At 36.1% G+C, this 62,922-nt stretch overlaps 3 protein-coding genes and 3 pseudogenes across 6 annotated transcripts; 4 read left to right on the forward strand and 2 right to left on the reverse strand.

The window, feature by feature from the left end:
• The first annotated feature begins 12,888 nt into the window (after nt 1-12,888).
• Nucleotides 12,889-18,075, forward strand: LOC148914862 (uncharacterized; annotated as a pseudogene).
• A 10,475-nt stretch (nt 18,076-28,550) lies between these two features.
• LOC103339312 (condensin-1 complex subunit CAP-D2) lies at nt 28,551-37,548 on the forward strand. Of its 2 annotated transcripts, none has more exons than XM_008242580.2 (17): nt 28,551-28,759; nt 29,477-29,799; nt 29,980-30,140; nt 30,247-31,429; nt 31,590-31,781; nt 32,496-33,134; nt 33,275-33,451; nt 33,923-33,990; nt 34,092-34,314; nt 34,396-34,495; nt 34,612-34,727; nt 34,808-34,865; nt 35,571-35,722; nt 35,798-35,999; nt 36,357-36,527; nt 36,605-36,698; nt 37,267-37,548. In XM_008242580.2, exons 1-17 carry the CDS (start codon nt 28,627-28,629, stop codon nt 37,268-37,270), a joined length of 3,996 nt encoding a protein of 1,331 aa, XP_008240802.2. In that variant the 5' UTR covers nt 28,551-28,626; the 3' UTR covers nt 37,271-37,548. The 2 variants fall into 2 exon arrangements, with proteins under 2 accessions (XP_008240802.2, XP_016651475.2); XM_016795989.2 differs by having other exon boundaries at nt 36,363-36,527.
• A 2,862-nt stretch (nt 37,549-40,410) lies between these two features.
• CBL (cystathionine beta-lyase) lies at nt 40,411-47,024 on the forward strand. 2 transcript variants are annotated; one of them, XM_008242581.2, is made up of 13 exons: nt 40,411-40,671; nt 40,987-41,179; nt 41,255-41,367; nt 41,864-41,934; nt 42,039-42,130; nt 43,085-43,172; nt 43,249-43,360; nt 45,304-45,400; nt 45,481-45,562; nt 45,645-45,762; nt 45,863-45,970; nt 46,051-46,153; nt 46,558-47,024. In XM_008242581.2, exons 1-13 carry the CDS (start codon nt 40,603-40,605, stop codon nt 46,731-46,733), a joined length of 1,422 nt encoding a protein of 473 aa, XP_008240803.2. In that variant the 5' UTR covers nt 40,411-40,602; the 3' UTR covers nt 46,734-47,024. The 2 variants fall into 2 exon arrangements, with proteins under 2 accessions (XP_008240803.2, XP_088898750.1); XM_089042624.1 differs by lacking the exons at nt 40,987-41,179; nt 41,255-41,367 and having other exon boundaries at nt 40,504-40,671.
• Nucleotides 47,025-48,106: 1,082 nt separating this feature from the next.
• LOC103339314 (uncharacterized) lies at nt 48,107-54,037 on the reverse strand. 2 transcript variants are annotated; one of them, XM_008242582.3, is made up of 8 exons: nt 53,855-54,037; nt 52,486-52,705; nt 51,953-52,058; nt 51,040-51,222; nt 49,774-50,259; nt 49,595-49,678; nt 49,447-49,527; nt 48,107-48,469 (listed from the first exon to the last, which is right to left on the reverse strand). In XM_008242582.3, exons 2-7 carry the CDS (start codon nt 52,531-52,533, stop codon nt 49,463-49,465), a joined length of 972 nt encoding a protein of 323 aa, XP_008240804.2. In that variant the 5' UTR covers nt 52,534-52,705; nt 53,855-54,037; the 3' UTR covers nt 48,107-48,469; nt 49,447-49,462. The 2 variants fall into 2 exon arrangements, with proteins under 2 accessions (XP_008240804.2, XP_008240805.2); XM_008242583.3 differs by having other exon boundaries at nt 52,486-52,664; nt 53,855-54,012.
• Nucleotides 54,038-55,784: 1,747 nt separating this feature from the next.
• On the forward strand, nt 55,785-57,033 carry LOC148914863 (uncharacterized; annotated as a pseudogene).
• A 14-nt stretch (nt 57,034-57,047) lies between these two features.
• LOC148914864 (uncharacterized) lies at nt 57,048-58,169 on the reverse strand (annotated as a pseudogene).
• Nucleotides 58,170-62,922: the final 4,753 nt, after the last annotated feature.

Genomic DNA, 62,922 nt, shown 5'->3' on the forward strand with positions numbered 1-62,922 from the left:
TAAAACCCAATTTTAGTTCTCCCTATTATAATTACATAGTTATGGCTTATACTCAAGGTTTCACAAACTGCGAGTGATGTTCCAATGTAGTTTTAGGTGGAGAACCTATTCAATTGCAACTACAATCTAATATGGGCATTCTCTAACTCGATGTTTTTGTTCAGATTTTAGAGTAAGAAAAACATGTCAAGCCCCTAATGTAAAATCCAAGTTTATATGACTTATACAAGTATGATTTCCAATCATACCTAGTGCTTCGGCCGTAGACTTCCGAATCATATTGTCATAGCATTCTCCACCTTTCCTAAGGCTAGAGATCCCTTGTTGTACACTCACTTGCCTCCATGGATTGATCATAAGTCATGATCATGCCATATGGTCATGCCCTTGAGGAGCACAACGCTTTAGCATGATCAAAGGTCCACGATGCTTGCACAAGTCAACTGTGGTGACTCAAGTTGAGAATTAATTTACATTATTGCAACTATGGAGATCTTGTTTGACATGTAGGTAAAACTTCCATACAAGATCTTTAGTTGATTGCGTTCAGTGGATTCACTCTTTAGTGAACACTCATACACTTATCTTAATGTCTTTACACAAATGACTTGAGACCAGTCATCCTCCCAATTGAGAAGATACAATGTATATTGGTTGTTGTGGAATGTCAATGCCTAGGTGACAATCCTATGACCAAGAACTCTTTAGGGTGTGAGTTTATAGGAAAGGTCTCCTGGATGTAACTCCTTTAGATCGCTTTCCACATCTCACTAACCATGGACTTGTTGTTTAAGTGGATAACCTAAATCAACTAATGGCCCTTATGATTTACTGTAAAAGGTATTGAAATATTCTTAAAGTTACGTCACATGTTTGGTTTTAGGGCATATTTTTATCATAAGGCCCACCCCGCCTATGACAGCCACCTCTCCTCTCATCTCCTCTTTGCCACTAGCAAAGCCCATCCATCCAAAAAAAAAAAAAAAAAGGTGTCATTGCTGATAAGTTGAGTATAGGAGAAAATAAGTTTAGTATTTTAAGTTTGTGTGGTGTTTGTTCTCGATACTTGTTCATACCGCCCAAGGAAAAGAAGCAAACCTTTGTTGATTTACCCTTCTCTATGGTGTTTTGCACTTGGGGTGTTTTTGATGGGTAGGCTTTTCCAGAGGCCAGGATATGGGAAAAGAGAGGGTTGTCGCCAATGGGGTTGGGTGACTGACAGGGTTGGATGGCTGGGGGGTTGTGGTGGTGATTGGCTTTTTATTTTTTCTTTAATAATTAGTTTTTGTTTTTCTAATTTTATTAAAAGTTAAAAGTGTTAAAAAGTAGAAGTTAGTGGAGTGATAGGTATCAAAAGATAGGAAATATGAGGGCAAATGGAAATTGGAAACAAAAAAATTGGACTCTTAGTTTAGGAAGTCATAAATTATTTTAATTATTTTAGAAGTGTTGGACTTAATAAATAACATTTTGCCTTCCTATTTGTCCTTTTTTGGTAAAACCTCATATATTTATCAATTTTAAATGAATTAATTAATATTTTGTTAATTTCTAAATAGGAAAGTGACGGGAAGGACTAAGATTGTTAACTTTTGACAACTCAGTGACCAAATTGTAGAAATTGAAAACTTAGTTGTAAAAAATTAATAAGATTAGGCTACAAAACAAATATCCCTCAAGGGTAAGACTGAAATTAATGGAGAAAACACCACGCAACAATAAGAAAACTCGCATCATCCACTTAACCTAAAACCAAGTCTTCGGCACAAAAGCATTCGTAGGATGCCAAGCCCATGAATGCTCCAATTACACATTAAGGAAGGCTCCCACGAGACCCCACTAGACCGATCCCCATAGGCTTGTAAGAATAGGCATAAGTGCACATGCTAGGAACCATGAAGTCTACCCTAGAAACCAAGAAATCATCATTAGAAACGGCCGCATACATGGTAGAGACCATAGGAGATGAGGCTCAAACACGAGGACACAAATCATTAAACAACAAGGGGGAAAATCCGAAAGTGATCGAACCAGACCCCGAAAAGAGGGAAGAGTCCCAGCGATGATGGACTAGAGAGAGGTTGACGTTGTACTGAACGAGATTACATAGACGAGGGGAGGACTGATGAAAGGAGGGCGATGAGATGCGCACGACAAGAGCTAGAAGAGGGTTCAGGGTTTAGGTTAACAATTGTTTATATCACCAAACAAGGCCTTTGTTCTCTATTTAACACATAATCAAGAAGAAAAATACTAACCATTTAGTTTATACTCTTGACGCTTATACATTGACTTCATTTATTGTTTAATCAAACAACATCAAATAAATTGTAAGGTTTGTAAAGTCGAGATTAAACATCTAGTTACTAGAAATGTATTTCTTTTTATTTAAACTTTTTATTATTTGCTGGTAAATAAGAAAAAATTTGAAAAAAGTTTCACAAATAAAGACAAACAAAAGACTCGTCAACTAAAATTCAAATGAAAAAGGCTCAACGCACCTTGTTTAAAATGCGTTCGAACTTGGGGAAAAAACCTAAGTCGCTTTTGTTTTTCCTCTCCTCCATCGTCTGAGCTATCCAAAGCCGTAACACCCGAACACCAATCCCAACCGATGGAGCGCTTTTCCAATCTCTCAAAAATTTCCCCCACTAGTTTTGGATTTGCAAGGGAAAGAACCACACTCGATTGGGGCAGGGTAAAGGGTTCGGGGGCAATAACAGGGCAAAATGTTTACAGTTGTGTTGGTATGGGAGCTGAAGTTTATGAATGGTTCGGCAAGTGGAGACCTTGGAAGCAGCAAAAATTGATGGATAAGACTATAAATGATTTACACGATGCTACAAAAGAGCTGAAAACTTAAATGAATGATTTACACGAGGCTACAAAAGTGTTGAAAACTGTAAGTTTTTTTATATGTTTTGAAATTTGATGGGGACATCTTTGTCAAACCCATTTGGGTTTATAAACGAAAGAGATGGAAGAGGGAATTATTAATTAGCTTCCTAATTTATTAATTAGTTCCTAGGTTCAGGGTTTAGGTTAACAATTGTTTATAGGAAGAGGGTTTAGGGTTTAGGTTAACAATTGTTTATATCACCAACCAAGGCTTTTGTTCTCTATTTAACACATAATCAAGAAGAAAAATACTAATAATTTAGTTTATACTCTTGACGCTTATACATTGACTTCATTTATTGTTTAATCAAACAACATCAAATAAATTGTAAGGTTATAAAGTCGAGGTTAAAAATCTAGTTACTAGAAATGTATTTCTTTTTATTTAAACTTTTTATTATTTGCTTGCAAATAAGAAATTTTTTGAAGAAAGATTCACAAATAAAGAAAAATAAAAGACTCGTCAACTAAAGTTCAAAGGAAAAACCTAAGTTGCTTTCATTTTTCCACTCCTCGATCGTCTTAGCTGCCCAAAGCCGTAACATCCGAACACCAACCCCAACCGATGGAGCGCTTTTCCAATCTCTCAAAAATTTTCCCCACTAGTTTTGGATTTGTAAGAAAAAGAACCAAACTCTTTTGGGGCAGGGTAAAGGGTTCGGGGGCAAAAACAGGGCATAATGTTTTCACTTGTGTTGGTATGAAAGCTCAAGTTTATGAATGGTTCGGCAAGTGGAGACCTTCGAAGCAGCAAAAATTGATGGATAAGACTATGAATGATTTACACAAGGCTACAAAAGAGCTGAAAACTTAAATGAATGATTTACACAAGGCTACAAAAGTGCTGAAAACTGTAAGTTTTTTTATATGTTTTGAAATTTGATGGGGACATCTTTCTCAAACCCATTAGGGGTTATGAACGAAAGAGATGGAAAAAGGAATTATTAATTACTTTCCTAATTTATTTGTTAGTTCCTAGGTTCAGGGTTTAGGTTAATAATTGTTTATAGGAAGAGGATTTAGGATTTAGGTTAACAATTGTTTATATCACCAAACAAGGTTTTGTTCTCTATTTAACACATAATCAAGGAGAAAAATACTAATAATTTAGTTTATACTCTTGACGCTTATATATTCACTTCATTTATTGATTAATCAAACAACATCAAATAAATTGTAAGGTTATAAAGTCGAGGTTAAACATCTAGTTACTAGAAATGAATTTCTTTTTATTTCAACTTTTTATTATTTGCTTGTAAATATGAAAAAATTTGAAGAAAGTTTCACAAATAAAGAAAAACAAAAGACTCGTCAACTAAAGATCAAAGGAAAAACCTAAGTTGCTTTCATTTTTCCTCTCCTCGATCGTCTTAGCTGCCCCAAAGCCATAACATCCGAACACCAGCCCTAACCCCAACCGATGGAGCGCTTTTCCAATCTCTCAAAAATTTTCCCCACTAGTTTTGGTTTTGTAAGGGAAAGAACAAAACTCTATTGGGGCAGGGAAAAGGGTTCGGGGGCAAAAATAGGGCAAAATGTTTTCACTTGTGTTGGTATGGAAGCTCAAGTTTATGAATGGTTCGGCAAGTGGAGACCTTCGAAGCAGCAGAAATTGATGGATAAGACTATGAACGATTTACCCAAGGCTACAAAAGAGCTGAAAACTTAGATGAATGATTTACACGAGGCTACAAAAGTCATGAAAACTGTAAGTTTTTTTGTATGTTTTGAAATTTGATGAGGACATCTTTGTCAAACCGATTAGGGTTTATAAACGAAATAGATGGAAGAGAGAGTTATTAATTAGTTTCCTAATTTATTTGTTACTTCCCAGGTTCAGGGTTTAGGTTAACAATTGTTTATAGGAAGAGGATTTAGGGTTTATGTTAACAATTTTTTATATCACCAAACAAGGGTTTTGTTCTCTATTTAACACATAATCAAGAAAAAAAATACTAATAATTTAGTGTATACTCTTGACGCTTATACATTGACTTCATTTATTGTTTAATCAAACAACATCAAATAAATTGTAAGGTTATAAAGTCGAGGTTAATCATCCAGTTACTAGAAATGTATTTCTTTTTATTTCAAATTTTTATTATTTCCTTGTAAATAAGAAAAAATTTGAAGAAAGTTTCACAAATAAAGAAAAACAAAAGACTCGTCAACTAAAGTTCAAAGGAAAAACCTAAGTCGCTTTCATTTTTCCTCTCCTCGATCGTCTGAGATGCCCAAAGCCGTAATATCCGAAAACCAGCCCCAGCCCCAACCCCAACCGATGGAGCGCTTTTCCAATCTCTCAAAAATTTTCCTCACTAGTTTTGGATTTGTAATGGAAAGAACCAAACTCTATTGGGGCAGGGTAAAAGGTTCGGGGGCAATAACAGGGCAGAATGTTTTCAGTTGTGTTGGTATGGGAGCTGAAGTTTATGAATGGTTCGGCAAGTGGAGACCTTGGAAGCAGCAGAAATTGATGGATAAGACTATAAATGATTTACACGATGCTACAAAAGAGCTGAAAACTTAAATGAATGATTTACACGAGGCTACAAAAGTGTTGAAAACTGTAAGTTTTTTTATATGTTTTGAAATTTGATGGGGACATCTTTGTCAAACCCATTTGGGTTTATAAACGAAAGAGATGGAAGAGGGAATTATTAATTAGCTTCCTAATTTATTAATTAGTTCCTAGGTTCAGGGTTTAGGTTAACAATTGTTTATAGGAAGAGGGTTTAGGGTTTAGGTTAACAATTGTTTATATCACCAAACAAGGCTTTTGTCCTCTATTTAACACATAATCAAGAAGAAAAATACTAATGATTTATTTTATACTCTTGACGCTTATATATTCACTTCATTTATTGTTTAATCAAACAACATCAAATAAATTGTAAGGTTATAAAGTCGAGGTTAAAAATCTAGTTACTAGAAATGTATTTCTTTTTATTTCAACTTTTTATTATTTGCTTGCAAATAAGAAAAAATTTGAAGAAAGATTCAAAAATAAAGAAAAACAAAAGACTCGTCAACTATAGTTCAAAGGAAGTTGCTTTCATTTTTACTCTCCTCGATCGTCTTAGCTGCCCAAAGCCGTAACATCCGAACACTAGCCCTAACCCCAACCCAACCGATGGAGCGCTTTTCTAATCTCTCAAAATTTTTCCCCACTAGTTTTGGATTTGTAATGGAAAGAACCAAACTCTGTTGGGGCAGGGTAAATGGTTCAGGGGCAATAACAGGGAAGAATGTTTTCACTGTGTTGGTATGGAAGCTCAAGTTTATGAATGGTTCGGCAAATGGAGACCTTCGAAGCAGCAGAAATTGATGGATAAGACTATAAATGATTTACACTGGGCTTCAAAAGAGCTGAAAACTTACATGAATGATTTACATGAGGCTACAAAAGAGATGAAAACTATAAGTTTTTTGTATGTTTTGAAATTTGATGGGGACATCTTTGTCAAACCCATTAAGGTTTATAAACGAAATAGATGGAAGAGGGAATTATTAATTAGCTTCCTAATTTATTAATTAGTTCCTTGGTTTAGGGTTTAGGTTAACAATTGTTTATAGGAAGAGGGTTTAGGGTTTAGGTTAACAATTGTTTATATCACCAAACAAGGCTTTTGTTCTCTATTTAACACATAATCAAGAAAAAAAATACTAATAATTTAGTTTATACTCTTGACGCTTATACATTGACTTCATTTATTGTTTAATCAAACAACATCAAATAAATTGTAAGGTTATAAAGTCGAGATTAAACATCTAGTAACTAGAAATGTATTTCTTTTTATTTCAACTTTTTGTTATTTGTTTGTAAATAAGAAAAAATTTGAAGAAAGTTTCACAAATAAAGAAAAACAAAAGACTCGTCAACTAAAGTTCAAAGGAAAAACCTAAGTCGCTTTCATTTTTCCTCTCATCAATCGTCTGAGCTGCCCAAAGCCGTAACATCCGAACACCAGCCCCAACCCCAACCCCAACCGATGGAGTGCTTTTCCAATCTCTCAAAAAATTTCCCCACTAGTTTTGGATTTGTAAGGGAAAGAATCAAACTCTTTTGGGGCAGGGTAAAGGGTTCGGTGGCAATAACAGGGCAGAATGTTTTCACTTGTGTTGGTATGGAAACTCAAGTTTGTGAATGGTTCTGGAAGTGTAAACCTTCGAAGCAGCAGAAATTGATGGATAAGACTATGAATGATTTACACAAGGCTACGAAAGTGCTGAAAACTTAGATGAATGATTTACACGAGGCTACAAAAGTGTTGAAAACTCTAAGTTTTTTTATATTTTTTGAAATTTGATGAGGACATCTTTGTCAAACCCATTAGGGTTTATAAACGAAAGAGATGGAAGAAGGAATTATTAATTAGTTTCGTAATTTATTTGTTAGTTCCTAGGTTCAGGGTTTAGGTTAACAATTGTTTATCGGAAGAGGATTTAGGGTTTAGGTTAACAATTGTTTATATCACCAAACAAGGCTTTGTTCTCTATTTAGCACATAATCAAGAAGAAACATACTAATGATTTAGTTTGTACTCTTGACGCTTATATATTCACTTCATTTATTGATTAATCAAACAACATCAAATGAATTGTAAGGTTATAAAGTCGAGGTTAAACATCTAGTTACTAGAAATGTATTTCTTTTTATTTCAACTTTTTATTATTTGCTTGTAAATATGAAAAAATTTGAAAAAAGTTTCACAAATAAAGAAAAATAAAAGACTCGTCAACTAAAGTTCATATGAAAGACGGTCAACCTACCTTGTTTAAAATGCGTTCGAATTTAGGGAAAAAACTTAAGTCGCTTTCGTTTTTCCTCTCCTCCATCATTTGAGCTGCCCAAAGCTGTAACACCCGAACCCCAACCCCAACTGATGGAGCGCTTTTCCAATCTCTCAAAAATCTTCCCCACTGGTTTTGGTTTTGTAAGGGAAAGAACCAAACACTATTGGGGCAGGGTAAAGGGTTCGGGGGCAATAACAGGGCAGAATGCTTTCAGTTGTGTTGGTATGGGAGCTGAAGTTTATGAATGGTTCTGCAAGTGGAGACCTTCGAAGTAGCAGAAATTGATGGATAAGACTATGAATGATTTACACAAGGCTACAAAAGAGCTGAAAACTTAGATGAATGATTTACACGAGGCTACAAAAGTGCTGAAAACTATAAGTTTTTTTATATGTTTTGAAATTTGATGAGGACATCTTTGTCAAACCCATTAGGGTTTATAAACGAAAGAGATGGAAGAAGGAATTATTAATTAGTTTCGTAATTTATTTGTTAGTTCCTAGGTTCAGGGTTTAGGTTAACAATTGTTTATATCACCAAACAAGGCTTTGTTCTCTATTTAACACATAATCAAGAAGAAAAATACTAATGATTTAGTTTGTACTCTTGACGCTTATATATTCACTTCATTTATTGATTAATCAAACAACATCAAATGAATTGTAAGGTTATAAAGTCGAGGTTAAACATCTAGTTACTAGAAATGTATTTCTTTTTATTTCAACTTTTTATTATTTGCTTGTAAATATGAAAAAATTTGAAAAAAGTTTCACAAATAAAGAAAAACAAAAGACTCGTCAACTAAAATTCAAATGAAAGAGGGTCAACCTACCTTGTTTAAAATGCGTTCGAATTTAGGGAAAAAACTTAAGTCGCTTTCGTTTTTCCTCTCCTCCATCGTTTGAGCTGCCCAAAGCTGTAACACCCGAACCCCAACCCCAACCGATGGAGCGCTTTTCCAATCTCTCAAAAATCTTCCCCGCTGGTTTTGGTTTTGTAAGGGAAAGAACTAAACACTATTGGGGCAGGGTAAAGGGTTCGGGGGCAATAACAGGGCAAAATGTTTTCAGTTGTGTTGGTATGGGAGCTGAAGTTTATGAATGGTTCTGCAAGTGGAGACCTTCGAAGCAGCAGAAATTGATGGATAAGACTTTGAATGATTTACATGCGGCTACAAAAGAGTTGAAAACTGAGATGAACGATTTGCACGAGGCAACAAAAGAGATGAAAACGTCAAGTTTTTTTATATGTTTTGAAATTTGATGAGGACATCTTTATCAAACCCATTAGGGTTTATAAACGAAGGAGATGTAAGAGGGAATTATTAATTAGTTTCGTAATTTATTTGTTAGTTCCTAGGTCCAGGGTTTGGGGTTTAGGGTTTAGATTAACAATTGTTTATAGGAAGAGGGTTTAGGGTTTAGGTTAACAATTGTTTATATCACCAAACAAGGCCTTTGTTTTCTATTTAACACATAATCAAGGGGAAAAATACTAACCATTTAGTTTGTACTCTTGACGCTTATACATTGACTTCATTTATTGTTTAATAAAACGACATCAAATAAATTGTAAGGTTATAAAGTCGAGGTTAAACATCTAGTTACTAGAAATGTATTTCTTATTATTTAAACTTTTTATTATTTGCTTGTAAATAAGAAAAAATTTGAAGAAAGTTTCACAAATAAAGAAAAACAAAAGACTCGTCAACTAAAGTTCAAAGGAAAGAGGCTCAACGCACCTTGTTTAAAATGCGTTCGAATTTAGGGAAAAAACCTAAGTCGCTTTTATTTTTCCTCTCCTCAATCGTCTGAGCTGCCCAAAGCCGTAACACCCAAACTCCAACCCCAACCGATGCAGCGCTTTTCCAATCTCTCAAAAATCTTCCCCATTGGTTTTTTTTTTTTTTGTAAGGGAAAGAACCAAATACTATTGGGGTAGGGTAAGGGGTTCGGGGTCAATAACAGGGCAGAATGTTTTCACTTGTGTTGGTATGGAAGCTCAAGTTTATGAATGGTTCGGCAAGTGGAGATCTTCGAAGCAGCATAAATTGATGGATAAGACTATGAATAATTTACACGAGGCTACAAAAGAGCTGAAAACTGTAAGTTTTTTTTATATGTTTTGAAATTTGATGAGGACATCTTTGTCAAACCCATTAGGGTTTATAAACGAAAGAGATGGAAGAGGGAATTATTAATTAGTTTCCTAATTTATTTGTTAGTTCCTAGGTTCAGGGTTAAGGGTTTAGGTTAACAATTGTTTATAGGAAGAGAATTTTGGCTCGTCAAATATGTCCTAGTTGGTTTAGGATTGTTTTAGGAAAATTAGAAGTATACCAATTCTTGTCCTCGAGGGATTAGGAAAGAATTTCAGTTTCCTTATTCATTTTAGGTTTGGATTTCTAGAAGTCGATTAGGATTTGGATAAGTGTAATTTCCTAATCCACTTAGAAATAGGAATTCAATCAGCCTTGGAACATGTAAGCCAACTCTATATCTATAAATAGGGTGCGGCAAAGCTTATTTTAGAGGGGGAAAACAGCCATAGACAGCCAAGAGTTTTGAGATTAGTTCTAGTGCAAAAGTTCTATAATCTCTATTATTAGTCAAATGAGCGATGATTTCTCTACCTAGAGAAATCACAACTGGACGTAGGCAAAAGTTAAGCCAAACCAGTATAATTCTTGTGTGTTTCTAAGTGTTTTAATATTTGCTAGTTTAGTATATTGTCGTTGGTTACATCAAAGAACAAGATCTAGTGTGCGGGTTATTTAACAGTGGATGCCATGCATGCTCCCTCCCAGCCTCCATAGCCGCTTTCTGTATTTTGGTAATTTTATTTTGAGCTTACCTTATTTCCTGTTCTAAATTTCCCATATCTTGTGGTAAAATCCAATATGCTCTAGCTGGGTTATGGTGGTAAAATCCAATATGCTCTAGCAAGGGTGCAGGATTATTTAGAAATTGGAACTCTAGGGCCTTGAGATTGAAATTTCTAAAAGGGTTGTATGCTCCACATTCAGACTTTCTGAAGCTAACTACTTTTGCAGGAACTATGGACAAGACATTACATTTCATTGACATATATGACACACAATAACAATCTAGTATAAATAAATCGTTCTATTGATTTTTCAATCATACATATAATTCTCATCCTTGTATACAATCGATGAGAACTGTGGGTAGTGTTTAAGCATTCAAGGAAACAAAATATCTGGTACATCTTGTTTTATTGCAAAGACACACACACACACACATATATAGAACCTTTCGTTTTAGCAAGTAAAAATATCTACTGTTAATGATTCTTGCAGCTGTTGTAGCAGGCTCCAAAGTAGCTTTCCACTTGAGCCATACATGTCACATAAACAATAACAATGATTAAATTCGAATCAATTTTACGTCTAGCTCAGATCGTATACTTTTGATTATGGGTTCCTGCATCTTTCCATATTGTACATAATTAAGTTTATATCAATCCCATGATATACATTTTCATATTTGTGTAAGGAATCTCAGTGAGGTTCACATGTTTAAAGTCATTATTGTTATATGTTATTTCACAGACGAATACAATCCTTATGTAACTTGCAAGGGTGGGCACAGTGTGGTTTGGTTTCATTTAGGACTCAAACCGTAAACTGAATCATTGTAACATAACAGTTCGGATTAGTTTGGAGCAGGGCTCAAAATAGTAGCATAACCAAACAGTCCATTTAGTGACTAGTTGAGTCAGTCATTACCCTTGCAACTAAGCAAATATTCTATCTTCTTTTACTTATATCAAAGGGAACTCAATTGAACTAGAGTGGAGAAAACTTTTTATCATAGAAGACACAGAAATTTTGAAAGATGTCTAGAGAAAGAAGAGGCCTAGTGAAGCTTACCAGTTGCAAACTGGGTGCTCAAGGACTTTGTACAACCAAATGTACAACTGTAGACACCATCCACTAGAGTTATAATGCAAGGCTCCATACATGTAGTTGTGCATTTTGAGTAGACTCCCGGTACTCTGATGATTCCTTCATGCATCTGTTCACACACCATTCCCGCAGCATAAACTTTCTTATTTATCGGACTCATAGGAGTCTGATCAGGAGATGGTGCAGGAGCTGAAACTGGGAAGTCACTTATTCTGTCATCATTATCATCAGCATCAGCTAGAACACTTGTTGCCAAACATGCTATTAACACTACCAGTATCACCAAACCTCTTGGTACAACCATTCCACCCATTTGCTCCCAACTCAAGTTCTATACATTTTGAAACTTAATGTTGTGTTGTCATTTTGAATAGCCTTATATTTCAGAGCAGTTTAACACATGAAAATGTTCATTTATATGCGCCAAAAGTAATTTGTTTTTAAAAAAGGGGTGCCAAGATATTGCTACCAATAATATTTTAAACAAATATATATTTCTTATCTTGTTCACGTGACTATCCTTTTTCATTTTTATTGCTTGGGATATAAAATTTTATTGATTTCATATCCCTATTGCAGGTGATGGCGAACAAAGACTTCAATGCAAAGACTGCGAACAAAGACTTCAATGCAAAGACTCATTCCTTGAATTGATATAAAAGTTGTCATTTAAGCATATTCAATTGGCAAATTATGCGTGCATGCCGTCATGATTCTTGACGAAATTGTTTCTTGCTAATTAGTTTTGCTTTTTTTCTTTTGGACTGAACCAATTTTAAGTCTGTCACATATGAAGAGACAAATTGGTATGTCAAGGATAGTTGAAAGGAGAACGATCCGAAAGTGCAAATTGCGTTTAAAAAACTGCAATTGTTTTCGTGTCCTCTGAATCTAAACACTTAGGACAGTATGATAAATGGAGGAGGGAAGCTCTTACATCATTCTATGTCTCAAATGTAGAAAAATAAATTTACAGTACTTCAGGAAAGTTCCTACATCCCAATTATATTTCAAAAATTAGGAAGAAGACAAACAGCAAGAGCTAAACATCATCTACAACAATTTATGGCACCTGTTCGGGTAGTCATCTCGATATCCTCTATGATGGTCCGTCTTCATGAGGCAATTCTAGAAGACAAGTGATGAAAATCTGGTCATGAAAGTAGGAATTGAAAGTTTGAATAAAGAAGAATATCTACTCAATTTTCAATGAGGATCTCCCGATTTTGAAAACATAGCTAACCATAAGAGAATTTGCTAGTAATATGCAGCAGACAAACACGATACTCACCTCTGTAAGCAATCTTCCCATGCCTTTCTCACATGATCATACACTGATAAGTACTTTAAAACCGTTTCAAATCCAGACTCCTTGTCGTAGACCCTAAACTCGAAGTTATCAATTGTATAATTTAGAGGACAATGCAATAAGATTGGGCATTAAGGACCATCTAAATACTTTTTCCTTCCATGTCCTTTTCCCTTGAGGATAGACCATATTTGAACCTCAAAATCCCTCGATTGATTTGAAAATCATATACTAACACAATTTTGGTAAGTTCCCCACATGGCATAATAAATGGTATCATCATTTTGAAGTATCATTGTCTGCCTGCCATGGTCAAGTTTTCAGTCTAAAAACAAATTTGACCAATTAACTCTCCTAGGCATGATTCTTGTCTAAAAACCAGTCTTTCCTAGGATCGATCCCCATAACACAAGGTTTGCAATCACCAACAGTCTCTGCAAGAACACAAGCCATCCTTAAAATTTATGTTTCTTCTAAACTTTATGTTTCAAGTGCTGCTCTGTTTGTTGTAGTTTGTACTTTATGATTGAATCCTTGTCCACCATTTAGAACATTGATTTGTGTTAACATATTCCTTTCTTGTCTAAAGAAGAAAAAAAACTGACTGGGAACTGAAACTTTGTAATGTGTTATCGTTAACCTGAATGTTATGATTTCTTTCTTCATTTTTATGGTGAAATTATATTATGGTTATAATAACTTGAACGGTTATTATAACCGTTCCAATTCCAGACATGTCTCGTTGGAGCTGGTCCTGATGGGAAACACACTGCATTAGAAGCGGTTACCATAGTTCTTGATTTACCGCCACCACAGCCTGGGTCAATGTTGGGCCTTACATCTGTGGACAGGGTATCTGCATCTGATCCAAAGTCAGCTTTGGCATTGCAAAGATTAGTACAAGCAGAGTAAGCATCTTTTTAATCAGTAGATGCTTTATTTGTTCCTCTTCCAAGTTATCCATCAAGTAACCTAAATTATTTTATTTATTGCTGAATAAATGTACTCTTAGGTATGGTTTCTTGGAGAGAATGCAAACTATGCTGCTTCTGATTATGCTTGGGAATCTGCAACCCCTCCTGGTACTGCATTGATGATGCTAGATACAGATAAAATGGTTGCTGCTGCCAGCTCTCGTAACCCTACTCTAGCTGGTGCACTGACTAGGCTGCAAAGATGTGTGTTTAGTGGCAGCTGGGAGGTATTAGCTTCCACCTCAGTGTCGGCTATTTATCGTTTCAACACAAGTTTCCAACCTGCCTTTACTAGCATAGGTCTCCCAGTGTTAAGGGTTATAATGATCTATTCAGGGATGATTTCTAAAGCATTGGGACAATGGTAATGGTAGTTAGAACATTGTTATACCTTTCCTGTTGGTGGTTCTAGGACTATGAAGCTCCAATTAACCAATTTTGCATAGAATATTTTTTCTTCCTTATACCATATTTTTGGTTCTTTCACACTTGTTTTTTTGTGCAAACAAATTTGTTGACATGTGAACTCACCCTCAACTGATTTGGGAAAGGGCAATGGCTTTTCGCCCAGCGACTCTAGGAATCTATACACATGAACACACAAATTTGTTAACTGTGAACTCACCCTCTACTTGTTTGTTCCTCTTATATGTTGTTCTTTCCATTGGGTTCTCCAGGTTCGTATTATTGCTGCTCAAGCACTTACAACTATGGCAATAAGGTCTGGTGAACCTTTTAGGCTACAGATCTATGAATTTTTACACATGTTAGCACAGGGGGGAGTGCAGTCTCAGTTTTCTGAGATGCATCTCAGTAATGGGGAAGATCAAGGAGCTAGTGGCACAGGCCTTGGAGTTCTAATAAATCCCATGATAGAGGTTCTTGATGAAATGTATAGAGCACAAGATGATTTGATCAAGTAAGTGATACAAAATTGTCTTGAAATGTGTCATATTTGTTTAAGTTATTCACGTTAGTTTGTTTTGTGGACAGGGAAATACGCAACCATGACAATGCTAAGAAGGAATGAACAGATGAAGAACTTAAGAAACTATATGGAACTCATGAAAGGTTGCTTGATCTTGTTTTGCTGTTCCGTTACGTCCCAAGAGCAAAGTATCTGCATTTGGGGCCAATAAGGTACAGATTCGTTTACACTGCCATAGCCAGGTGTTGTATTTGAGAGAATAAGAGATGTGATTTTTTTGGTGTGTGTAAAAATTGTTATGAAATGTGGAGATGCAATTTCCCAGTTCCTTTTGCAAATGTCTGCCTTTGTTCTTCCCATTTCTCCCATGCCCTTTCTTCTCGTGTCTAACTGACATGCCAAATAACCAAGGCCGAAAATTGCGATGTCGGTGGAAATAATTGGTGGAAATATCAGAAAAAATTAAACTAATTATCAATATTCTTATGAGGTGAATACAGAAGAAAGTTTATTATGATCCTTCTAACCATTTGAAGGATGTCCCGTTTATTATGAGCATGATTCAAGAGTAAGGGGGTAATTTACAACTAATTTCTGCCTACAAATCATATTAATGAAGGATTGACTATGTCAATATCGTTGGTCTAAAATATTATGAGATGATTCATACATACTAGAACTCTATTTCCAGTTGAATGGCAAGTGAGATTTCTTGTTAACATGGGTTTTACCTTTGTTTTTTTCTCTGCATTTCTTATTTAATTCCCCTTCATAATCTTATGACAGTGCAAAACTGATCGACATCTACCACACACGGCACAATATTAGTGCATCAACCGGTCTGAGTGATCCAGCTGTTGCTATTGGAATTTCTGATCTTATTTATGAATCTAAACCAGCAGCTGAAGAGTCTGACATGCTTGATGATGACCTTGTAAATGCTTGGGCAGCAAACCTTGGTGATGATGGACTGCTAGGAAATAATGCACTGGCAATTGATTTAACATTAGAGTTTAACTTTTGGTTTGTTTGTAGAAGTATGAACCTAAAAACAGAACACTATCACCTTGAAATTATTTTTAAATACATTTAGTCCTGACTGATATTCAGACATTTATCAACATCTTACCCTCTTATCTTATGTTTCTATACAAAAGCTGAATTTGAAAATTAACAGTAATTATATAATTCCGATTGACAGATCTATAAACATATTACTTTAAGTTCTTTCCCATGTTGTATCTTATAATCTAACTTTTAGGAGTTTGAGTGAGAGAATTTGTAGAATTTTCTGAATTTATGTTTTTTATTGTACTCGGAGTCTTATGACTTTGGGCTATTCAGGGATCTGGGCCATTTCTTGCAAGTCCTTTTTTGTTTGATTGCTAGACAATCAGGCTTTATCACCTTTTCTAGATAGTCCTTTTTTGTCTATACACACATGCTGAATTTGACAATTAACAGTATTTGTAATTCAGATTTGAGAGATTATAAGTTTCTACCCTTGTTTATCATATAATCCGAAGTTTATGTTTTCTGGTCGTTGCACTCATCTTTAAACCAATAATTCAGCTAGACTTGTGATGCAGGATGCGTAGGACCTAAATGTATTAGTTTCCTAATGCATTTGTAGTTTCCTAGAAACTCTAGTTTTCCAAATTCTAGTAGGATTTCTACTTTTCCAGATTTCTAGTTTTAAGTTTCCTATTTTATTCAGGTTAGGATTTCTGTTTAAGCAATGGATTTTTATCCTATTATTTCTAGGTTTAGTTTGCAATAAATACCTCCATGTAGCTCTTTAAAATTCAGATTTGGATTTTGAGTAAACCTTCTCTTAAACTATGTACATTTCTGTCCTTCTCGGTTCTCTGATTTCGTTCCTTTCTTTCGTCCCCTCGATTTATATTTTCGTCTCCTCGACTTCTGATATTCTTACCTATTCTATCGTTTAAGTGTTTAATCGAATACCTACTGGCTGTACTGCATCAACTTGTTTCTGAACATGTCTTGTAACTACCCGACAACTAAGTGAATGATCCTTTATTTTCTTTAAATCTGTAAATGAGAAGGCATCTATCATTAAATAACCACAACTTATAGTATATTACTGAACTGTTTCAACCTAAATATATGAAGTTCTTAAATAAATTTTGTAATGTAGGAGCTTTTGGTACGTCAATAATGGAAAGAATAATATGCGTACGAATTCTTGAAATATCTTGTTTGTGCATAAAGAAATCTAACAGTTGGAGGGGATTTTGGTGTCCATTTTTGACACAAAATACCTTTCTGAATAACGAATGACCTAACTTACACAACTCACTACTTTGCTGTGACTTATATGCATTTTTAGGGTTTTGAGGTGATCTGCTAGGTCAAAAACGTGTTTAAAGTTTTGAAAATATGAAAACCAAATCAAAACATGCTTTTCCAGATTCTTGATATTTTCATAAACATGTTTAAACCATCTTCAAAAAATTAAACATAACCAAAATAACTGAGCATGACATAAACAAATATGAAACCATGGTAGACATGGTTGAACAACGATTACAGATATGTGTGAACAACCAGGCTCTGATACCAACTGTTAGATTTCTTTATGCACAAACAAGATCTTTCACACAAATTGTAACACGTATAAAGACATGAAGACATACGTGGAGCCATCTTCCTTGAGTACACAGCTTCAATTCATCAATTCGTAACAGCAATAATCCTAGCAAAGACAGGAATGACTCAAGACTTCTGCTTTCTCTCAAAATCTGTTTCAGCTCTCTCTTTATGATGAGAATAGGTTTAGAGCTGTTTTGTTGGTGGTACCGACAGAATTTGCCGGTATCTCGATTATCCCGCCGATTGGGCTTTCGGTGGTTTGGCTTCGGGATTTGGTCATGCTCGCTCATTAAGACGGCCTCATATGTCGTGTTCGGCAGGTGAAGACTTTCTGAGCACGGTCGTGATTCGCAGCGGCGCCGTGGTCGTTGCATCCGTATTTCCCACGCCTTCTTTGAGTTACCCTGCCGATGATCACGATCATCCTTCGCTTTGGCCCGCCGATGAGTCGTCGATCCGCCGGATAGCTCTTTGTTGCCGATTCCTCCCGCCGAGCCGAAGGCCCGGGCTTGAGTTGAAGTATTCGCCTTGGCGTGGACCGCCGCCGCTTCATCGACTTGTCATAAGTGCGCGCGGTTGCTACCGTGTACTAGGTCCCGAAAGTGAGAGGACCAAGGCCACTTGAAAGCGTCGTAGGCTGCCCTATCGTCCGCCTCCGGCACCTCGAGTACTCATGATCAAGCGTGCGGCATATTCCCATAGAGGTTCATCTTCTCTCGCCAACCTTGCAGTGTCGTCGGCAGAGTATAGACGGTCCGTCTCGATCATGAAATGATTTAGAAAATCTACTTTAGCTCGCCGAACGAGTCTACCGTTCTCGGTTCAAGACGGTATAACCAATTTAGAGCGGCTCGTAAGGGAAGATGGGAATAGCAGGCATTGTCCTCATCGCCGAGGCCTTTGCATCCTACCGCCGATTGGAAGGAGTGAAGGTGTGTTAAGGGTCTTCCACGCTGTAAACGGTATTCGCAACGACTGTATTTCTATCCATTCGGACTTCTTGATGCGCTTAAAGGGTCCGGTCGAAGTTTCTAGTCGCCCCGACCGAGTTCGATCGTCCTCCAACTTCGGATTCTCCGGAAGAGCAGACGGATTGCCGGGCCTCGGCTTGGGATCTCCTCGAAATATAGTCTTCGGAGGTTCTCCTGCTCGATTCTCTTGCCTTCAAAACTCCGTGGAGTTTCTGAATGGTAGTATGACTCGGTGCCCTTGGAGGGGCGACTCGCCGCCGATTCGCCTCGACCCCAAACCTCGGACTTTTCTAAGGGGCGATTTGTCTCAAGGACCCTCATTCGTGAGTCCCGCAAGTGTGCGTTGATCCTGGCCGGGACCTCGCCGCTCGGCATCCATGTCGTTGAGTGATGGCGACAGGCGAGACTTTCTTTGGTATATGGGGCTGGTTCCTAGGGCTGGGACTACCAATGTTTGGAAGGCGCAGGCTTTGCCTTTGCCCCCTTTTTCCCTTTCTTCTACCGACCGAGGGTCCGCAGACTTTGGGAAGGTTCTGTAGATTGATATTCTGCGTTTCTGTTGATTAAGCACCGTTGAGTTTCGTCTAGTTTGGATGTGAGGAGGTTGTTATGTTCTTGGAGCTTGGCCATTTCCTTCCGAAGGGAAATCATTTGAGCCAAGAGCTCCGCTTCCACCATAGTCCGAATTACCGGAGGGTTACCGAAGGGAGTACTAGGTGAAGCGCGGGCTTGCCCCGCTTGGCATTCCAGTGTAGTCCGTCCTCGGGTAAGAACGATGGTCCCAAGTGGTTCCTATGTGTTTTTAGGAATTGTAGGTTGATTATTATCACTTCCCACAGATGGCGCCAAACTGTTGACGCAGAAAAATGGTTTTGCACTTTCCCGCGCAACTTAGAGATATTTGGGCCTTCGGTATTTTCTGGGCCTTGGTAGGGTGTTCGATCTGCAAAATAGCGAACGCTCGGTAAGACCTAAGGCACCGGTGTGGTACCAGCCGAAGGCTCTCCGATGCTTAAGTAAGTACGGATTTAGTAAGTTTGAACTACAAATCGATAGGCGGTATGCCGTGAGTTCTGATTGATTACCTCCAAGCTAGGATAGTTGCCCTCTTTTATAGGCCTTGGGAGGTGTGCAATTTGTTTAGAGTTTCGATGTGGGACTCTGGACATCAATCGTGGGACTGCCACGTGTCCCTGGGGGTGAGGTTGCCCAAATGGTGCGATCAGTAGGCATGATACCGAAGCTATGTGCCGAAGGCTCCCATAGCTCTAGTTTGGTCAACGTGTCCGATGTTCATTGGCTGTTCATTTTGGTATAAACAGGGTCTAAATGTGAGGCATATATGGAACCCTAGATACGAAGGAAGAAATGTATCCATGGACTTTTGATTATGGAATTTGGTTGAAGTTGTATAATGTTATAATATGTGCAAAAATGTGCTTTCAGTTTTTCAAGAACAAAATATATATATATATATATATATGAAAGAAAGAAACGCCCTGTGTTAGATCTTAAAAGAGCTAAGATCAAAGCATTTTCTTTACCTGTACTAACTCATTGCCTGAGTGATGCCCGAATATTACTGGGGATTATAGATTTTTACTTGGCATACACTGTCATCTGCTATATAGGATTAAATTGTTTGATGAATTAATTACTTGCAACAGGAGAGGTCAGACACATTTAACCAGAAAAGTTGGTGGCAATGAATAGAAAATAAAAACTGAAAATTAAACAATTTGTAACTCCTATAATAAATAAAAGAAACAGCCAAAATTAAAACAGAAAATAAAACGTTTTAAAATTTAAAATCCTTTTAAATAATAACAATCCCCCACAAAGGGTTTTAAAATTTTAAAATAGTAAAATATAAAGAAAATATACATGTGGGCAACATAATACTATGCAATAGGTGTAGGTGCCTTCCGGGCTTGAATCTTCACTTAGTGATGATAGTTTCCATTTGAGGAACCTGAGTGTACACAGTATTGAACTCGGCACCTTTGACCAAACTTCAACATATCCCACACATAGTATTGGTTGAAGCTTGGAAGCAGGGTAGCGCTATTTATGACCATGCGCTAATCTTGATTCTCATGAGAGTTGCCAGAGAATAGCCCAATTCTCACAATCGCGGCCTCACGACGTCTCTCACTTAGGTAAGTTCTCCAAGAGTACATGTGACCTGCAACCTGCAGGAGATTGCCCGCCTCGAAACTCATTCAGGGATAACTCCCTTCCTAACGTCACATTATATAGCACTGATGTCATAGGGATGAGTATGAGGACATCTCTAGGATGCCTCCACATGATATAAACAGTGCTCAATCACTACAAAAAAAAGTAGTCATTTGCGACCAATTTTTTCCGAGGGACTCCAAATATCGTCGGAACAAACACTATTTCCGACAACAAAGTACCATTCGTCGGAAATACATCAATGAGGTGTTCACCATTTCCGACACCCAAATTGCCCTCGGAAAAGAGTTCTTTTGCCGTCAGAAATAACTATTTTTTAGCGGGAAAATTGGCGCTACATTTATTTACGACCAAAGGCATCCTCGTCGGTAATAGTTGTGCTTTCTTCCGACGGAATGTTCACGTTGTCAGAAACCATAACCATTTCCAAGGGAGCTTCGACGGGAATTAGAGGTCGTCAGAACTGATTATTTATTTTCGAGAGCAATCAGTAGCTCTCGCAAAAGGATATCTATTTGAGAGGGCATCTAGTGGTTGTCTGAAAAGACTATCTAATACCCAATTTATACTTTTCCACCATTCCAATGTTTTTTTTTTCTCTTAATATTATTACTATTATGATCATCTAATGTTATATGTGTTTACTTTCTTTGTGTTGACAGTAAAAAGGGGTTTCAAACTTGACAAATTTTCACCATTTGGAAAAAAAATCAATACCACACTAGCCAATGATTAATTGGTGTAATGTGTGGTTACTTTAAATTTATGTTCTTTTTTATATACTAATCACTATGTTAAACTTAAACGAAGTTTAAATGTCCTATTTCAATAAATTATAAATTCATCATTTGCTTATAGTTCAATGCAATGTTTTAGTTATACATGTACACTATATATATCAATAGTGTTTTTTTTTTATTATCATACAAATAAATTTAGACACATATTTTATGTTGTGAAATTGTGAATATGAATCATGACATTTCTAAAATAAAGTAATGCATGGTCATAACATTTTTTTTTTCAATCACTTGTTTCTTTATTTCAATTAAGGCATGTATTATGTCTTTGATTCCTCATAATATTTTTTTTTCATCCAAAAGAATATTTATATGTTTTCAATTCAGGATCATAACTGTTTGTATGTAGGTGTGCTTGAATAAGGCATGTATTTTGTCTTTGATTCCTCATTTTTATATGTTTTGTATGGATTGTTTCTACCCATTGAACTTCCTTCATGGGATCGCCAATCACAGAAGTTGGGTTACCTCCCTAGGTGACTCCCTTATGGGCTTAAGCTCATCCCCTTCAAAAGACCTTTAGTCAATTGGTCAGCAATGTTGTTCTCCGACTTCACATACTCCAAAGACACAATGTTCTTACTTAATAGGCTCTTCACATATTTATATCTCACATGTATGTACCTGTTCATTTTCTTATTTGTATGAGATTGTTTCACCAAGTCTATTGTAGCCTTGCAGTCACAATGAATAGATAAAGCAAGCAATGGTTTCTCCACCAGAGGCATATCCATTAATAAACTCTCAATCCATTCAGCCTCAATGCAAGTAGTATCCAAAGCTATGAGTTCAGACTCCATAGTACTTCTAGAAATAATTGTTTGCTTCTTTGAACCCCATGAAATTGCAGCTCCACCCAATAAGAAAATGTAACCACTAGTAGACTTCACTTCCTCATTATTTGTTATCCAATTTGCATCACTATATCCTTCAACTACATTTGAAAATCCTTTATAGCATAGTGAATAATGCATTGTTCCTCTTAGGTACTCGAAAACTCTTTCCAAAGCATTCCAATGTTTCTTGCTTGGGTTATGTGTATACCTACTTAATCTTTCAATGGTATAAGCAATATCTTATTTGCAATGTACAACAAAGAACCTATCATCTAGGAGTACTTCAGTTAAGAAAACTTTTCACTTTGATTTTTCTTTAAATGAACATTGGGATCATAAGATGTTGGTGTGGGCTTACACTCAAAGTAATTGAACTTCTTCAACATCTTCTCAATAGTACTAGATTGATTTAGAGAGATTCGTTGTGTTGTCTTCTCAATTTTCATTCCTAAGATTACATGTGCTTCTCCCATATCTTTCATGTCAAAATTCCTAGATAAGTATGACTTCACATCATTCACAATCTCTAAATTCATCCAAAGATCAAAATGTCATCAACATATAGGCACAAGATTACGTGTTCTCCATTATTCTCTTTATAGTAAACGCATTTATCATGACCATTAAACTTAAAATCATAATCTAGAATCACCTTGTCAAATTTCTCATGCCATTGCTTAGGAGATTGCTTCAGGCCATATAAAGATTTAACCAACTTGCACACCTTGTGTTCTTGGCCCTTAACTATGAATCCTTCTGGTTGCTCCATATAGATCTCTTCATCTAAGTCTCCATTTAAAAATACCGTCTTCACATCCATTTGATGAATCACTAAATTATGCACATATGCTAAAGCTATCAAAGTCCTTATGGTGGTAATCCTAGAAACAGGTGAGTAAGTATCAAAATAACATATCCCTTTCTTTTGTGTAAAATCCTTAGCTACCAATCTTGCTTTATATTTATCAATACTTCCATCATATTGCAACTTTTTCCTAAGCACCCACTTGCACCCTATCGATTTATTTCCTGCGGGCAAATCCATTAACATCCAAGTATTATTTTGAATTATAGATTGAAATTCATCATTTATAGCCTCTTTCCAGAATGGTGCATCCACAGACATAACGGCTTCCTTATAAGTTGTGGGATTTCCTTCTACTAGAAAGGTATAGAAATCATCTCCAAAGTTCTTCTCAACTCTTGCTCTTTTGCTTCTTCTAAGTTCTTGAGATTCTAAATTTTCGATTGTAGTTGAGCTAGAAGGCTTCTCACTTATTTGTACTTCCTTAGAAATTCTTATCTTATACGGGAAAATATTGTCAAAGAATGTAGCATCTCTGGCTTCCATAACTGTATTGTTTGCAACCTCCTTTACTTCAGAGTTAATCACCAAGAATCTATTGGCACTACTATTTTTTGCATAACCGAGGAAAACTGCGTCTATAGTCTTAGGACCTATTTTCTTTCTCTTTGGATCGAGTATGAGTACCTTAGCTAAACACCCCCGCACTTTTAGGATTCTATGGTTAGGTGATCTTCCTTTCCATAACTCATAAGGAGTTTTCTCATTATCCTTTAATGTTATCCTATTAAGTATGAAACAAGCAATTAACATTGATTCCCCCCACACTACTAAGAAGCATAGAATTTACCATATCCATCAGGGTTCTATTTTTCCTTTCAACCACTCCATTAGATTGGGGTGAATATGGTGGAGTAACTTCATGTATAATTCCATGTTCTTCACAAATCACTCCAAGCTCTTTTGAGGTATACTCTCCACCTCTGTCAGATCTAAATCTTTTAATCTTTTTCTCCAATTGGTTTTCTACCTCACTTTTATAAATCTTGAGTTACACCTCATCTTTTGTCTTAATAAGATAAATATGGCAATACCTAGAGAAGTCATCAATAAATGTCACAAAGTACTTGTTTCCACCTCTAGTAGGAGACCTATTTGAATCACACACGTCACTATGTATGAGCTCTAAGATTTGGGTGATTCTCTCTACAGGTTTGAAAGAATTCCCAGTTTGTTTGGCTTGAACACACACTTCACATTTATGCTCAAGGTCTACGTTAGACTTAGGGATTAGCTCAAGATCCATTAACGTTTTGATTTTGCTCAAACTTACATGTCCTAACCTTCCATGCCATACATTACAAGACTCAATGTTAAAAACTTGAGGAGAAATTTTATTAACTTCAAAAACTACATTTATTTTGAACAATCCATCACAAACATATCATTTTCCAATAAAGACATTGTTTCTAGTAATAACAATTCTATTCGACTCCATTACAATATTGTATCCTTGTTTTACTAAGGACGATCCACTGAAAAGGTTTCTCCTTACTTTAGGAACATGTCGCACATCCTTGAGAGTTAGAGTCTTCCCAGATGTCATCTTCAATTCCACCTCTCCTATTCCACGTACTTGTGCGACGGTGTCATTTCCTAGGGTTACACTTCCTCCACTAGAGTTATGGTAATTTTTTAAAAATCGTTTGTTAAAACACACATGTACGTTTGCCCCAGAATCTAACCACCAATCACTATTACTTAAATATGCGATATTAACTAGAGGCTTAAAACTATACCTTAGATTGGGTTCATCTTGATCAATCCACCAACACATTCACTTGGGCTTTAGGACTCCTTTGTCCTTTGTTCCACTTAGGCTTGGCTTGTAGGTCTCGGTCTTCTTGTAATGACCATCTTTGGCCCAATGATTTGTTCTTCCACAAACGAAGCATGGTTGATCCCTATTGCCATTGGAATTGTTATGGGGTCTATTGTGTTGGTGATTTTGGTTTTGGTTGAATTGATTATGGTTGGGTTGGCTATTTCTGTTTGTCCTCTTGAAAGATTTCCTTCTGGATTGGAAACGATTCCTATTGGTTGAACTTTTGACTAGGTTCACGTTTGTCTTTTCTTCCTTAGGCTTCTTACTTGATCTATGTTTCTCTTCAATCCTAAGGGAGTTTAAAACTTGGGTTAAGGTTAAATCTCCTTATTTGTGCCTAAGGGTTTTTGCAAAGTTTGACCAACTTGGGGGTAATTTATCTATGAGACAAGAGACTTTAAACTCTTCACTAAACTTAGTGCCCTTAAGTTCTATTTTCCTAAAAAATCTTGGTACTTATGAATTTGTTCACTTACAGTTTTATTCTCAACCATCATATAGTTATTAAAGTTTGAGATTGTAAAACGATCTATCCCCGCATCTTCTATCCCATATTCAGCTTCTAATTCATCCCACAAAGTTTTTGCATTTTTTGTATCTTGATAAACATCATATAGATCATCAGAGAGAGCACTAAGGATTCTATTATGGCAATGATATTATAATTCTTCTTTTGTCATCTTCTCCTTAGTTTTAGAAGTGGTTTTAGTAGTTTTATCAGGTGTTGTTTGATCTTCTAGGGCAGAAACTAACCCTAAAACAGTTAACCAATATTTAAGTTGTCTTTGCCACCTCTTAAAATTTGTCCCATTAAATTTACCTGGTTTAACACTATTGGTTTCTATACTATCCATCTCAATTCCAATGAACAATAATGAAGCAACAAAATCTGAAATTTAAATGTAATAGAAATTAAGATTGAATAATAATCAAACAATTGGTAGGCAAACAATAACTTAAAGAAAAAAAAACGTTTATGACAGAATATCTAACTTTAATTTTGTCTTAAAACAACGGTTACAAAATCTGATGTACTTAATTGACTTTTAAAACTAATTTTATTAAGATTCTGAAATTTGTTTGAAGTTGGTAAACAAAACGTGTGAGCAATCAAAACACAAGCAAAACTGAAAACGAGTAACTAAAACTTTCCAACAGTGGTACTTAAGGTTTTGAATAATAACTTTAATAAGTTTTTTAAAAACAAAAATGCAGACCAAATAGTAGGGGTGGCATTTTAGACCCAAAAATTGCAAAAACCAACCAACAATTTACCGCAATGGAACCGCAATCGCGGTAAACCGAACCACATTTGGGGTATGAAGAACCGAACCGCATTTGCGGTTGCGGTTACTGTATTTGATTTTCAAAACTTGCGGTTACCGCAAACCGTGACTGTATTTTGTTTTTATTTAAAAAATTGCATTTTGTAGATAGCATTGGTGCTCAAACAACACAACGAGGTCCTTCAAATCCACTCACCACCCCCAACACTTGAGTTTGTAACTTTAATTTGTAACATTGGTGCATTGCATTTTCCTTTTAGTTTGTAACTTTAATTAACTTTGAATTGGATTTTTCCTTTGAATTGTAACTTTAATTCATTTTGCATTGCATTTTCCTTTTGGTTTGTAACTTTAAAGGATTTGGAATTAGAATGCTTGAGAAGTTGAGGTTGTAAATTCTTGAGAAGTTTAACTTTAATTGGAATGCTTGGAATTGTAACTTTAATTTTCTTTAGGTTATGAATGCTTGAGAAATTGAGGAAGTTGTGAATTTATTTATTTAGGTTGTGAATTTATATTTTTGGGTTAAAGTATACTTGAAATCAAAAGGCTTCAAAAGAAGCATTAAAATTAGGCCTAAAATGTGGAAGATTGGATTTTTATGACACAAAAAGAACTTGCGGTTTTAAATCGCTAATTCACGGTAACATTGCTTTTTGCAGTTTCAAAATCACCATACCGCAAATAGTCGGTCGGTTTGCGGTTTGGGCAAAAATTCGTGGTTACCGAATCGCAACCACCCCTACCAAATAGGTTAGAGGTTTAATATTGGTAAAAAGGTTTTCTTTAAAGTTGGACTTTAAAGCCTTGACTATGAAAACGTGTTGTTGACCCTTTTTTTTATTTATATTTTTTCAATAATTGAAAACCCTTAACTTTGGACTTTAAAGATGTAGTTTTGAAAAACGTATAGACAAGCAATAATAGGAAAATGCAGCTAATGAAGATAGAGAGTATTTACGATTTGGAGAAACTTATAGCAACAACAAATACAGTAAGAATAATTTTAACATACAAAGGCTTTAGATTGTTATTAAAAATTTGTGGTTTTTCCTTTTTTGTAAAACTTTTGTAATTAAAAGAAAGGTATTTTTCTTTTCTAAAAAATTCATATAAAATTTTTTAGATATAAATAATATATAAAATAAAGATTAAACAATAAAGTAAAATAAAGAGACAAATAAATAAATACATAAAAAAGTTAAGATTAAGAACTGTAAGCCTGGTATAGTGAAAGCACATCAAAGACGTTGTTCTAAACCTTTGTAGCCTCCCTACGTGTAGTGCAGGTAATGACGGTCTACAAGAATCCAAGATACGACCCCAATACGTAGGCTTAAGGTTTGTTATGAGCACGTTCACAGTCGGATAGAAATCTCCAAGCCACAGAACCGTTGCCCAAAAATAATATAGAAAGTATGGAATATATGAAAGTATGAGAATAGAGAAATCTGATTGTAGTGTGTTGAAATGTGAAGGAGGAGAGGCCTTTTATAGGCATCCAATACTCGTAACCTCCAATACCTGTATTAGTCATTCGTTTACAATTCTTGTTTGTATTATATTATGAAATCTAGCTAGTATTAGATCGAATGTACGGGCAACATTTTGTTTGTTTTGGCTAATTATTTGCCCATGTATAGTGTTTTTAATCTTCACTTCTTCTCATGAAACCTGAGGATTTGCAAGGACGCATCGGCATCATGGACGCTCGGAAGAAATTTCACTCCTTTGAAACATGTTATGTTGTTACTCATGCTTTCAATCTGTCTTGGAATTAATCAAATTTAATTTTGTTTAAGTATATATGTTTGCTAAATTTATATCTGAAATATATTTACTAAAAAGGATAATTAAAGTACAAAGTTGGAATATAAAAATAAAAAAATCGAATTTATCTGTCACATATAGTAATTAATATTATCCTCTATCACATTGACTACATTAACCACTGGGTGTTTCACAATTGGCTTGGACAACTGACTTCGCCAAGGTTCCAACTTCCAATGGAGTTTCAGTAAAACTGGAAGTTACTATAGGTAGTGGAATGATTTTTATTCAGTAATCCTATGCATAGGGTAATTCCACAATTTGAAATCGAAAAAAAGAAAAAGAAAAACCACCTGATAAATTTTTTCACAACTGGTCACCCAAACTAAGCTGGTATGCCATGTGGCAGCTAAGCGCTCCTTACCATGCCCAAAACGGGTATGCCACGTGGCGCAGCCATGCGGGGGTATTTGTGGTTTTTTCTCTCCAAAAAATTCCCGCTCGTTCAAAAATTTTCATTTCCATTTGAAATCTGTGGAGAGAGAGAGAGAGAGAGAGAGAGAGAGAGAGAGGGAGCAAATTAGAAGAAGCAAATAGCGTAGAGAACTTCTCAGTCTGTGTGTTATGGCTCCTTCCTTTGTGTTTCCCCAAAGCCTGAGAGCCTTAGAAGAAGAACACGAAGACAATCGCCTCTACGCTCGGAACCCGCTCGACATCGCTTCTCTTCGTCCCTCTGAACTCGAAGAGTTCGTCAAAGGTATCTCCCTCTCTCTCTCTCCCTCACGCAGTTTTACTAAATCTGCCGCATTTTCCAACTTTAACATCCGTTTGGTTGCCGAGAAAATTCACCTTCCGAGTTCCAAATTATACTGTTTCACTAGTCCTGCTTTTTAAAGAAATTGATGTGCATAAGAAGTGGATCCCTCTCCTATAATTTTCTGGTTCAGTTAATTCTGAATGTTTAGCATTTGGTCACCTCAAGTGTCAAGTCGACCAATTAGATGCTGATTTTATTGTTAAGGAAACCATAGAAAAAGGTAAAGTGTGGTGGGGATTAGTAAGAAAAGCAGAAACATTTGAAATTCAAACTGAATTCAAGAACATTGAACCAACGAGAATGGATTTAGCCGAATTTATTTATTCTAACAAATACAATTTTTTTTCCTGGGTTTTAAGCAAGAATCATTGTAAGTATTGGCTTCCTGGAGTTGGAAATTCACAATTTTTTGGCTATATGGAAAATTGATGTATCTGCTTGCAAAACCATTGTATGCATGGCTTCTTTTTTATTTTTTAAATTCTAATAGGGAAGCAGGACTGAGAATGCGCGTATTCTGATCCCAAATATAAGAGGACAAACAGTCAACTGTATTATCTGATTCAAAATGAAATACTCTAATTACAAGAACAACTAAGTATGAGGAGATTAAAATTTTGCAGTTTTTGAATTTGTCTTCCTTTGTGGCACCAACAGGCATATCCTTTGATCTCTCTGATAAGGAGCTATTTTGTATTGAAGAGCAAGATGTGTTTGATCGTGTGTACTCATTGATTCGGGGTTACAATAATCTACCCCCATCTTGTAAGGTTAATCTTCTAGAGAGTCTTCGGTCCAATCTCAGTGTTCTCCTCCCAAATGTTGATTCACTATCACGGGTTTCTCAAGGTCAGGATGATGTCACTCCAGTGCTGGATCGGGTTGCATCACATCGTAATGCTTTTAAAATCTACACATTCTTCCTCCTTACTGTTGTTCTCACTGAGGAGTCCAATATCACTTCCAACAACAATGTGAAGGTGTTTTCTTTTTCCTACATATCTCTTTATCTCGCTCTCTATTTGTTTCTACTACTTTAACACGGTATATGTTGTGTGCAAGCATGCACACATAAATTTAAATGTTATAAACATGTATATATTGAGTGCGATATTGCCAGTTTTTGTGCCAAGATGTTGAAGCCTTTTGCTTGGACTTAGGTCACAGCAAGTACCAGGAAGAAGCATCCTAAGAACACATGGAATTGGGAGCCACAAAGAGGCCGCATACTTAATTTGATTGCTAATTCATTAGAGATCAAGCTTGCCTTGCTCTTTGGTTCATCAGGCTTGGAAGAAAATTTTATTTCGTTCATTGCCAAGTAAGTTGGATAACTACTACAATTCAATCAGATTTAGTTTTATATATTTTCTTTCTGGTTAATTACAAATTGATTTTTTTTTCCTTCCTGATTTGGGGTTTTGTAGAAATGCATTTTCTTTGTTTGAGAATGCTGCACTTTTGAAAGACACCGACACAAAAGATGCTTTGTGTCGTATAATTGGGACTTGTGCCACAAAATACCAGTACATGGCACAATCATGTGCATCGATCATGCATCTAGTTCACAAATATGATTTTGTTGTCACCCACATTGCTGATGCGGTTGCTGGGGCAGAGAAGAAGTATGCAGATGGAAGTCTAGCCAGTTCTCTTATCAGAGAAATAGGGAGGACGAATCCAAAAGACTACATCAAGGATACTGTTGGGGCTGAAAATGTTGGTCGGTTTTTGGTGGAACTTTCTGATCGGCTACCTAAACTGGTGTCTACCAACATTGGCCTCATTGTTCCACATTTTGGTGGGGAATCTTATAAGATAAGGAATGCTCTTGTTGGGGTCTTGGGAAAGCTTGTTGCAAAGGCTTTTCAGGATGTTGAAGGTGAAGTGAGTTCTAAATCTGTTCGTCTTCGAACCAAGCATGCCATGTTGGAAATTTTGCTTGAGCGGTGTCGAGATGTTTCAGCTTATACAAGGAGTCGGGTTCTTCAGGTTTGGGCTGAACTATGTGAAGAGCATTCTGTTTCAATTGGCTTGTGGAATGAGCTTGCAGAAGTTGCTTCTGGGAGGTTGGAGGATAAGAGTGCAATGGTTAGAAAATCTGCACTAAATTTGCTTATTATGATGTTACAGCATAACCCATTTGGTCCACAACTTCGAATAGCTTCGTTTGAAGCAACCTTACAACAGTACAAGAACAAGCTGAAAGAGCTTGAACCAGATATATCTTCAGAAAGTGAAAAGAACAGGTTACCATCTGATGATTGTACTACTGGAGATAGTGAGGTTGATGATGCAGATGCAGATGTGACTAAGGAGCAGCAGGACAGTTTGCCTGATAGTTGCTTGCCTGATATGGAACAAAATATAGTGCAGAAAGATGGCTCTGTGCCAGATGTAGGGAACTTAGAGCAGACTAGGGCCTTGGTAGCATCACTTGAGGCTGGATTAAGGTTTTCAAAGTGTATATCTGCCACAATACCAACACTTGTTCAATTGATGGCATCGTCTTCTGCGACTGATGTTGAGAACACAATACATTTGCTAATGAGGTGCAAGCAGTTTCAAATTGATGCCTCAGAAGCATGTCTCCGTAAGATGCTGCCACTGGTATGTTTTTATTTTAACTCAAGCTCTAGAAATAATGATACAATGTTTTATTTGGGTCAATAATTTTCCTATTTGTTCAATCTCGATTAACAAACTCTAGATTTGATTGTTGGCTGGTTCATGAGATGTATAGGATCCTAAATGTGTCTCGGGTTTGTAGGTATTTTCTCAGGACAAATCCATCTATGAAGCTGTGGAAAATGCTTTCATTACAATTTATATAAAGAAAAGCCCAGTAGAAACAGCCAAGAATCTTATGAATCTTGCCACAGAATCAAATATTGGAGACCTAGCTGCTCTTGAGTTTATAGTTGGTGCCTTGGTGTCTAAAGGTGATATATCCTCTGGTGCGGTATGTCCTTTTCAGTTCTCACAGTCTTGCTTAAGTTTGTTGAAAGCTTCTATTTATGCGATAATAATTTTTTTATTTTGCATGAAAAGATATGCATTTTCTTGATGTTTTCAGCTTGCCAAAATTGACTCGACTATGGGTCTAAAAATATCAGTTTAGGCAAGTAGAAGCCAAGCCAAGTATTTTCAAGTAAATTATAAAATTGTTTTGGTGGCATGCTTGTAATACCTGGGTTAATATAAAATGTCAACTAAGCCAAATATTAAATATGTAAATCTTTATGACTTGGTTGACATTTTAAATAAAGTGATTTTAATAAAGAAAAAAGGGTTTTCCATTCCCCCTTACCAAGTGGGTTCTTATAAAAACTTTGTAGTAGGCTTGCTATCATGTGCAGCTACATTTTCCCTGCATGGTTTAGCCTAAACAAGCAAGTATATGCATACACATAAAATGGAATCCGATTGTGATTTCCACAGTTCGTACAGATAAGGAAAAAAAGATTCATACCAAAAGGCAACCTCAGTGTCTATTTTAGAATATGGGTCTATGTTATTTTTTCACATGTTTCAGTGGTGCTTCTCAGTCAACTCAGTTTTGAAATCTTTCACCAATTTTTAAAAGCCAAAAATCTCTTCTCATTGTTGAAATCTCTTATTCTGTCTCCCCATTATTTAAAGAGCCAACTTTCTTACGAGGTGTTTGTTTTTGCAGATATCAGCATTGTGGGATTTCTTTTGCTTCAATGTAAGTGGAACTACTGCCGAGCAAAGTTGTGGTGCGTTGTCTGCCCTTTGCATGGCAGCAAAATCATCCAGTATAGTTCTTGGCTCTCATTTACAGGACATTATTGATATTGGGTTTGGTCGTTGGGCTAAGATGGAACCTTTACTTGCTAGGACAGCATGCATTGCTCTCCAGAGATTGTCTGAAGAAGATAGGAAAAAGTTGTTGTCTAGTAATGGAAGCCGGGTTTTTAGTATTTTAGAGAGCTTAGTTACTGGGTTTTGGCTTCCAGAAAACATATGGTATGCTGCTGCTGACAAAGCCATAGCTGCTATATATGCAATTCATCCTACTCCGGAAACTTTAGCTTCCAATCTTGTGAAGAAATCCCTAAGTTCTGTATTTGAATGTAGTGGAGGTGAGGAGTTGCAGAGTGAAATCACCAGTGGTAGTGCTGGCATACTTACCACAGTTCAGGTTGCAAAACTTAGCAGATATCTCTTTGTCATAAGTCATATTGCCATGAACCATCTCGTATACATTGAATCATGCCTTCGGAAAGTTCAGAAACAGAAAATTCGGAAAGAGAAGATAGATACTGATCAGCACAGTAACGGTACCCCTAAGGTGAGATTGGTTTTTATTAGAATCATCAATGAAATAGGGTACTGTTATTAGCAACCATTCAGTATTCTTTTCCAAATTGATTGGTGCTATAACATATATTGTACATTTAAATGTTTTTCTTCTATGGTGCCATCCTACAGGAAAATGGTATCAATGCTGAGCTTGGACTTGCTGCTTCTGAAGATGCACTACTTGACACACTCTCTGAAAAAGCAGAAAAGGAAATAGTTTGTGGTGGTTCCACTGACAAGAATTTGATTGGACATTGTTCACAATTCTTGTCAAAACTTTGTAGAAATTTTAGTTTGATGCAAAAGGTGATTCCCCTGCTTTTCTTTGCTTTTCCACAACACTTGAATTTATTATCAAATTCTTTATAATTCAGTCAATACCCTCACTCCTACCCAAAAAGAAAAACAGAGGATTGGCTACTAGTGTACGTCGAAATGGAAATTTCTTTTGTTTTCTACGACATTTGAATTATGATAATGAATTCATCCTTTAATGTTTAGTCAATATAAGAAAAATACCTTTCTGGAGGTGATTGAACATATAAGATCATATGTATTAATTTTTATTTTTAATTCCAAAACTTTGGATGGATGTCCTGTATATAGTTACAATATAGTATGTGTGTATCTATTATTATTATTATTAAAATTTAGACAGTACAAAGTGCAATTCTTTTGTATAGTTTGTATGTTCCTAGTTATATCTTCTTTGTTTTCTTTTTTCTTTTTTCATTTATAACTAATTCAATAGATTGACTACCTGCCATATCCTTTCAGTACCCAGAACTACAAGTGTCTGCAATGCTTGCTTTATGTCGGTTTATGATTATCGATGCAAATTTCTGGTGAGATATCTCTCTCTCTCTCTCTCTCTGTGTATGTTGGTGGGCATGGATTTATTTAGAACATTCAAACATGGTCTCTGACTTGTAAGTGTAATTTCCAGTGATGCAAATCTTCAGCTTCTCTTCACAGTCGTGGAGAGTGCACCATCAGAAATTGTTCGTTCTAATTGCACTATTAGTCTTGGAGACTTGGCAGTTCGGTTCCCTAATCTGTTAGAACCATGGACAGAGAATATGTATTCCAGGTTACAAGACCCTTCAGCTTCTGTTAGGAAGAATGCTGTTTTGGTGCTTTCACACCTTATACTAAATGACATGATGAAGGTTTGAGAGGCTTGGCAATACTGCTTCTTCTTTTTATTTGCTATGATAGGTGGTCTCTAATTTTGGCTATTTCTTGATCAGGTTAAAGGCTACATAAATGAAATGGCTGTACGATTAGAAGATGAAGATGAGAGGATTTCAAACCTGGCAAAACTGTTTTTTAATGAGTTATCTAAGAAAGGTAAACTCTGATATGCATCCAGTTACTCTGTTTTGACACTTTCATTTATCTTTTGTTCTTGTGGAATTTCCTTCTAGATAAAGAGTAAGGTTTTTCCACCCCAATTTTTGCTACAGGTAGCAATCCTATATATAATCTTCTTCCAGATATACTTGGAAAGTTATCCAACCAGAATCTGAAGAGAGAGTCTTTTTGCAACATCATGCAGTTCTTGATCGGTTCCATCAAGAAGGTACAATTTATTTCAGTCTGGTTCCTTTAGCAATTATTTGTTTCCTATTAAGGTATTATGTTATTTGGGTATTTCTCCAGGACAAGCAAATGGAAGCTCTTGTTGAAAAGCTTTGCAATAGGTTTAGTGGAGTTACAGGTATTCCTTCCCCTTTTTTTGAAAAAATATTATGATTTGGTAGTTCTTTTTGTGTTGCCAATTTTGAACTTATGGCAGTCATACAATTTAGGGTGCAAAATGATAATGACCTTTATTTGTGTTAAGCATATGCTTAGTGTATAGCATTATTTGATCGTCGCAAGTTTTCACATTGACCTCGTTGACTGTTCCTGATGAGATAGTGATTTGTGAAACCTGGTTTTTTCAGTTTTCCCTTTGGTTTGTTTTGTTTAAAAGAGGTGTGCGTACTTAAGTATGGACTTCATCAGCAATGTGTGATGCTTATTCCCCTTCTATTTGTGGGCTGCAGGGCCTTCTAGAAAGTTGAAGGGAAAATAAACTGTAGTATGTTTATTATCCATGTCTGTTTGAGTCTTATTTCCACATGAAAAAGCTTAGTAATGATATTCCAAGACCAGAAGGCTATTATGCTGTATTCCCTGGTTTAGTTGATGCAGCTTGTTATATGTAACATCATGCCTAGGATATGGAAGCTACTAACACCCTATCTGTAATTATTGTTTTCTGAAATGTCAGCGCAACACTTTTTTTGTGTTTTTCTTCAACAATTGAAGTCTGTTCCCAATGCTGTCTTAGGAAATTGAGTTATTGTTGATGTTTTCCATTACTCAAATTTCTCACTAAAGGTAGTTTTTTTGGTTTTGGGCCACTCTATTGCTGCAGATATCAGACAATGGGAATATATTTCTTATTGCCTCTCTCAGCTGGCATTCACTGAAAAGGGAATGAAAAAACTCATAGAGTCATTCAAGACATATGAGCACGTCCTATCGGAGGATTCTGTGATGGACCACTTTAGAAACATAATAAATAAGGTATTGAATCGTCTCCTCTTATAGAATTATCAAATCTTCTTCAGTTCTCTTTTTCTTACAATTGTTCTGAAACAGGGCAAGAAGTTTGCAAAACCAGAAGTTAAAATGTGCATTGAGGAGTTTGAGGATAAGCTGAACAAGTTACACTTGGAAAAGAAGGAACAAGAATTGACAGCAAGAAATGCCCAAATTCATCAACAAAAGATCAGCAGCATGGAAGGTTTTGTGGTTACTAGCAGTGCTCGTGATGCTAGTTCAGAATCCGATATTTCTGAAGGTTAGTGCAATCAATTTATGCTTAATCAAGTTACTGTAATAACCAATGGAATTGGAATATAATTATAAGCACGAAATCAACTTATGCTTGGTGCTGATTATGCTTTGGTGCTCTAATATGGAATTATGATCATTTCTGAAGAAGGTTCTGATTCTGAGGATCAAACATGATAGTTGGTCCTTCAGACTTCACAGTTTATCAAGGTGTTCAAGATTTTAGGATTATTATATTCTTTGATGGATGTCGTTGCTGTGGCATGCTGAACTCAGTGGATGTCGTACTAAAGAATTTGTTCCATGCATGTTTTATGCTTCTGAATTTCTGAGGTTATTGTCTAACCTTGGGTATTTGGTATAGAAACAGATGGGGAAGTCGTTGATCCTTCTATCGAAGGGATGACCAAGTCTGTGGATGACATGTCAAAATCTAGACTTGTTGAGTCAGAAGAATATTCCGGTACTTCTAGTGAGTTGACAGAATCAGAACCAGGTGATATTGAAGTTCAATCGCCAAATGTTAACATAAGAGGTAGTTTAAGTAAGCAACCGTAGCTTTTTCTTAACATAGTTGTATTGTACATTTGCACTAAACTGATGATATGACAGGGGCCTCAAAATCCAAAGCCAAGAAAAGCAACGCGAAAGATAAAAGAGGTCATACTTCTGCATCCACGAGAAGTAATATCAGGACAAAGCAAAGGTATGATTTTATTGTGTTTGCTCTGTCGTTGAATGTGGTTGATGATTTATTCTCAAAAACACATTCATTTTAGTAAATCAAAGCAGCTTTCTTGAAGATTGATGTTAAGTTTTTCTATATAAAACACGCACGCGCACACACACACATATTTACATTAATAATTTTATAGTCAAGATGTATGCATATAAGGATCGGGAATATAAATTGTGAAATTCATCAAATAAGCCATGACTGGAAGGTAAATCTCTTTACACCCATAGCTTTCAGTTTAAAGAATGAGTGTTTAATTAGTGATATGACATAATGCATAGAATTGCTTGCACGGCTAGCTTGCTACTGTTCAAATTGATTGGTTCAAAGCTTGGCAACTAATAGTGGGGATAGTTGAAACATTTTGACGGATTCTTTGTTTGCATTTAAAGTAATAGTGAGAAAAACACTTCTACAGGGTCTGTTATCTTAGGTAACCATATAATAATGAAGAAAATGATCGGCAAAAACGCTTTTTTGAAAGTTCAAAAAACAGAAAAACAGAAGGGACATTTAACATATCTTTATCATTTTGCAGGTAGAGTTGTACAGAGTGGGTTTGGATGAATCATTCTTTTGAGCAGAAGCAAGAATCTCTTTTGCAGTTGAGTTGCTTGAAGTGTACGTAATGTAACAGCTATCTGGCTACATCAGCACGAACACAAACATAACCAAAAAGAAAGAAACAAGATAACCAAATTTGTGTAAGGTAACAGCTATCTGGAGAGAGATGATCTTTTGTACAACCAAGCTAGCTCTGCTTGATTCTTGCATAGGCGAGTGAAGGCTTATATAATCCACTACTACTAGTCTTATTTGAGATCTCAGTCTACAACAAAATAACATGATTCATAAGGCCCCGTTCGGTAACATTTTAAGGTGTTGTTTTCATTTTCAGAAAACAAAAATGAGATAAAAACACGTTCGGTAGCCCAAAAACAGAAGACACTGAGAATGTTTTCATAAATGTGTACTTGTAGAAAACAGAAAAAAGTTGTTTTCATTCTCATAGGAAACATTTTCATAAAAAGAACTCACATTTATTATTTCAAATTGTACTACCAGACACGTTTTTATTGTTGTTTTCTGAAGATGTTTTCTAATTAATCTACCAGACGCATTTTCATTTCTTGAAAATGCAAATTTGCTTTCTTGTTTTCATTCTTTGAAAATATTCTAAGAAAACAATCTCCGAAAAAGTTACCGGATGGGCCCTAAGTATCCCTATTGGGATTTTGCTATTAGGCAGCACGAACATTTGTTGCTGATATGATACAAAAAATCCTGTCAACAAAAGGATCAGAACTGGATGATATTTTCAAATGTGGCATTTGAGAAACTTAAAATAAAATGATGGAATTGTTAAATTTTTGACAAAGAATTGGAAATTGCTATTGAATTAATTTTTGTGGATTTATTCAACAACCCAAAAGCTTGGTTTATATTTTTTTTTATGGCTAAGAGCACTTTCACCCATGATGTCATGGCAAAGGGAAAGGGCAAGCAAGTGTAGGCACTATTCACATGAATAGTGCCTACCTAGCAATATTTTTTTGCTTTTCCACCTATTGTCATAGCAATTCAAAGATAATTACTATTCACATGAGATTAATTTTATTTTGATGTATGAGATTAATAATAATATAAAATTGCTAGGTATGTATGAAAAAAGATTCTGAATTTTTTAACGTCAGCGCCCTTAGGCAACGACTCGGGCTATTCTTGCTGTGGGATGCCCAATCTTCGTGGAGCCCACCATCCGTCTAGGCTGGATTTGTGCAGTGGAGTGGGTTTCTTCAACGTTGGGGGGCTGGCTTTGCCTAGACTGGACTCTGTAGTGGAAGTGCTCTAAGTGGGAGGTTTTCTTTGCTGGGTAGTATTCAGTTGAACAACTTTCCTTTTTATAAGTTTCGTGCTTTTTTCGGCTTAGAATGAAGTTTAGTGTTGACCAAAAAATAATAATAATTCAACAAGCCAAAAGCCAATTCACCATGCTTTCTTTGATGAGATAGATGGTGTGGGGGGGCATCGGCCAGCCCTAAATTTTTGGGTTCGGGTAGAGGCCGAGTTTTTTTTTTTTTTTTTTTGGGTTGGGTCGAGGTTTGAAAGGAATCAGCCCGAGCCCGCCTATTGGACCAAGCCTAAGTGGGCTTTTTAGGGCGGCCCGCCCATTGTGTTTTTTTTCCTGCTAAAATGTCTTTTTGGCCCCCTTAACTATGTTATAATTGTCAATTTGGCCCCCAATCTATTTTGTTGGTTAATTTAAGGGTACAAACTACCAACTTTTCTCCACCTAGTTTCACAAAGTAAAACCCTAGAGGTTATTTTATGTAGATTTAGCTACTAAGAATCTTGAGTATCCTTTTTAAAATTCTAAAATTTTTTTGGGGTTGTCTTTGGTTGTGCAAGACATTGACAACATATAGTTTAGGCTACGCTTCATTATATCCACATGGCTTATTTGCTTAACCTCTTTGCACACAAGTTGTAAGAGCAAATAAGGTCTGAAAGATAGTGTATTCATACTCACCTTGAAGTATCCATCCCCTCATTACCATTCATTCTTAAACACTTCTTCCGTACGCTATTCCCACAATATTTGTCAACACAAATATCTAAGAAAAACTCAGGACATATTGTGATGTGCATTCTGTAAAGCATGCTACTATATCTAATATAGTAATAACATAGTGTGATGTGCATTCTGGTGTTGCATAGGTTGTGCGAATTGTTTGTCAGGTGCATATTGAGAGCATTTGTCGAGTGTTCAATCATAATGTTGAAGAGCTTGAACTCAAGACCAGCGGTGAGAGGTTTGTTTGATAATCTTCAATTGTTGATAATCTTTACATGTTTTCGTATTCTTCATTATTTTTCATAACATTGCATTAATTGAATTGAATAGTTTATTAGGACATAAATTATTAAAGTAAGAAATAAGCCTTTCCAAATTGCCACATAGATCAACAAACTTTAATTCGAAGAGTTTAATTTGTTACTACTATTGGAGATGCTCTAAGAGCATTTGCAATGGTTGCTCAATAGTTTAGTTTAATAGTTCAATTTATTGAACTTTTTTTGCACCTATTGAACTGAAATGCATTTTTATTTGCTGTGGTGCAGTTTAATATCTTACAATAATTAAATGTAACGGAAAAAAAAAATTTCGGCTGGTTTACACTAATTAAATGTAATGGAAAAATTCGGAAGTAAAAACTAATGTTGTCCATGTGTCAATAAGAGAGAGGTGTAGAGTTATTATGGTGGACAAGCTTATTGAAATAAATTTCATTTCAGAGTTCATTTTATTAACCTCTGAAATGAACTATTGATTCCTGAATTAAAATATTGATCTATGAAATGAACTGAACTTGACCACTGCAAATTAAAAGTCCAATTCATTGAAATAAAATTAAAATGACACTCACCATTGCAGATGCCATAATTATTTCATTTCCATTATTGGCAAAAAAAAAAATTCATTTCCATTGTACGAACCGGAGGATATGAATCCCCTTTTGGGCAAAAAAAAGAAAATAAGGAAAAAAGAGAGTATATAATACAATTATGTAAAAAGGAACTTACCCTTGATTTTGGCCTCGATTCAGTTCAGACTATAAAAAATAATAAATCGCAAAATAAAAAGAAAATAATAGTTCCAGTTCCACACGTGTGCACTGAAACAGTCACTGAAAGAGGAAAAAAAGGAGCGCATTGCAACGCAGTCCGCGTAATAATCAGAGCACTTATATATATATAGATCGAAAGTTGTAATTGACAATGGCGGAAACTGTTGACAGTTCCACCAACTCTAGCTCCTCTCACCAGAAGCACTGCCCTGAGCAAAACCCTAGATTTCGCCTCTTCAACAACAATGGCCGCTTCTTCTTCTCTCTCTTTTAGGCCTCTACTTAGCTCCCTCGCCACCGATCTCAAAGACGTCGTAAGACTTTCCAATCTCATTCTTTTTAAATCTAATATTACTTGAATGTTTTCTGTTTGGAAGCTAAGAAAATGCAGGAAAAGAAACTCTGGCTGGGTTAGTATAGTTGAGAACATCGTATGACTACCGAGAGCTTTTATAATTTTGAAGCTCTGCTTTGTTATATGTAATAGAAAGCTAATAGCATAGGACCGCAAGATTTGTATTTTAAAGTTAATAGTTTTAGTTTTGTGTTATGTTCTCGGTTTGCATGTACAATGTAGTGGATGGTTAAGATTGGTTTGAATTCGAGTTCTGATTGGTGGATTTTCGTAGGGTTTATCGCCTCCGAATTTAGTACCAAGCTTTGGGGATTCCCTCGTGAGTTTTGGTTTAAAAAGGGCAACAACGCTGAGGGGAAAGAGGTTGTTGTTGTCTGGAAATAAATTCAAAGTGAATTGTTCAGCTGACAGAGAGATGGATGTGAGCACTTCAGCTGTGGTTGATGGTGCTGCGGACTGCTTAAATGGTTTGTGCAGCTGTTCTGTTGTTGTTGAATTATCCTTAACAGTTCATGCTTGCTAATTTGTTGAATTGGACACAGAAATTGAGGTGAAAGAGCCTAGTATTTCAACAATTCTGATGAATTTCGAGAACAAGTTCGATCCTTACAATGCAATGAATACGCCACTTTACCAAACAGCTACTTTTAAGCAGGTAGCACACAGAGTAGTAGAAGATAGAGACTCATTGCTAAATTTTGTGATGATTATTCGTATTGTTGTAGTTGTTAGGGATAGCCAGGAATTTAAAATCATTTAAAGTTCAATGCTGCTTGGGGACACGATGTAATATTGTAGGATTGTTGTGTGGGGCTGTTGTGTGGAACTCTGGAATCTGTAACTCTCTGACTTTTATTTAAGCCTTGATGAGCTTTCACTGTTAGGGGCTCAGATCTTTATCAAACAAGTATTAGAAAGCAGAACCAAGAAACTCATTGTGAATATGTGTGAATGTTGGCATACTTTCCTGTTTAATCATTCTTCTTTGCATTTGAAAGACGAATGCAATTGTGACTGTCAAATGTATGCTTGTATCTGTGCTCAACGGTATCTTGATTGCGTGAGAAATCTCTCGCTTACACTATCTATGTCAGGTGACATTCTGTGGCCGAGTTTCATATTAATGGTGTCTTCATTACTTTGTTATGCAGCCTTCCGCAACAGAAAATGGTCCTTATGATTATACCAGAAGTGGAAATCCCACACGGGATGCCTTGGAAAGGTCTGATTTTATTTGGTTGTATGCCGTTGAAGTAGCTTTGAAAACTCTTTTTTTCTTCTTTCACAACATGTCTTTATTGTGAGTTTTTCTTTCTGTATTCTCAGCCTTTTGGCAAAGCTTGATAAGGCAGATCGAGCATTTTGTTTCACTAGTGGAATGGCTGCTCTGGCTGCCGTTGCTCATCTTGTAGGGACAGGTACTTTTTCAATTATAGTATCATTTATATATTATATAAATTAGTTAAGTTTCTATACTCGAGTATGAGTGTGAATAAAGATAAGTATAATGAAGGAATTTATGAAGTATGTAGTATTTGATATCGCTACTTTGTCAATGGGCTCCCAATATGCCTCAACATGTTTCAGATACTCCAAATCCATATCCAGTTGACTTGTTAGTAAATTTGACTATTGGATGCAACCTGGATAAGTGAGGGGTACTTGATAAGTATGCAAAGGGTTTTCTTATGTATATACACAGAGGATTCAGGATTTGAGTGGTTTCTCAAAAGGTTAAGTGCGACCATGAAAACAAAACAAAACATATATAAGGGAGAAAAAAAAAAGGAAAACAAAATAATTCTTTATGCTTATGTACACTTTTGTGTGTGGTTAGCCTAATAGAGGTAAAGGTTTTATGCCCAAGCTTGATCCAGCCTAGTTGGTTAGAAGGTTTGATTGTTTCTTAAAAAAGGAAAAAAAATATACTGGCTTGACCTCACAACTTGCAAGTAAGAAACATTGACTTAACCACCGCTCTAAATATGTGTATTTGTTAATTATGAAAAATAATACATATATAAGTTAGGTTGAACCAGCCCTTGTACAGGATGATATAGGCCTAGCCCAAGATCATCCTGAAATCCGTCCACTCTGAACTCAAATAAAGCTGTGTCCCAAAGTTCTGGCCAATTGATTGGTTTTGATCTGGCTAGGCAGGATTGAGAGTCCTGATTTTAATCTTGCAATTAGTGTCAAGTGTATGGATTCTTAGCAGTATATTCTATACTAATCATATGGGATAGACTATGGTTTGCTGTTAAGTCCTTGCTCTGAGCTGGTTAGTTTTGTACAAGACTACACAAATGAATTTCATTTCTTCATGGAAGTTGTCTGAATTTTATTGTAAATTGGTAATGATGTTGTTTTAGGTGAGGAGATTGTTGCCGGAGACGACCTGTATGGTGGTTCAGATCGGTTACTGTCACAAGTAATTCCAAAGACTGGAGTTGTGGTGAAGTTAGTATGCTTCTCTCCTGTTCTCATCTTCATTCAATTTAACTGAAATCTGAAATTATATGCATTTATTTCTCAGACGAGTGAACACGAGTGATTTAGATGAAATTGCATCTGCTATTGGCCCTTGGACGAAGCTTGTGTGGCTGGAGAGTCCCACCAATCCTCGACAAATAATTTCTGATATTCGCGTAAGATGCCTTTAAACAAGCATTATACTATTCTAGCAGGGACAAGCTCATAAGCAATGCATAACTTTTTATTTATTATTTTGTTTTATTCTGCCAATATTCGATGCTTGATTGTTGATATGATGGGTGTGAATGAACATTCATTCACTAATACCAGTCTAGGAAGTCCTCTCAGAGATTGTAATGTAAAATCTTGCAAAGCAATACAGTTTGGCATCTAAACAAGCTTTCTGTAAATTATAAACAGCGTTTTAGATGTTGATATATTGTCAGCATGCATAAATAGCCTTTTCCTAGGATAATAGTGAAAGTTTTGTTCTGATTGCATTACAAAATTTGTGTGCTGTTTAATCAAGTCCTTTGAACTTCATAATGTTTTTCTATTCCCAGTAGTTTTAGTGATTGCTTTTCAGTTCATCGCAATTCTTGGTGAAATATTTAGTATGGTCTCTTCTAATTTCTTCTACTCTTTGTGCTTATTATTGCTCATTGACCCCACTAGTGAAGTAGCTTAAGAACAACTTGTAACTTGCTTTGCGTTCATACATTCAGGTTGGCAGGCTCCATGTATTTGGATCTTAAATTCATACCCAAATTACTTGTAGTTACTCAAGACAAGCAAGTGGTTACTAATTTGAGTATTAGGTCCATCCCTTAAAATTTTTAAAACTATAACATGACGTTGGAGATATAATCTAAAAACATTCATGCAGGATAGAGAAATAGCTTTTGAAGATTTAATTTTATATGGTGCCTTCTTTCTTCTGGCAATCTTTGACTCTACTACTCTTTGTGACCTATTGCTCATTGACCCACTACCGAAATAAGTATAAAAACTTGGAACTTTCATTGTGTTTTTAAACCAAGGTTCCATGCATTTGGATCCAAATTTATCGATATGATTACCATCCTGAAATTCTTCAAACTATAACTTGATGTGGAGACTGTAATTTTGCAACTTTCAGCAGGATAGCAAAATAGTCATCAAAGATCTAAAGTCTAAATGTTTGAGGCTTTTGGACTGATTATTTGGGCAAGAGCCTATTTTATTTATTTATTATTTTTTCTGGCCTTCAAGTATGCTGCTAGGATCAACGAGTTCAAAATGATAATTAGTGAGTGTCATGGTTGCGTTCAGTCTCAGTAGGGCCTGTTGCACCTCTACTACGATGTAGGGCCTATTGGCTGTGTTTTGGAAACCTGTTTTGGAAGCAATTTTCAGTTTTCACCTGTTTTGTTTCTTTGAAAAGAGCACAAACAACATTTTGAGGTTTCCTGTGCTCCAACTTGTTTTACGAAAGTTGTTTTCGTAGTTTTCTCAAACTCTTTTGGAAGTGTATTTTGTTTTGCATGATTTTGAGAATACAAAAATATTTTCTGAAAAGAAAACCAGTGAGGCCTTAACTTCTCTGATGACTAAGGGGTTAGAAGAGATGTGTAAAGCTAGACATTTTGTAGTTGGACAATCTATTTAAGTATGTTGTGAAAAACAAAGGTAAATTTGTTTCATTAGAGCATTTCAGGGGTGGATGAAATAGCAGATGGGTTATGTAAAATTGTGGTTTTAATGCTTGAAGAAGTACTAAAGGAAGATAGCATGTGGGTTTAATATAAGTTTGAAATGAGACCCTTGGGCCACCATGACCAACCAAATGTAAAGTAATATAAAATAAGTTAGTGGCGAACTCTTTTTCTATATTAGTTTTGCATTGATGCTTGGCTACGTTGCTGATAGGTAAAGCAGTATATTACACTATTATTCACTTTTTTATGTTCAGTGATCTTTGTCATTGACTCGATATCATAAAGTTTCTTGATCTTTGTAATACCTTTAGTACAGTTTCCTATTTAGTTTTTTTTTTTTTTTTTATAACAAAATTATGATGAGCACAACAAGCGCTAGTTTCTAAAGGCAAATTTGTTTCATGTCAATCCGTTGATAGAAAATAGCAGAGATGGCTCATGCACATGGTGCTATTGTGTTAGTGGATAACAGTATAATGTCCCCTGTATTGTCACAGCCACTGGATCTAGGAGCAGGTAAAAATAGGATTTCCAAGCTTTTGCAAGCTACACATCCTTTTGTGTTCTTACTAATTTATATTAGTCCATTCTTTCAGATATTGTTATGCACTCAGCCACTAAGTTTATTGCTGGACATAGTGATGTCATGGCAGGTGTTTTAGCTGTTAAAGGAGATAGGTGGGCCTCTTGCTCTATCTTTACCGTTTGTTTTACGTCTTGTATTTATACTTAACTTCCTACTTGTTTTCACTGTTAACAGCTTGGCAAAACAGCTATATTTCTTACAAAACGCAGAAGGCTCTGGGTTAGCTCCATTTGACTGTTGGATCTGTTTACGAGGAATTAAGACAATGGCCTTACGTGTTGAGAAGCAACAGGTGTGGTTTGCCTCAAAGCATTCTATTTGTGGGATTTGATTTCCCCAAATGATTGATCGTAATCTGTTGTACTATTCTGATGTGTCTGCACATTTGGCAGGACAATGCGCAAAAAATTGCTGAGTTTCTTGCTTCCCATCCACGAGTGACACAAGTTAATTATGCAGGGCTTGCTGATCATCCTGGACGTGCCTTACATTATTCTCAGGTATTGACCTTGATGGAATTGTAGATTCATAATGCTATTCACAATCTGTTCTTCTAGATATTTATATACACCTGTTTCAGGCAAAGGGTGCAGGATCTGTATTGAGTTTTCTGACAGGTTCACTGGCATTATCAAAGCATATTGTCGAGACTACCAAATACTTCAGTGTAACTGTCAGTTTTGGTAATTCCTTCTTAATTTTCAGCTTTCCCAAGTCCAAAATTTGTGATTGGTAGATAGTACTGTGGCAAAAGAGGTTATTCGTGTTTTCTTTGTCTTGTGAATAGAGAGATAGGGGCAGAAAGTTTCCTGTAAAACTGATTTTGAAAGCAGAATGTGCTCATTTACTACATGTGTTATGCGTTCATCAGTTCATGAATCATTCTGTACATTGTATGACATGGTCTACAGTTAATATATATATATATATATATGTATTTTTAGGCTTTTTAAAAATAATTATTGTTACTATTATTACTTTTATGTATGGTCTATTAGTAGGTGAATCTTCAGTGTCAACTCTGTTGAGTGAAAATCACACAACAATTCTATTATTAAGCTGACCTAAGATTTTTTTATATGTACAGGAAGTGTGAAGTCTCTTATAAGCCTGCCCTGCTTCATGTCTCACGCAAGCATACCATCTGCAGTGCGCGAGGCCAGGGGTCTATCTGAAGATCTTATTCGTATTTCTGTGGGAATCGAGGATGTGAATGATCTGATTGCCGATTTGGACTATGCACTTAAAACCGGCCCTCTGTAGTTGCCTGAGGGTATCCGACTGACATAAATGCATCTGCTTTGGCAGGGTTATAGAGCAATTGGTAGATGGAAATCTTATTCTGGGGTGCCCAAACACAGGAAGGACTTTTCCGTTGACTTAATTGACTATGAAATTATTAGTTGAGAATACATTTTAATTTAAATTTGAAAATGTGGGCTCTGTACATATGTTGGTAAGATTTTTGAGAACTACGAAATGTAGTTAGTGCTCCTGCTCAACAGAAATTTTTATGTTATCTGAAAAAGAAGTGGTATATTTCCTTTCCCTTCATGTTCAATCTTCAATGTCATTTGCTGTGTTTTTAATTTCGGAAATTTGAATTGTTGCATAATAGTTGCGGGTTTAAACATGGAAAATAAGGTCAAAATTGTCAAGATCTTTTGAGATTGGTAACTCAAATCCAATGAGCACAATGGGGTGTGGCTGGGTGTAGAGATTTATTTATTATTTAGTGAGATTTCTTTTTTTGGAAACAAATATATTGTTTATTATCAAATCCAGTGAGCACAATTGGAAATCTATATTTCATTAATGTACTGGTTGGGAAGGGTGATTTCGCCTGCTAAGCTAGTTTAGAGGAAGGGGGGTGACGCCATAAGAGGATGCAACAGCTGAAATGGAGCAGCAGCAAGCTAATCTCAAATTAAGGAAACGGTTGGAGACTATTGCTGCCATTACCTTTCTAAAAAGTGAATTTCCTTTCTAGGGTTCGTCAGGGTTTGCCTCTACTTGTTCTACATGCATAGGCAAATCAAGTAGTTCCTTATGTTCCCTCCTATCTGCATCCCCGGGCCTCCATGTCTTTGCAATAAAAGCGTCATGGTCGTATTGATGATACTGGAGTTCTCTGCGTGCCTGATTTTAGGGAACGTCAAACAGCTTATCATGTAGACCACACCATTGTTTGGCTTGGTAAAGAAAGGAGAGGGTAGTGTTACAGCTTACAAGCCAAGCAATGGTGTGGTCTACAGAATAGGCGGACTGAATTTCTGTGGGAATCGAGAACTGAATTTGCTTCTAACCCTTACCCTACGTTTGGACGAGGGGAAATAACTCGAAATTTAACTAAAAGTCAAGAATTTAAGAGAAATTGACAATTCCCTTATTTGGCAACTTAAGCACGGAATTTATTAAACGACACGTGGAAAAAATTGTAGAAATTGGGGCATCAAATTCCCGAGTTTAATTTCCACCAAAATAGGCGTCATTTCACAATTTCCATAGTGCCATTTACAAAATTCGACATACATAAATCCAAACACTAAAATCTTTAATTGCCACACATAATGGAAATGAGGCCCTTGTTCTGCAATTTATATCCCCACTTCTGAAATTTTGTATAAAATTAAACATAACCAATTTAAACTAAATTTCTTTATTAGATGTCAACAATTCTAATTGAAGCATAATAAGATCAACACACAAGCATTAGTTTCCTCTCTGTCAATTTCTTTTTTGAATTGTGCACAGATCACCATCATCAAAACCACATTTGTTTCAAAGATAAATATGCCTCAAAGATAACCAACTATATCAAACCTGCAGCATATCGATGATCACAAAAACGATTTCATCAAGCAATTCAACCTTGCTGTCCACTTGTAAAGAAGCACTCTACTGTCATTCTCTTTCTCACTACCATCACTGAATTTTACACACCAACCAAAATCTTAAATGGTATGTACAAACCCTTCTGTCCTAGCATGAAATTTTACCTGAACACAAGGCAAGAAGAAAGTTAGGATATGTAAGAAAGGATTTCACAAACAATTCAAAGTTCTGTACAGAATTTTCTTGCAAACATGAAAATGGGGCCTAAAAAGAGTTCTTTTTGTTTTTGCCTTTTTTTCCCCTGCATTTCCCCCTCAGGTTTCATAATAAAAAGACGACAATTTCATAACTAAAAACCGTTAAGAAAACTTGACTCAGCTTTGTTATTGGGTATGGAGCTGCATAGCAAGAAAATTCTCCTTCACATACAAAATCTGCATTTCTTTTTGTTAATTACATTATGACTTGAACCTAAGACCAAACCCTTTCCCCACCCGTCCCAATGGCCACCTGAGCTTGAATTCTTGGGCATGATTTGCATTTCTTCAAATGTGAATTCAAGAAAACAAGAAAATGCTGGGTCAATATATTGGAAGTGCGAGATGGTGATAGACGCATCTGACTAGACTTATATGAGATGGGAAAGAAGAATGTAATAACATGTCATTTACCCTAATCACATGTCAGTAAAAAGTGGGAGCTATTGTCGTAATGGTCATCATCAGGAAGTAAAACTGAGGGCATTAATTTATCAACAGAATGGAGATCCAACTGTAAATTTCATGCACCAACTGTAAACAATACGATAGAAGTTAAAACGTCTTGGGAAGGAAAAAATGCGCAAACACCAACAAGCCTACCAGGCTAAGAATAACCACCATAAAGGTATATAACATTGAAAAGGGGGTGCCACACAAATTTTTGCATCAAAGCAGTGATCTTGAAAAAAGAAAATGAATAAGACATCCTTCCTGCAGCATGTGTTACTACAAGGAGGCTTGAGGAAATGCAGTGCCATGATGAAAAAACTCAGAAACAGCTTAGCTCAAGTCTGAAGCAGCTGAATCACATTTAAATCGAGACTACATGGTTGGAAATCTGGTAGCCAACAACCCTTAAAATAGCAGTAGATATAACTTACTTTTGAAATGTTATTACTATTCACTGCCAAAATCTTCATAGCTTACGCCTTCTGAAATGGTGTCCAACCGGTTATTGTCTCCTGTAAGAGTGAGGGAAAGTTAGTAACAGTGTAAGTTGTAACAATGACATATATGTCAAGTCCTCACCTTGATGTTCTCTTTCACGAGAATCCAGGAAGTTATCATTATCTGTTGCCAAGAAGGGTGATCTAGGATAGCTCTCCAGTATGTCTAAAACATGTAGAACATAATTATTAATTAAGAACCATGACTGCGATGACTTGTCATGTTTACTGTTGAGAGAGAGAGAGAGAGAGAGAGAGCACCTGAGCTCTGAGAAAAGTCAGCTGTCAGGTCTGAGAGGCTGAAAATTCGAGGAATCTGACGTAAAAAACCAAATGATGAAGAGTCTGCATCAAGAAGTGATTCATTTAGGGGCTGTGAGTTGGACTCTACGCTGTTGAATGCTGCAACAGAAGCATCTCCAATAGTGGGCCGTGCTTCCAGGATGTTTCCATCACCGCTAAACATGTAAGAACTGCCCGAATAGCCAACTTCTGATTTGATAATTCCCCCATTTATTCCTTGCATAAGACCTATGTTGGAGCTCTGATTCGAAAGCATGTTTGGTGGGACATCAATCCTACTGGTATGAGCAGACATTTTAACAGCATTGTGCATACTAGTGTGCAATGAAGACCCACCATTCGTAAATGCATTAGGTACACAGGAACCAACTTGGTGGTGTATATTTTCTGTCTTCAATGCTGGTCCTACATGCTCTGGCGCATAGCATGTGGAGTTTTGGTGCACTGTGAAAAAAAGTAACATCAATTGCTATTCTGATGGGAATTGACCATTCCCTAACAAAGCAGAACTATAAAATATAATTTGGATGAAGTAAAACACAGTTTAACACAAAAGAAAATGAAAGCTGTGCTGCTTGAACGTGGGAGATTAACAACTGGTGATATAGACCAAAAAAGAACAGGGTAAAAAGAGGACTAATTTGAATGAATCATAGACAGTTATATACTACCTAATTTGTTGCAAAACACAGAACCCATAAAGAATGTAAATCTAGTTCAAACATCATGCATCATATGCATGGCATCAAGAAACTAAACATCTAAAGTAGAGTAACCTATGAACTTTATAATATGACAATTACTTTTTTCACAAGTGATCACACTTTTATACCTTAGTTAGAGCATGGTTGACACAAAGAAGAATCAGAAATTGAAACGAAACAAGTGATTAGATGGAGTAAAGAGTCTTTTTTCTTAAAAAAGAGAAATTGTATCTATACAGACATTACAGGAAGTTGAGGGTGAGATCATACTTATCTTCATTTCTCTCCAGTCTCATGATAAAACAAAGGGTGGAAAATGGTTGGCCCATAACTACTTTCTTTCTTTCCATCTAAACTTACCCTTGTTTTAAGAGGCATACCATTTACTGTGCACTAACCATAATGACATTATTCCATAGAACAAAACCCACACGCTATAAAGATTAACTTGCACCAATAAAAAAACAAGCCAATATCTTAGCCATAATAAAATTTACATCTAAGCGGATAGAACTCTTACTTGGTGAAATGTGAGATCCATTGGTACTAGGTATTGAAGCAACTCCACTTGAGTGCAACTGACTCATTAACCTCACCTGTTGCTCAAGCAACCTGTTATATTCTATTATTTGGTGCTTCACCATCAATCTTAAATAATAAGCCCTGAAGAATTCCCGATTCTCTTCCTCAAGCTTCTGCCAAACTGGAAATGCAGCAAGATTTTATGTTAAGCTGAGCATACGGAAACACTGAATATGACTGTAAGATTCCCTTTAAACTATTGACTGGGGGCATAAAGAGTTCATGCTTTTAAGTAGACATTGGAGATTAACATTTCATATAACCGCAAGACATTAGATTCATTGACTGGGACAGGGAAAAGCTCAGAATAGAAAGATAAATCTATGAAGATAATTTCAAAATCAGTGCAGAGTGAATTCGGATTCTGTGGCTGATAGGTGTGGTTTCTCATCACCAATTGATGCAAATGTGTTTCTTGATGACAATAGATTAATCTAAAAGTTACAGCCGCTTTGTGGGAATCATTATGACCGATACACGACTCCAAAGTCAAAATGCACCACGCTGTTAATAAAAAGAAAACACCTCAAGCAAGAGGGTGAAGTTTTCAATTCACAACAGAAGCCACTATCAAGAAGTACAAAAGCAGTCAAACAAATAGTGAAAATACCCAAAAACTATTGTGGGGTGCCCAATAAATTATGACAAAGGGGCCATAGGAGGAGCAAATCTATCCTTCCTGTAATGTTGGGTGCACAAAATGATATAAACACTGGGAAGTGGGGTAGCAACAAACAACAGCCAGAAACACGAAGAAAAATATTCAGATTAAGAACACGATAAAGGAGAGAAACTACAAAACACATAAGGAAAAAAGCCATGTCATAGAATACTACAGGATATCTGCTTACCAAGTTCCGTGAAACCAGGCTCTATTTTTGCCTGGTCCAGTAGAGTATCTACCACTTCTTTCTGGTTCATGTAAAGCTGGAGACATCGCTCGATAAGGTTCTGCACCTAAAAATCAACAGAAATCATCCAAAAATAGCAATGAGGACAGTAGACAAACTTTCTATATGTTAAGCTTCTATAAGGAATTAAAAAAATATGGAAAAGTAATGAAAATTTACTTGGATTTTGCACTTTGTGTGAATAAAAATATGTCAAATACTTGCATTAAAAATTCTATCAATAATTTCACAGAAGGAAGGAGAACTAAGATGAATTATACTCAGGCGCTTAGGAAAAGAAAATATGGATTAAAATTATAATTAGGTGCTTTACCGTTTTCTTCCTGTTTTAGTTTGCATTTGAAAATATCCCGTTGTTGCTATTCCACTACTATAGCACAGTGTAAATGGTTTAAGCTTTTTCTTCTTCTTTTAAAGAACAATACAATCATAATTGGATAATCTATGATATAGTCCATCAAGAAAATCCTTACCAGTTGTATATCTTGACGCGAGACCTGTCTAACGGATCCACTCGACATATTCCAAGGTTCCAGTAGAAGATGCTTGTGTAAGAAAGCTACACTGATTGATTTTCAACTTATAAATGATCCTTATAATAAATGCTACAAAGGACCCAGTGAACTCAAGAGTGATGGATGCTTCACTTCAGCTGTAGAAATATCATATACATAACAATGAGATGTACACAACCTGATGGGAAAAGACAAGAAATTCATACCTGAATTAGCTCTTTCAATTAATTGGTTGGAAAAAGGTTAAAAAAGTATGAGCTTCGACAAAAAATAAAACAAAGGACCAAGCCATCAAATGGTGTATAATATGTTCAAAGGGACAGTGTGTGCAAATTTACACAGCCTGTACAGTGCACGTAAAGAAATTTCAGAGAAGTATTTAACAAATAACTTTAATATGGCAAGCAACATCGCCTTTGACATTTAAAACCAAAAATGATCTGAGTCAAGTGATGATAAAATTTAAGCATTAAATTGTCTGTAAACCCAATCCCTAACTAGTACTTCACTGAGTGGATCAAAGCATTCATGTCTAATCAGATCAGGAATAAAATGTTTGCCTCCAAAAGGTATATTAATCAAAGAATGCACTACATTCCTCTGAATTGACATTCAAACACAAGATACAGGGCGTAATTTACTACTCTCTATTTCTACTGCCTTCCCAAAAATCACCGCAATCAAAGGATAAAAAAGAAACTTCCCCACTGCACTAATTAAATTCTTCCCTTACACGCCTCAACACATGAATAACTGCGTGCGATACCAAAGAAAGACCACTAAATACTGGGATTTGATTGCTTTCTCCTTTCACATGAGTGTTGTGGAAAATCACATAGCAACCACATGCATGTATAGAATAGTTTATACAGGATAAAAATAAATACTGGATTCCAATCACAGAAACGAAAATATCTATTTAGTGACCAAAAGAAGAGATAATATCTCATATGGTATTTGGGTTTTAAATTCTCGAAATTTCCCGCTACTTGGAGCCAGAGAGAAACTCAGAGTGATTTTCTGTTCAGCCAAACAGAGCATTATGTTAGGGTTTGATCAATTTTTCAGGTCAGATAAAGTTTGATCAATTTACACAAACTAATCGACCACAATCAAAAACAAATTTTCCATGATCACCACCTCAAGTGACAAGCCAAAACCCTAGACGAGTCACCTCAATCACAGAAAAACACAGAGCCACAGAGATACATATAGGTAATCACACACATGCAACACAATTACAATCCCAAATTCGAAATCAAAATACTAAACATAAATAAACTAAAAGGAATCTCTTGTAACAAGCTGGTTTTGTAGTTGATCTAACCTGAATTCGATCGAGCTTTTGGGAAAAGTCTCAGAGCCTTTACAGAGAAGAAGAAGAAGAAAAGCTCGAGAGCCTGATCAGAGATAAAAGCTGAGCAAAGTAAGGTGACGAAGCTCTCTGCTTTTAATGGTGGAACTCCTCGGCCCCCAAAGCTTTTAATTAATTTGTCCTTTTTTTTCTTTTAATTTTTTTTTTAAATTGTTGCTTGGGGAAATAGACTCGTCGAAGCGGATATTCGCGCCACGTGGCGTCAGTGGAGGGGGTGTTGGCGGGACCCACAGGCGTGAGATCAGGTTGAATGGGACTTGTTTTTTATTCTTATTCTTATTGTTTACATCCAATCCAATTAAAAAAGAAGCTTTCATCAAAATCATACAAACATTTTGAAACAGTTTTGACTTTTGACCAACGGTGAAATCGTTAAATGAAGACCAAACTGTGAACAGAGTTGGACTGAAAATGATGTCAAAACTTCCCACCAACACAATTTGAACTCGGAGGATATAATGTATGGACATGAAAGTTCATTGTGTCTTTATTCTTGTTTATCCAAAATAGTCCAGCCTCGGTTATAGACTAGAAGATTATCTTGTATGCGAGCGTGCCGCTATTAGCACTGTAAAAGACTAATAAACTGAAAAAGATTGTGTAACTTATGCAATATTTAACGTCATTACACACTGGTAAAAGTTAGGGATAAGACATGTGGCACACCCCAACACATGCTCATTGCATATAAGAATGTATTTCAAACAAGAGCTCTGATAAGATTTTGGTGCTTGTTTGACAAGTTAAACACTAAGAACTCAACGGTGCATGCTAGTATCAAGTGCACTTGTCCATATGGTTGATACTAGGTATTTTAAGATTAAGTGGGACTTAACTTAGCCAAATTTATAGAGCTCTCATATAGAGGCTTTACATATATTTTGAACATGTACTAAACGATATAATAACCCAATTAATATAATTTCTGAGTACGTGTACATTGTGAGAAAATAGTCAATGAAACCCTATTAGAGTAGACATAAGTGTGCTAAAGAGTTGGGATAGCAAGACCTATACTTGACTGCATCTTAGGGGGCGTTTGATATTAGACTTGAATACAACTTTTTAAACTCACAAACCAAATTTAAGTCTGAAATTTAAAAAATATTTTTGGTAGATCCAATTTTTTCTTTTCTTTTTGTTAATTTCAATTTGGGAATCTAGTTATTTATTTATTTTTTAAGATCTTAAAAATAGTTTGGAGTTCAATACCAAACAAGTTTTTAAATCTTAAAATTAAAATTTGAAAACTCATATTTTTAAAAAAGAATCATAGTTTTTGAGTAGGATACCAAATGGTCCCTTAGTTATAAATTTTTTAATTAGGCCTTAGAAATCTAGAAAAAATAGTGCATGGTATATCATGATGATTTTATGGTGGTCAATCTTTGACTATTTATGTGGTTGACACTAGCTATAATAAGATATAGGTTCTAGTTTCAGAACAGGTACATTGAACATAACTGAACACTTGTCAAATATCATGACTGTTTATGTGCTGTACTAGAATATGATAATACAATATTTACATATTGGGGTTTTTATATTATATTTATCACAAATGGTTTTGAGGTTCACGAAATTATCACCTTCAGTCCTTTATTTTTTTTGTGACATAGCGGTCCTTAACGTTACCATGCGTACATGACATTAGTCATTCTATCAAAAATTTCGTTAAATTGATGATGTGCCACATATGTGAAGCCCACACATCCAATGATATAGAGCCATGTGGTTTTAAATAAATATATTTCTCTCTCCCATCTTCCCTCTCCACCTCTCTACTCTCTCTCCACCATGCATCTTATTTTGTGTCTCAATTTTTGGTATCGTTATAGGCTCTTCGATCCACTTCATCAAACCCTAGCAAAATACAAACACCATGACAGACAATCAAACATCCAATCGCAACACAAACACCATGACAGACAAAAAAAATCTAATCCCAACACAAACAATTCTAGCAACCCTGGTATGGAATTATCAAATCCATACTATGTTCATCCTTCAGATCACCTTGGCCATGTGCTTGTTTCTCAAAAACTGAATGGCACTAATTATTCCCCCTGGAGCAAGTCTATGCTTCATGCCCTACGAGCCAAAAATAAAATTGGGTTCATTGATGGATCCATCAAACCCCTTTCGAAAGACGAAAAGCCAGGTGACTATGCCCCATGGGCATAATGCAACAACATGATACTATCATGGATTTTGAATTCGATAGGAGTCTCATCTCTCTAAAGGAGTTGTCCATGCTCAATTTGCATACAAGATTTTGGAGGATTTCAAGCATCAATTCTCATAGCAAAACACACCAACAATTTACCAAATCCAGAAACAGATTGGTTCTCTATCCCAAGGCTCCATGACGGTCTCAGTGTACTTTACAGAACTCAAGCATCTTTGGACTCAACTCGATGCATATGAAGATCCCATCATCTACAACATGATGCATAAGCATCATGAGCAGCAAGAAAAATACCAACTTATGCAATTTCTTATAGGCCTCAACGATGTTCATGACACCGTTCGCACCAATATTCTCATGATGACACCATTGCCCAATATTCATCAAGCTTATTCATTCGTCGGCAATCATGAGCAACAACTCTAGTTGTCGTTGAAACAACGCCAACAATTGCCATCAGACAATTTTTCTCTTGCTGCCACAACACAAACCCTCTCTAACCAACACTGCGATCATTGCAACCTCCAGGGACACACCATCGACAATTACAGCACTCTCAAATAACATTGTAACTTTTGTGACAAAAGAGGACATATAAAGGATAGGTGCAAAATTAAGAATGGAACATAGGTCCCCAATCCTAATGGAGGCCATGGCAACAAAACTGGTTGAAAATAATGACCTCAAGGGGGCTCTTCTTCTCGTCATGCTGCCTATGCAGTGGAACTTCCCGTCCTGCTGCCCATGCAATGGAACTTCCAGTCCTGCTGCCCATGCTATGGAAACAACCCAATGCCAAGAAGGGCCATCAATGCCACAGCCAACACATCCTCCTACATCTTCCAATCCATTGAGTGCATTCTCTGCGGATCAAATTCAACGGTTAACTCATGCTCTCTCTTTGCTTTTTTCTAGTAATGGGAACACTTACGCAAATGCTGCAAGTTCGAATTATTTTTATGTTCCTTCCACATTCCCATTACCAGAAGAAAGTAAAGAGAGAGCATGAGTTAACTATTGAATTTGATCTGCAGAGAGTGCACTCAGCAGTTGAAAGATGTAGGAAGATGTGTTGGTGCGTGTTTCCCGAGCTTCAGGTTGTTTCCGTTGCATAGACAGCGAGCGGAAAAAGAGCCCTCTTGAGGTCGTTTCTTTCGACCACTTTTGTTGCCATGGCCTCCATTGGAATTGGGGACCCATGTTCTTAATTTTGTACCTATTCTCTGTATGTCTTCTTTTGTCACAAAAGTTACAATGGTATTTGAGAGTGCGCAATTGTCGATGGTGTGTCCCTGGCGGTTGCAATGATCGCAGTACTGGTCGGAGAGAGTTTGTGTCATGGCAGCAAGAAAAAATTGTCATATGGCAATTGTTGGCATTGTTCCGATGACAATTGGTGTTGTTGCTCATGGTTGCTGATGAATGAATAAGCTTGATGAATATTGGGCAATGATGTCATCATGGTGAGAACGGTGTCATGAACATTGTTGAGACCCATAAGAAATTGCATAAGTCGTTATTTTTCTTACTACTCATGATGCTTATCCATCAGGTTGCAGATGATAGGATCTTCATATGCATCGAGTTGAGTCCAGAGATGCTTGACTTCTGTAGAGTACGCTGAGACCGTCATGGAACCTTTGGATAGAGAAGCAATCTATTTCTGTTTATGGATTTGGTAAATTGTTGGTGTGTTTTGCTGTGAGAATTGATGCTTGAAATCCTCCCAAATCTTGTATGCAAATTGGGCATGGACAACTCCTTTAGAGAGATGAGACTCTACCAAATTCGAAATCCATGATAGTATCATGCTGTCGCATTGTGCCCATAGGGCATAGTCACCTAGCTTTTCATCTTCCGAAGGTTGATGGATCCATCAATGAACCCAATTTTATTTTTGGCTCATAGGGCATGAAGCATAGACTTGCTCCAGGAGGAATAACTAGCGCCATTCAGTTTTTGAGAAACAAGCACATGGCCAGGGTGATTTGAAGGATGAACATAGTATGGATTTGATAATTCCATACCAGGGTTGCTGGAATTGTTTATGTTGGGATTGGATGTTTGTTTGTCTGTCATGGTGTTTGTGTTGGGATTGGATCTTTGATTGTCTGTCATGGTTTTTGTATTTTTTTAGGGTTTGATGAAGTGGATCGAAGAGTCTGTAATGATACCAAAATAAGAAAGAGCTAGGTAGTTCTTGGGATTGATATATGGAAGAATATATGAAATAATAATATGGCTGAATGCTTTCTGTGTATTAAACAGAGGCTATGTAGCCCATATATATACAGATACAAGTGGTAAAGTCAGATCATGATTCTAATCCTATAAAGTCGTGATCCACAATACACGGAATAGCTTTTCTAGTTTAGATAAATACAATATTATACATTAATTACAATATATTCTTAATGAGTAATGCTACACTTACCACATTTTTATCTCACATTTCTATACCATATGATGTGGCATATCCATATTATACGCCACATCAATTAAATCAATGAAGCGTATTTTAATTAAGGCAATTAGAAAAATAAATATTGGAATAAATTATAAAAGAAAAGAAAATATTCAATAATTTTAATTGATGTGGTTGTCCACCTCAACTGCCATATAAGATGGTATAAAGATGTGGTATACAAATGTGGTAAGGGTAGCATTATTCATTCTTAATACTACCCTTTCTCCCTCTCTACTCTCTCTCTCCCCTATGTGTTCTCCCACTCCCTCTCTTCTATTTCTCCACCACCCACAACCCACCCCCCAACCGCACCCCCACACCTCTAAGCCTTAGCAAGCCCCCTCCACACCCTCTACCTTCTCTTGCTTCCCCCTCTTCCTCTCTCTCTCTTTCCCTCTTCCTCTCGCTGGTTATTACTGTCCTTTTTTTTATATAATGATTTTCTCAAATTAATTTTTATTTATTTATTTATGGATTTTAAGTTTCAAAATATATTATCTTTTTATTTAAGGGCACATGACTTTATATCATTGGATGTGTGAGCTCTACATATACGCCACATTAGCAATTTAACGAAATTTTTTTACAGAATCTCACAACATGGACCAATTTGATGCACACTTATTAGCGTCAAGGACCAACCATGTTACACAAAAAATATAAACGACCGAATGTGATAATTTTCCAAACCTCACGGACCATTTGTGAATTTTTTTTATTCTTTATTTTTAAAGCCTTATATATTTACTACAATTCTAGTCTTGAGATTTCACCTTTTATTTTATATTATTTTTTCATCTTAGGGGAAGATAGACGCAACCCATGTTATACAAAAGATTGTGAGTTTGTGCCTTAAGTCTTGATAAGAAAACAACAATACTGGCTAGTCACTAAGTTTTGTTAAATTTTGGGCGAATTTAACGGTGCCCTTGAACCTAGCTAACACCTTCTTTTGATTAACCCCCTTAACTTTCAATTTGATTCAAAAGCTCTTCTAATCCCTTAAAATGTGCCAATTTTCCCCATACTGTCAAATCTATAAAATTTTCCGTCAAATTAAGATTATTTTCATCCATTAAAGTGGAAAAAATTAATAGAAAATATGATAAATTTAGTGCTTGGGGTAAATTTGCATGTTTTAGATGATTAGAGGGTAGGGGGTTGAGAACCAAGGGACTTTGCTAAAGCTTTTAATTCAAATATAAGTCTTCAAATTATGTGACTAATAGTTTGATCATCCTTTAGCAATTGTGCATTCCTCTTCTTAAAAGCAGCAACAATTACTTGAGCCAATCTAACCAATGGACTGCCTCCTGATTTTAATTTTATATAAAGTGGAGAACCTATCACAAAAGCCACAACCGATAGAGCCATGGAAATAGTAGGGATGCCAAGACCCCATCCCAATCGCACATGCTTTTGAATGTAAACCACAATAGTTAAAGCTGTTAGGGTAGCTATTCCCATGCTAAAATAGTACCAATTGAAGAAATTCCAATTTTATTGAGCATGACGACTTTTATATTTGGACATGTGTCAAATTGGTTAGCATCAAAGGTAACAGCGCATGGCCTAAGAGTGACTCCACCTATTTGCCCTTAGCCATGGCAAGGGGGGAGTTAGGGCAGCCACTATTCACATGAATAGTAGTTGCCCTTACAAATAGTATTTTCCGTTTCCACCCGTTGCCATGGCAAAGGGCAATTACTATTCATTTTTTTATTTTTTTCACAACTCTTTTTACCACAATAATTAATTTGGATAATATTTTTGGATAAGATTTTCAGGCTCCTACGTGTCAATACTATTCATATCTCATAATCGGATAAAATTTTCAATTTCAAATTTCAGATAAATTTTTTTTTTTTTTTAAAAGGCTGGTATTTATAGAAAAAAATTCATTAATTTTTGGTATTTTAAAAAAATTCGAATTTTTTCAGTATTTTATTGCAAAAATTGGATGTCGTTGAATTGGAAAAAAATCGGATCGGAGGAGAGCAGAGCGGCCTTGCGTGCAGGAAAAAAATCAAATTAGCGGGGTATTGTAGCGGATCTGTGGCGAGTACTATAGCCGGCGTCAATAACCCTCGTTTGGACCTTGGTCGAAGGCGCCTTGAGCCAACCCGGGTTAGTGGACACCTCCCGGGCTGAATTTGTCCGTTGGAGCGCAATTTTTCTCCCAAACTCATTTGGCTCCCTACGGGCTGCTCTAATGCCTTGAACCAAGTGATGTAAGGAGAAAAGAGACGTAGAGGATCCATAGCTGTGAAGTTGATGCTTCCTTGCAATTCACTTGTGTTGGATATGGCGAAGGGTGAAAAGATGGGACTAGTGTTGATATTGTGGTTAGTATGCTACTAACCCTAGCATGTTTTTAAGGGTAGTGATTTTCACACTCCCAATTTAGTTTCAGGCGCATTCCAAATTGTCATATAATTTTTATAGAATCACAAAGGGAGGGTGATAAGCTAAACATGGAGTGTGAAAATCACTACCTGTCTTCAATCAATGACTAGTGGCTTATTTTGGTGGTTTGGGGGAAGAGAGAGAGAGAGAGAGTAGTTCATAGATAATGGAAGCTATGGTGATTGTCCAAAATTGACCAGCAAAAGAGTCGGCAATCAAAGCACCAATTAGTGGCATGAAACTAGCCATTCCCATGAAATTGCTAAGGGTATTAGAGGCCTTCACTAGTGGCATGTTGAGCTCCTGGATACGTTATCATTTGCCATGAAATCCAGTACTAGCAAATCTATCACACATCTCATTTGCTGTAAAGAAAAGGAAGAAAAACAACAAGGAAAAGTTGTTTATAAATTATGTGTTCAATTTCAAATCTGTCACATATATGATGCCACGTTATTAAAATTACTATAATGCCACGTTATTAAAATTACAATAATGCCATGTTATTGAAATTACTGTGCTAATCGAAGTGTTGCTAGATTGAATAAATGACATTTTTTGCATATGTGGAGTGTGCATAGTCTCTTGTATTTGAGTTCAAATCTCTCTATCTAATGTAGTTTAGAATATACCCCTCGATTTATAATTTGGTTCAAAATTAAAAATTCTATAAAAATTACAGAGACATAAATTCCACCAAAAAAATCGTATTTCTATTGAAAACAGATTAAGCGCTCCGAAAAGACTTCTTTGCTTCTTCAGGTTTAAGGCCCCGGGCAATTCCTTTTCTTTGATGACTGCAAAAACAACATGGGAAACATATTAGTTAGTTTGCACCTTACACAATTTTGGCTTTGTAATCAATTTTTGGCAAACTTTTTATTTACTTCACATTTTGTGAAAAATAATCTAATTAGTTCAAATGAAATAAACTAAGGCACTAACAAATATAGATTAGGGATAACAAATGTGCAATAGGATGTCCTTATCATCATACTATTACTACCTATATATTAGGTACATATTTTTCAGGAAAACATCATCAATAATTCTCGGTAAAGTTAAAATGATTGGAATAGTTATGGGCATAGGAGGAGCTATGGTGTTCGGTTCCTACAAAGGCAAAGAGATCAATATGTGGTCAACACATGTTGATCTTTTCCATACTCATGGGGAGCCATACAAGGCATCACACAAAAGTCCTCAAAGTCTTTTGTGGGGGTGCATGCTATCATTGGGTGGTTGTGTCTCGTATGCATTATGGTTTATAGTTCAGGTTTTTTTATTTCCTTTGTTTTCGTATTAGCTGTTTTTTCTTGTTATTTATGCATTTCATTTTATCAATGCAGTAAAATCATATTAAGAATTTCTCCTATCCTTATTCAAGCACAGCTCTAATGTCCCTGATGGCGTCAATTCAATCTGTAGTTTTAGCCTACTGCGTGGACAGGGACTGGAAGCAATGGAAGTTGGTACTTACGGCTTCATATTCAGTGATAATTTATATATATATATATTAGTGCCGAAAAGTTTACTTTGAATATAATAATGTCACTATTAATTAAAAGTGTTGTGCAATTTTCCAAAAATACCTGAATTTGGTTGGAACCAGATATGAGTTTCTATATTCCTATTTGAATTTTGTTCAGGGAACCTTGATATCAGGGTTTGCTCTGATCCTAATGACATGGGGTGTAAAGAAGAAAGGGCCATTCTTTGCTTCGGTTTTTCAGCCTGTGCTGCTTGTGATGTTTGCACTTGCAGGCTCTTTCCTCCTTGATGAGAAGTTACATATGGGAAGGTATGACTTATCTATTATTTTCTTAATCCACCATGCCATTGTTTGGAATTTCTTGTCTTTGTTACTTAATTAGTTTGTTGCCTTGGAGACTTGGTTTATAATTACTACTTTTGTTGGGCTTTCGCTAATTCATCTTCTCTTATCTCAATATACTAGGA

Source organism: Prunus mume, linkage group LG8 (genome assembly GCF_029339155.1).
Source record: "Prunus mume cultivar Tortuosa linkage group LG8, ASM2933915v1, whole genome shotgun sequence".
In the NCBI taxonomy this organism is placed as follows: domain Eukaryota; kingdom Viridiplantae; phylum Streptophyta; class Magnoliopsida; order Rosales; family Rosaceae; genus Prunus; species Prunus mume.

Bases quoted from the DNA above. Each gene is read 5' to 3' on its own strand.
- LOC103339312 (XM_008242580.2), top strand. From the start codon at position 28,627: ATGGCTCCTTCCTTTGTGTTTCCCCAAAGCCTGAGAGCCTTAGAAGAA. The intron at 34,315-34,395 runs GTTTGAGAGGCT...TTTCTTGATCAG, and splicing joins TACTAAATGACATGATGAAG to GTTAAAGGCTACATAAATGA. The intron at 36,000-36,356 runs GTTAGTGCAATC...TATTTGGTATAG, and splicing joins AGAATCCGATATTTCTGAAG to AAACAGATGGGGAAGTCGTT.
- LOC103339314 (XM_008242582.3), bottom strand. From the start codon at position 52,533: ATGTCGAGTGGATCCGTTAGACAGGTCTCGCGTCAAGATATACAACTG. The intron at 51,223-51,952 runs GTAAGCAGATAT...CTGCATTTCCAG, and splicing joins GCCTGGTTTCACGGAACTTG to TTTGGCAGAAGCTTGAGGAA. The intron at 49,528-49,594 runs GTGAGGACTTGA...TCACTCTTACAG, and splicing joins TCGTGAAAGAGAACATCAAG to GAGACAATAACCGGTTGGAC.
- CBL (XM_008242581.2), top strand. From the start codon at position 40,603: ATGGCCGCTTCTTCTTCTCTCTCTTTTAGGCCTCTACTTAGCTCCCTC. The intron at 41,180-41,254 runs GTTTGTGCAGCT...AATTGGACACAG, and splicing joins TGCTGCGGACTGCTTAAATG to AAATTGAGGTGAAAGAGCCT. The intron at 45,971-46,050 runs GTATTGACCTTG...CACCTGTTTCAG, and splicing joins GTGCCTTACATTATTCTCAG to GCAAAGGGTGCAGGATCTGT.